Source organism: Rattus norvegicus, chromosome 12 (genome assembly GCF_036323735.1).
Source record: "Rattus norvegicus strain BN/NHsdMcwi chromosome 12, GRCr8, whole genome shotgun sequence".
NCBI classification, from domain to species: domain Eukaryota; kingdom Metazoa; phylum Chordata; class Mammalia; order Rodentia; family Muridae; genus Rattus; species Rattus norvegicus.
The window spans coordinates 22,491,182-22,551,005 of NC_086030.1; the positions used below are offsets into that span (position 1 = coordinate 22,491,182).

Sequence of the window (59,824 nt, forward strand, 5' to 3'; positions counted from 1 at the left end):
TGTCCCTGTGTGTTTGTGCACATGAATACAGGTCTACCAGAGCATCAGATGACCGGGAGCTGTAGTGGCAGGTGGTTTGTCAGTTACCTAAAGTGAGCACCCAGAACCAGACTCCCTGCAGTAAGAGTTTTAGTTTCTAAAATAACCCAGGTAGGTTATACGAATATGTTTTTGTTTTAATGGGATGTGGGATATGGGACTGCTTAAGTTTGTCCACAGATGGTAACTATGATTGTCTTGTGCTTTAGGGAAGCATGATTTTTTGCCAGCTGCAGAGAGTTTAATTGTTGGGATTCTGGAGAGGGGATAAATGGGAGAGCCCAGAGAAAACCTGTGGCAGCTGGTGCTCCCATTCTGATGCTACCCTCACTGCTGTTGTTGCTATTGCTGCACTGCTGCACTGCTGCACTGCTGGACAGCTGGACAGCTGGACAGCTGGATATTCTGACAATTGTTGGCGTTTCTTCTAGGTTCTGTCCAACTATTACCTAGCAACAGTCAGGTATGTGCCTGTCTCACATATAAAAAGAGACTGGGTTCCTCTCTCTCTCTCTCTCTCTCTCTCTCTCTCTCTCTCTCTCTCTCTCTCTCCACTCTCTTTTTCTCTATCTGTTGTCCCCACCCCCTCTTTCTCCACATGATCCCTTCTTTTTCTTCCTCTACTCCTTTCCCCATATCCCCTTCCCATACCCCAAATAAACTTCATTTTACACTGGACCTGTCTTAACGGCTGATACCTGCCACACTGTGCCAGCTCATTACAAAACATATCAACAAGGAAGACTGAACTTGCCCCAAGGATGCAGATGACCTTAATCATCAGGAAATAGCCTACAGAGGTCCATATCCCCTTTCCATTCTAACCTTCTTTCTCTCTAACCTAGTGTTGGTGTTTGAAGGGATTTGGATAGAATAAGGAAGGGTGGAGGGAGGTTGAGCTGAAAGAACCCAATAAAATAGTAAAAACAAAAATGCCAATGCTCCAGGGCTCTCCAAGAGCAGTACAAACTCACGACCTCTTTGCTATCTCTGTCCCCACACGCATTTATTTTTATTCTGTGTGACTCCACAAGCTTATGTATGCATGTATGCATGTATGTATGCATGCATGCTATGGTGCTTTAGGGAGTCAGTCCCTGGAAATGAACACAGGGCATCTGGCTTTGCAGCAAATCTTTTGTGGTTTCTTTTTGTTTATAAGCAAAACAAGAACATGATAAGATTCTTATCTCCCCCCAAACCACTACTTTGAGTCTTGAGGAGAGAAAGCCAAGGGTCCTGGATTGTGGGGTTGGTGTAAGGGACAGGGGCACACTATGAGCCTCCTGTTATGCTCTAGTTAGAAAAGATTGTGTAAGCCAGGATGGGAAAGAAAACAGTGAGTGGGTTAATGATCTGTTTTGAGGGCAGAACTGTGGTGTGGGCAGAAAGGCTAAGAATGGCCTCAGGACACTGTGGGAGAAGGTGCTATTCCTTTAGGCTTCCCTGTCTTTGATCATTACTCCAGGCCTTTGTGTTCCAAAAAGTCCCTCCTCCTCCATAACAGTAGCTTGGTTGTAGGAGACTCCCAGACCTTGTCTTTCTGGTTCAGGAAATGTAATTAACAGTTAAGGAAGCTGAGTACCCAATGTCCCTGAGAGAAGTCACACCCCAGGACATCTTTTGAGGGATTCAACTCAGTTCAGGGCACTGAAAGAAAAAAAACCTGTGATTCTTGGGTATAAGGAGACAAATGGTAGCAGCAGTGAGGTTGGAACCCAAGAGAAGATAGAAGGGCCCCAGGGCCTGCTCTGTAAAGATTCCTGAACCAGCATCTGGCCCATGGCACACCTGTATGCTTGCATTGGGATGATTTGGCAATTGGGTGACTTTCTTCCCACAGCCCATAGATCGTAGGGAAAAGCCAGATGGAACCTAGACATGGCTATTCCTGAACTAGGAAGGTATCTTCTGAAAACCATGCTCGGGGTTGAGGTGTAACTCAGCTGATACAGTCCTGGCCTAACATTTGTGAAGATGTGGTTTGGACCCCCAGCATAACTTAAACTGGGAGTGGTTGTATATGCTTGTAATTCCAGCTCATGGGGAAATTGGGCATTTCTGGTCACCCTCAGCTATGTAGCCTGAGCTATTCGAGACCCCCATTTAAAAAAAAAACAAAAGTTTCTACTGATAAAGAAAATGGTTCACCTGCCCCCTCTTCTAACTGAACTTTCCATTCAAACTAATTTATCCCAAAGAATCTGTGCCTTCAGGTTCTCAGAACACAATGGACTTAGTGTATCAGCAGAACATGTAGAGCTAAGAGAGATATCACAGGAATTCAGAGCCTGACTAGGGCTAAGGAATCTGAGGACCATGGAGACCATGAGGATTGCAGATGTGAGAGAGGGCAGGCTGCATAGCTAGCTGCAGGGAAGCATGGACAAGGCAACAATGCCAGGAAACCTAAGGAAATGGGAAAATGCCTCTGCACATGCCACTCAGGGAGAATGATGCCACTTCCTCTGGTGCAATCATGTCCTCCTGCCCCTCAGCAAGGTGGGTACCTCTTCATGGGATGGGTAGGATGACCCTCTTATAGAACCATTCCTGAGGCCACCAGAGTCTGCTCCTCACCTCTCAAGTCTCCACTGTTGGTATTCTGTCTAAGCTCTACCCCCACTGTTACCTGGTAACAGCCAACTGTGCCTGACACTATATAAGGGGCTGCTTTGCCTCTCCTCACTCTCTTGCTCTTTGCTCTTCTCTTTGCTCTCCTGCTATTCCCCTATTCCCCTTGGTTCCTTCTCTCCCCATCTCCCCTTCATGGCTGGCCTTTATTCCTATCCTCTTCTATTCTTTTTCTCTCATTAAACGTTTTCACGTGGAACCATGTTGGTTTGGTGTGTTCTGTCTGGACATGAGCCAAGATTTACACCACAACATTGGTGACCCGTACACAGTATTTGATCTCCCCATGACTACCTGGCCTCAGCACCCTGCCACCCAGCTACTTCATGCTAGACGAAGCCTGCTCTGGGACCTTGGGGGCTTGCGTGGAGCTGTGGGGCTGTGCTGGGGAGGGATGGAGTTGCGTGCTCCCACTGAAGCTCCCTCTGGTCCTCAGCCTGCCCTGGGCCCCGGGTGCAGTCTCAGTCGCTTGGCTTGGGCCTTGCGATCAAGATGGGCCATGGCGAGGAGGGATGGAGACACATGCTGCTGCCTCCCTGCACCACCTGATCACTGCCGCACTTCCTGCCTTTGGATTGGCCACTTCTGCGCACACCACCTGAGTTCAATAGCAGCTTCTGCCTCCACTACACCATCTACACCATCTGACCACCACCATCACCACCACCTGCTGGCTTCTGTGGGACTCAGAACTTCACCACGTGAGTTGCTGCTGCAGCTGACACTCATGCAGACTTCTGTGTGGGCCATTGCTCTCCATGGTTCACCATGTGGTGCCAGCTCTTGCCATGTAGGTCACTTAGGCCCTCATCAACTACATGGTCCCTCTTCTCCTGCCACCAGACTGCAGCTACAATTCTCACACAAACACTAGCAGATTGGTAGGTCTATTCCAGTTGGCAAGGAGGATCCCAGATTTCCCATTTAGGGCCTGGCTAGCCTTTATGGGATAAAGGGAACCCCTAGCTAACATATGAGATAGGACTTCAATCATTGGGTAGAGATTCCCTAGAAAGCAGTTCCTCGCTCCCTTCCCTCCTGGGCTCTCACAGCTGACTGCAAAATCCCAGGCCTGGGTAGAAACGCTTTCTGGTGGGTCCAGGACCCATCGTGTATGACCTCCAGGAGTCTATGTGATGACTCAGACACCTGGCCTGGCAGAGTGCTGCTGATATGGAGTTATTTCCTCTGAGACAGGGTACGGATTACTTTATAACTTCCCCAATGAGCAAATTTGATGTCTTCGAATGTACCTCCAGATTATGTTTCCTGGAGAATGTCAAAACTCTAAAACTAATGCCTCACCTGAGGACATCAAACTGATACACCCTCGCAATAATGTCTGGACTCAGTACAATGGTTCATTTACTCTTCAATTTACAGGATTTTCATACATACTGCTAGCAGTCTGGTAAATGGAAGAAAAAAAAGTCCTTTATGCTCAAGCATTCATGTACCTTTGGTCTAAGCCCTCTCTGTGTTTTGTTTCCCGTGGCATCCCGCTGAGGTAACCTGCATCCCAGGTACTGGCTGGTCAGTCCAACAGGCCTCCCAAATGCTGTGATGCCCTGCATGCAGCTGCCCACTAAGGAGAGCACCTTATTCAAGCATGTGCTGGTGCTACTGGACCTCTGTGCACTTTCTTTACCTCAGAGCTTGACTTTCCATGATGTACATATGGTCTCAGGGGAGCATTCTTGAGCTTGGAGCTACCCCTGTGCTGCCCCTGAAGATGGATCCTTTCACTGATCCTCATTCTAGGACCTTTTCCCTTAGGTGAGATTTTTCCTCCCTTTTTTTGAGACTGCTCTCTGGCTCAGGAGCACTGAGTATAGCCCCAGCACTAGTAGGGGCAAATAGTAATCCATAGTCTCACCCACGGGTCTATCGGTCTTTGCCGCCTGTCCCTATTTCCTGGGATGTTTTGATCTAATTTACACTAAGCAGAAAACAATATCTCTATTTGGCCAACAAACTAGCATCTCTTGCTAGCGACCCATAGCATAGGCCTCCCCTCCTCCCTTCATCACTGCTGCTGTACTGCTGCAGCTTCTGGTTCACTGCCCCATGGAAAACAGGTCTGGCCCCATCCCTTGCATCCTGCCAGGGATTCTGCTTGCTAAGATCAGAGTGCATGCGAGTTCTTCTTTCTGTCTGGGACTTTGCTCTTGTGCTCACCCCACCAGAGCTTTCACACTCTTTTCCAGCCTACTCACACCACCAGCACACTTGTTACTAGGATACAGGATGCTACTTAGGGATCTCCCTCCTCCATACCCCCACCATGGGGTGGGATAGTGTCCAGGGCTTTCAGGTGCATGCACTCACTCACTCACTCATGCTTCTCCATTTCTCTGCAGGTTAGCCATTCCCAAACCTTGCTGTGCTCAGTGTCACAGGCTTAAATCTGCCCAGTCATGGTCTTGCACATGGCGTGGCTTCCTTTTTCCTTTTCTCTATTTATAAAACCTGTCAAAGCTATTTAAGATTTTTCATCCCTACTCTGTCTTAACATATGATCTTTACTAATAATTTACTTCCTGAGGAACACCGGTGAGTTTGGGGGCAGGTGAGAATACATGCAGACAAACATACCCAATTGGATCGGAGGCAGTACCTGACCAAGATCCCTGATGAAATTATAATTGCACAGGTGATATTTGAGGCAGAGATAGATTCAGAATCTTCTTCAATCTCCACAGCTGGTCTGGAGGACACAGGGGGCCAGAGGATTCCTTCACTGCTGAACCTGGGAGCCATGGCAATGATGGTCATGGCCACAGCTGTGCTCACAACCCTGGTTTACAGATGGATGATCTGCCTGTGGTGGAAGCAAAGGTAAGTGTTCTAGGGCAGGCCTCACCTGAGCTTCCCCACTGGGAGTGTTCTCAGCACTGGGAGATGAAGAAGGGCAGGCTTGTGCAGGAAACAGTAAAGAGAGCAGAAGGAGAGAAAGGTGCCTGAACTCCACAAGGACTCACCCCTGTAGCTTGCTGTCCTTCCAGACCAGCTGGAACTTAGAGGAACAACACAGAACATTCTCTTAAGAATTCAAGCAGGCACACAGGAGCCTTAGGGGCTGACTGCTCACTTGGAAAAAGCTGTGGCTGTTAAAGAAGATCTGAGGGTAGAACAGCATGTTCAGTCAACATCTCACAGGAAGTAAAAGCTAATGAAAATAGACACCTCTCTGAGTTGAGCAGATGTGATCAAAGTGGAAATTAAGAGCAGGCCTGTAATAGGCACACAGATGGAAAGACAATGTGTAGAAAAACTACACCAAAAAAGGAGACAGATTTGTATACTAAAACCAAAACACTGCAGAGAGAAATTACAGAACAGTCAAGGAGATGGCTCAGTGGGTAAATTGCTTGCCACACAAACATGAGTTCAAATCCCAGGACCTATGTAAAAAGTTGGCCATGTTGGCAGATACTTGAACAGGCAGAGACATTAGGATTTCTGGTGCTTAATATGCTGCTAAACTTGACTGTGTGTGCCCCAAGCCAAGGACAGATCTGTCTCAAAAGCAAGGGGGACACATCCTGCAGGAGGATATTAACGTTGTCTTCTCTCATCCACATGTGTTTGCACATATGCTAATATACACATACATACATATACTGCCTAAAACTGAATTGTAAAAAAAGTAGGGAAATATTAAAAATGTAAAGATATTTCTCAGTTTCTCAAAATGGAAATATTTATACTTTAACCCCTTACAACACAAAACAGAGTGGCTGACACACTGACACAGTTTCTTCTCCTACAGGTTAGCAGAGTAAAGCCTAATCCCCAGCCAGATGAGCACCTGCCATCCCATGGGGGCGGCTGAAAGGCTGTTGGGAAGTTGATTGTGACAGGCATACAAGGAAGCCAAAGAGAGGATTCAGTGACTAACAATACTTTAGTTGTGTACTTGTTGTTTGATTTGTTTTGTATTTTTGTTTTTGAAGACGGGGTTTTCTTTATTATATAGGTCTGATTATCCTGAAACTTGCTTTGTAGACCAAGGTTGGCTTCAAAGTTAGAGATATCCCTTCTGCTACATCCTACAAAATGTACCACCATGCCAGGCTATTAAAACGTTTTTTTGTTTTATTTGTCTTAGTTTTGGTTTGTTTTAAGCTAAATATAATGACTCTGAGGATGAAGGGTGAGGGCTTCTCTGTTTCTGTGACCACAACTTAATGTCACACCTATAAATGTCTCTGTCCTTGGCTAACAGCAAAAGTTGGAGGGGACTGAGCTGCTTCCTCAGTAGCACTCACTGGACCTTTAGGACACAGTATAGAATATCTTCTTGGGGACACCCCTGGGCAAGAGTGCAGGCAGGAGCTCATGCTGAGGCTGGGCAGCCTATGAGGCAGATGAAGTTGATGATGTCATCCTAGGGAAGAAACATTAGGTCAGATGGCAGCAGGCAACTGTGCTAACGTAAAGCTTCAGCTGCAGCCTGAGCATCCTGTCTACACCACCAGCTGCCATCCTTCCACCACCCTCTCTAGCTTCTCCACACTCTTCAGACACCAGTCTGGGGGTGGGGGTTACTTTGCGAACACACTCTGGGTATCTGAGTTGTCACTAGGCAAGAGAGATCAATGAGTGTGTGTAGGAAACGGTGAAAAGAATGGAGAAGAGAGGGGCAGTTTTCATCTATGAGCGTATCTGCTGGGCCCACAGAGCCTGCAGTATGTGTTATCTGAGGGATGTCTCTGGAATTGGATCATGCATAGAGAAACAGGAAGTGTTGAGCCGGTTTTCTCTGTCTGCTGTCATGGGATAAGTTATTTGGGTATAAAACAAGAGAGTCTGAATGCTGTAAACACTGTCAGGAACTGGATTCTCAAGAGTCAGAGAACCTAGTCTTAGGAAGGCCTTGTTAGTCAGGATGAATACTGGGTTAATATGTGGCAGCAGACCAGCTATGAAAGGTTCCTTAGATGATATGTGTTTGAGATCTGGTGCATGTGTGTGTAAGTCAGTTTGGGCCCATGTATGGAAGTGCAGAGGAGAACCTCAGGTATGATAATTAGCAACACCATCCAAGTTCACCATCAACTTTGTGTTTCTGTTTTTGATTCAGTTGGTATTCAGTTTGATACATAGGCTATTTTAGGTTTGGCTGGGATTCCTTGGTTTATGTTGTTGGGCTTTTTTGTTTGTTTATTCTTTGATACAAATTTTACTATGCAGACTCTGCTGTCTAAAAACTGGATATAAGATCAGGCAAGCTTCAAACTCAATGAGATCCATGTGCCTCTGCCTTCCTCCTCCCAAATGCTAGGCTTGAAGAATGTATGCCCATGTCCAACATGGGTTATAATTTTTTAAATAACACTTACTTATTCACTCTGAGGAGTGTAGGGTAGGTAGGGACACATGGGCTACTCCCTCAGCATCACTCATATTCCAACCCTGCAGGCTGACGCTCCCCATGATCCTGCGATATGCAAAAGTTCTGTGTGCACACCAAAACCACAGACTTCTTGTTCCAAGAAGAGATCAGGACTTGGGATTAAGGTGCCAGCAGGTGGCAGCAGTGCAGCTGAGCACAGGATGTAGTTGGCATCCTTAGACCACACCAGAGGCTGCTGTATTAAAATCCTGGTGTCCAGCAGCTGACTTATGACAGTCCTGTCATGTCCAGGCCCTCCTTGGGTGGGTTAGTAACCAGGTGACCTTCTGCCCACAGACTTCAGACAGGCAGGGTAAGGTAGATGAAATTTGGGGGTGAGTGCTCATGGCCAGGAGGATATTCTTACCTCACTGAGCCAAAGATGTTCATCTGGTAGAATACGTTCTTGCCTGTCATAGACAAATGATGTTCTTTGTTCACTGTGAGACAAAGGAGCAGGATGATGCACACCTGTACTCACCACTGATGGGAGGCACAGACGGGAAAATCTGTAGTCGTTCCAGATCATCCGTGATTACATAACAAATGTAAGGACAAGCTTGGCCAAATCACAGCCTAAATACCTGTCAGATGAGCACCTGTCATCCAAAAAGGTAGGTTGAGGACCCTCTGGGGAAGTTTATTATGAGAGGTGTGCAAGGGAGCAAGAGAGATGATTCAGCTAGAGAGGTGTACATGGGTAACAGGGCCTGATGTTGACCTAGAGCAGCCACACTATAAATCAGGGATATGACAGGAATTGTATCCCAGCCCTGTATGAGCAAGAGACAGGGAGAGTCATGGGGCTGACCATGTAGTTAGTCTAGCCTAATTGGTGAGGTTCAAACCCATGAGAGCCATGGTATAAAAAACTATGTGGATTTCTCAAGATGATCAATCATGGTCATAATATTACTTAAGTTCATGTTAAATGAAGTATTTTAAAATGCTATATTAATGAACAACAAAACAGCTTATGCCAGTGAGATATGGAGCTCAGTGGAAATGGAGCCTGCACCTGGCACAGTGACCTGGGTGTGATTCCTGAGATCCAGTGACCCCACCAACCTCGATAAGATTTGTCCCTATCATTCCAACCCTGAGCTTAACTTGCCTGGATACCTTGAGGTCAGAGGAAGAACCAGGCCAACAAATAAAAGTCTCACTCCAAGCAATCCTTCTCAGAATTTCTCTTGACTCTTTCCCGTATGAGACCTCTAAGAGAGTGGCAGACTGCGTCTGGGATACAAGTCAGTGGGAGAGGGGCAAGGACCATGGTCATTATTGAGAACCACATCCTGAGAATTAGGATTCCCCTCTCTCTTTCTCCATGACACTGCCATATCATCCAGAACCCCAACCCTTCTCTCCATGCTTCACATCCAGTGACAGACCATGGCTTGCTTAAGTTCCATGTTGGGTTTCCTTTCCTCACAGGTTCAAGTATATACACTAATTTTCTTATTTCATACCATATTGATATTCTGGACTCTGGGTTCTCTCATAGGACAGTTCTTTTTCCCCATGTCCAGTCTGTCTTAACATTTGACAGTCAGCAGATCAGCTCCTAACAGAACACAGAAACTTTCCATTCTGACACATGCTTGATAGAGTTCCTTCAACCACAGTGTGTCATAGCTGTAGTGTGGTCCCCATGCAACTCCAGTCCACCAATTACAAGCCTCAAATGAATATCATGTATGGTCCTTTGCTGAGGTATTTGGAAACTTATCTCCAATCCCATGAGACTAAATGGAGATATCTAGAGTCATAAAGAGATCATCAAGGCTTCTTATGGCTAAAGTGAAGGGTCCTGGAATATTTTTCATTGTGTGTGCAGTAGTTGTCACCCAAGCCTCTTGAGGTTGAACTCAGCAACACTCATGAGCATGCTAACCTTTGGAGCTGGGTTGGTGTTTTCTCTGAGCATCCTGATGTGTTCATACAGAAAGATGCCATGATGGTCGTCCATTTGCATCTCAACACCACAGGCAGCAGCACACAGAAAAGCGACCTAAATGCAGTTGCTCAAATGGTCGTGTGACTTCACAGGTCCATTTCCATTGTTCAATAGTGAAAAACCACAGATAGTCCCAAAGCAATGATTCAGACAGGGCCACCATTCTCAACATCACATAGGTGCTTATCCTTAATTGAATACACGTATGGAGACAGGATCTCTGATCTGCTACAAGGGAACTGTATGGTCCAAGGTGGGAGCAGATGTTGACTTCTGCCCTGGCTAAATTTGTTTATAATGTATGTTCTCTGTCCTGAGACAAACAGTAAGAAAAAGTACTAGAGGAACTTGGGCATGAGAACAGGAAGTGGTGCAGTAGGCTGGAGCAGCTTCCTGTGACAAAAGCTTCAGGAGAGAATACTCTTCCCTTAGGGTGTTACAGTTCAGTAAAACAGGCAGCCTCAGAGGGCTTTGGTGAAATAACTTATGCTCTTTATTCCCTATGGATACAATCTTATAAATACATTGGGATAGTGTGGAGTCTAAAGGCAGATGATTTCTACTGGCTTGGTTTGAGATGTTAGGGATGCCTCATTTGCATGGTGATGGGCTTTGTGTGTTGCTTCTTTGAGACAGATTGTCATAGTCCTCTCAATGGGGTCTCATGGTCATGTGTTTCAGTATAGCCATTGTAGGATTAATGTGGTTACATGTCTGCTCCACGACAGGGATTGGGCTGCTCTGGGAAGTAGGATGGCGGAAGTTGACCATGCTTACCATAGGCTACCACCTGGTTGTCTGTGGTAAACCGAGGTACAGCACTGTAGGTGTTGGGAAGCATGGTCTGAAGCAGGACACATCTGCAGCTGGCTCGGGAGTCCCTGGGCCTCCAAAGAGGTCAGAGCCTTTGTGTTCTGAGGGTCTTGTGCATCCAAGCACTGCTGTAATGCCACGGAAGACTAGACAACACAACGGGGGTCCACAGGATGGATCTAGCCCATGGCTGAGGGTGAAAAGGGAGAGCTGTGGCTGGCTGGTCCAGCAGGTAGAGTTCTTGGCTAGAGGTTGATGGGCTTGGTTTGTCTTCCTGGTTGAGATGCTTGTGAGTGCAGAGAGGCCTTCTATGGGAGATTAGATGATGGTTCTGTAGGCAAAGGGGTTTCTCTACAGCTCTCCATGGTGTATCCCAATGAAAAGAGATGGTCCACGGTTTTAAGACATTTATTGTCATGGCAGAAAGTGGATGAGTAAAACTCTACCCCACTTCTCAAGGTGGGCCTGTGATTAAGTACCTTTTTCAGGGAAAAGTGTCTGGTAAGGAAAGGTTCATTTGCTAAGCTGCTAGGCCTTTAGGTTCCTCCTTATAATGGAGATCTGTCTTGAGCCTATGCGACCTGTTGTCATGCCCTATACCTGTGGAAGGGCTTGGGGCATTGCTCTTATGTGATTGATAACCACAAATATATGGAGGACTGTAGCTAGTGACCGTCCTAGTGTCCTGGGAGTCAGGCGAAGCTCCTACCATTCCTTTCAGTGTCCCTGGGGCCTCAAGTCTCCTCAACAGGAACCAGGGTTCCTTTCATTATCCCTCAAGCAATCTGGTTGGGAGTAGATTTAAACACCATTTTCAATTATGATAATTGCCTGGGTTGTTTAATCCTTTCAACCTTACCACATTTTCTTTGTGGTGGCACAATCCACTGCCCCACAATCACCTGCCACCATCCTTCCACCACCCTCTCTATCATCTCTTTCACTTTCCATAGGTCCCAGTCTGGGTGAGGTATTTTGGGGTTCCATCTGGGCTCTGGGTGTTGTCACTATGGAAGAGATAGCAGGAAGTATGTGGGTAGGTGGTGTTACATGAACAAGGAAGAGAGGGATAGTTTTCATCCAGGACATTAACTACTATGTGAGGGCTGACAGAGCCTGCAGTATGTGTTATCTAAGAGATGTTTCTGCAAAGGGAGGCATCAGAGAGAAATAGGAAGGCTTGAGCCTTTCCTCTCTGACCGCTGTCTATTATGGAATAACCAACTTGCCCATAACATCAGAGTCTGAACCCTGGTGTCTTGTCAAGAACTGGAGTCTGAAGAGTCACTGAGCCTGGTCTGAGGGAGTCCATGTTTGCTCAGGATGAAGACTGGGGATGGTCATGGAATCTGGTCAGCTGTCAACAGTGCCTTGTTTTCTCTTTGTGTCTCTGTGACTGGGTCTCTCTTTCTCTCTGTGTGTGTCTCTGTCTGTCTACCTCTCTCTCTGACTATCTGTCCATGTCTCTCTGTCTCTGTCTCTGTCTCTGTCTCTGTCTCTGTCTCTGTTTGTCTGTCTGTCTCTCTCTCATGTGTGTGTGTGTGTGTGTGTGTGTGTGTGTGTGTGTCTATTATGAAGGTGGAGGGGAGGTAGAAAGACTCCTTTAGAAAGTGGAGTAGCTTTAGAGTCCCTGTCCAAGAAGCCCAGGGAGTTGGAAACTGTGCCAGAGGGAGAAGGCAAAGGCAGCAAGCGTTCACAGGCCTTGTCCTTCACCCTGTCTTTCACAGGGAACTCAGCAGGATACAGAAGAAAAAATGCCAATGGAATTAACCAACCAGCTCTCTTCTCTGGAGTCCAGGGTGGCTCCATTGAGATCCCTTTTTCCTTCTGCTTCTGCTGGGAGTTGGCCAAGTATTCACAGATGAGCATAGCCTGGAGATGGAAAGACTACCATGGGAAATTCATCTACAACTCCACTCTACCTTTCATTCATGAGCACTTCAAGGATGGGCTCATCCTGAACTGGACACAGGGTCAGATATCTGGACTCCTCAGAATCCTTAACTTGAAGGACAATGACCAGGCCACATACTTCTGTAACATCTGCCTGAGCACCACAGAAGATAGGAAGAGATGGCAGTGGATTCCTGGGACCCAACTCTCCATCGTCCATGGTGAGCCACCAGGGCTCAGGCTTTGACAGCTACAGCTTGCTTTTCTCCTAGATGTCACCTCAGTCTCCACAGCTTTGAGCTTTGTTTTACATCCCTTTCCCCTGGCCCTGCTAACACCTCTTCCAGCAGCATCTTTTCTGTATAATTGTGACAAGTTTTGCTGACTCCTCTGCTCTTGTCTGTTATTCTCTGCTCAGACAGAACCACACCTACTCCCTAGGCTTCAGCATGTGCCCTCCCCCTTATCTCTAACCTTTCCTCCCAGTGGAACTGCTGTCCTCCCCAAGTACACCCTTCCTTATGACCTCAAGTTGCATGAAAGTGTCCAGAATATGGCTAACACTCTTGGTCCTGTGGCAGGGCTCCAATTGGTCCCTGTATGCAGCATCTCCACATAGTTCAACCTAAACCCAGAACATATAGTGGGTACCACTGGATCATTTTGGTATCTTCTGGTCTAAGTGTAACTGCACCTGTCTTCACAGTCCCTCATTATCCCTCCCTGTTCCCCAGGACACATTTGTCATTTCTCCTTATCTACTGTCCTGTCTCCTTTTGGTTTTCCAACTTCCGGTTCCCCTCCTTACCCCTCCTCTCTCTCACAAAAGACAACTGGCTCTTCAAATATAATGTCCCCATTTACATGATTTGGATGTTTTGTCTTTTGATCCCTGTGGTCTTTGTAAGCAGATGTAACTGCATTCTCCCCATGGAACCCTGAGGCCCAGCCTAGTCACTGTGTGGTCCTACACATGGCCCTACAGCAGCTAGGGATGCTCTCAGCTGTCAGTGTTTATCAGGACCTTACTCAGGGGCTCTTGTTATCATTGTTGTTTGTTTGTGTGCTTATGTTTTTGTAAGGCAGGGTCTTAGCATTTATCTTGACTGTCCTTATACTCAGTATGTAAACCAGGCTGGCCTGGAACTCAGAGAAATCTGTTTTGAATCTGCCTCATAAGTGATGACATTAGCTTATGATCACACATCAGTCCACCTACAAGAGGGATACCTGTAGCTTCATTATTTGTGCAGGCTACAGCTGACATTGACCTAATGCAAACTCAAACCACAGTTTTTAGGGTTTACGGGACAGAGAGAATATAGCTGTTTCCGGAGTCAGCCTTCCTAATGCTGCGATACTTTAACACAGTTCCTCATGTTGTAACACCAAAAAAAAAAAAAAAAAAACCACTATCATGTGCTACTTTATAATTTTACTTTACTACTGTTATGAGTTATAGTATAAATATCTGATATGACAGATACCTGTTTTGGACCCTGGTGAGATAATTACCTACTGGTTGAGAACTGCTGGTCTATGATGTTTGTAGAGTAAAGAAATGACCTCTGCCCTGCACTGAGCTGTTTTGTCCAGCTTAAATGATATAGTTTCTATTATACACACTTTGTATATAGTATGTGTGAACATCTGGGTCTATTAAGCTGTGTGTGTGTGTGTGTGTGTGTGTGTGTGTGTGTGTGTGTGTATGTGTGCCCGTCTGTGTGCCCGTCTGTGTGCACATTTGTTCATCTATACATGGAGGCTAGAGGAGATTCTAAGGTCTCATCTGTTTAATTTTGGACCAGGTTCTCTCGTTGGCTTGAAATTTCCCAAGGACACTAGGTTGGCTGGCCAGTGAGCCACAGGGACAATCCTGATTCCACCCTCAAAGTGCAAGGACTACAGCTTACTCTGCTCTGTTTGGTGTGGAACTAGACAGGCCGGCTGTCAGCTCACAGAGTTCTGCCTGCTTCTGCCTCTTGGGCTGGAATTAAAGGTTTAGGTGGTTCTTCATATGGATATTCAAGATCAAACTCAGGTTCTAAGATTCAAGTAGAATGTGGACAATTCATGTCAGTTACTTACTTAAGTTTATGTCAAAATTCACTGTATTTCTCTGGCTTAGTTATTTGTGACCCAATAAAAATCTGTGGACACACAGCCAGGACAGTTGGGAACTGTGAATTTGAGCTTGCTCTCCTAGAGTCTCAGTCTTAAGGTTCTGTTTCCTGTTCTGTGTCAACATCTGACAGCTGTTTCCCATTTCACATCCTACAGAGCAGACAAGATGTGAAAGTCACCCATCCTCCCTCATTCAGGGGAGGTCTGCTCACTTCTCATCTCTCCACAGCACTCAGCACCACCATGAGGATCCCCTCCATCATCTCTTCTGCAGTCTTCACAACTAGTCTGGAGGACACAGGAAGTCAGATGAATCATTCACTGCTGAATCTGGTAGCCAACGATGGGATGATCTTGGCCAAAGTTGTGGTCACCTTCCCCATCTGTGGATGGATCATCTTTCTGTTGTGGAAGCAAAGGTAAGTGGTCCATGACAGGCCTCATATGAACTTCCCACTGGGAGTGTTCTCAGCAGTGGGAGATGGAGAGTAGCAGGCTTGTGCAGGGATCAGTAATGAGAACAAAAGTAGGGAAATGTGCCTGAACTGGACAAGGACTGCATCCATGAAGCCTGCTGTTCTTCCTGACCACCTGGAAATTAGAGGAACAAATGCAGATGAACACAGAGCCTGCTCTTAAGGAATTCAAGGAGGAACTCAGGAGCCTCAGGGGTGACTGCTCATCTGGAAAGAGATGTGGCCACTAAAGAAGGTCTGAGGGTAGACCAGCATTTGCAGACAACATGTTAAGGCAGTGATAGCTATAAAAAGGAACACCTCTTTTTGTTTGGCTTGTGTGACTAAAATGGAAAGTAATAGACCCATAAACAGAAAGAAATCTATAAGGAGAACCTATCACTACAACCAGCAAGAGTTGGACTCTAGAAATCTAATCCTTATGAGCAAAAATATGAAACACCTATTGAAGTGTCTCAGTTGAAGTGATTGCCCCACAAACAGGGACATGAGTATCCCATAAACCACATAAAGAGTTGTCAGATACTTGGACAGGCACAGACAGTATGATTCCTGGGGCTCACTGTGCTGTAAGCCTTACCTCGTGGGTGAGAACTATAACTGTCCTGTCTCAAAATCCAGAGAGAACATCCACCAAAGGATAATGCCAAGGTTTTCCTCTACCTTTCACTTGTGTCTGCACATATGCAAATATGCACATGTGTCTCTTAAAGTATATTTTAAAAAACACTGGAGAAATACTTTAAATGTAACGATATTTGCGGAATAGCAAATTTTATACATTAAGTCCTGACAACACACATGCACACAAACACATGTACACAGCTAAAAATACAATGAAGTTCCTGTTTGAAATCCAATTGCATTTCTGTAAAAATAAATGATTTGTTTTCAAACATTCATGGTTACTCTAAGAAATAAAAATGGGCACTCAGAGGGGGACACAATAATCCCAGCCCCTGGATAATGCAGAGTGGTTCAAGGTTTTCTACAGTTGCATAGCACCATAGGTCACTAGGTTCCAAATACCTTCTACACACAACACAAGACTCAAGTGCGAACTCAGGTCATAGCGGATTTAAAGCCGTGGGACCTAGAAGACTAAATGATAAGGACCTATATGCATGAATGGTAGAAGGTTTACAAATACCATTTAACAATGTTAAATGTTAGGTAGAAAACTTAGAGGAGGGAGACCAGCAGTCTAAGAGACAGCAGAAGTCTGACAGGATCCATAACCTGAGGCTGAATCTGCAGGGTGGCAGCAGACATGGCGAGACATGATGACTGCAGAGCAGAGAAGGCATGAAAGGGTCAAGAGGTCAGAGCAGGGGGAAGGTGGGAAAGGGAGATAGGAGATGGACATGGGTCAGTGGACCAGTAGAGTTTTCCTTTGATTTGCTGTGTTGTAGAGAAGGTCAGCTGAACACTACCTTCAGGACCTACTGATTCTCAGACCTGTCCCTGATGGCTGCAGCAGAGCTCTTTCTGGTCTTGGGCCCCTCATGTTTTCTGAACACAGAGAACACCTGAGAGGCAGGACTGAGAACGAGTCTGGCTGACACACTGACACAGTTTCTTCCCCTACAGGCCAGCAGAGGAAAGACTAAACCCCAGACAGGAGAGCACCTGTCATCCCAAGGGGCAGCTGAGGATCCATTGGGAAGTTTATTCTGGAAGGCATGCAAGCGAGACAGAGAGATGATTCAGACAGAAATGCATGGCACATGGGTAGAAGGACATGAGTTTGATCCCCAGCTTACACATAATAACCAGAGGATGTTCCAGAAATTTGTAACCGCAGCTCTGGACAAGCCAGAGACATGGAGAGTCATGGGTTTGCTGTCCACCTATTCTAGCCTAATTGATTAGTTCCAGGGCTAATGAAAGATCCCTTTTAAGAACAGGGAAATTTCTCAAGGTGATAAATTGCAGTCATTCACTAAATTTATTTGAAGTGAAGTATTTTGAATTCCATATTAATGAAAAAACAATAGTGTGTGTCAGTTGGAAATGTAGTCAGCTGCCTAGCACAGTGATCTGATGTGATTCCAGGGAACCCAAATTGTACATAGAGAAAACTGACTTTGGACAATTGTCCTCTGACTCTCAGGGTTGCTCACAGGTTCCTGGTGTGACATTGTCTGTTTGTCCCCAGTTAACAGACCTCCAGGTGCCATTTTCTCTCACCAGGGTGGAGAGTTTATATCAAAATAGTAATTGGTGAACCCACATCAGCATCCTATACCTCAAATTCTTGATCATCAGAATCAGAACATGCATGGCTGTAGGACTGTTCTGTCAAAGATTCTTGGGCAAGGATAGCAAGATAACCCCATTTCTGCCAGATGGGTTCTAATGTCCTGTCTTCAGAACCCAGGTCATTCTGTCATCTGTCTTTGGTCCTGAGAGCCCAACTATGCTGTTCTTTCTTTGCTCATGGAGTTAATGATATTTTTTAGCAAATGAGGGATCAGAAAGTCAAGCAAACCAAGGAGCTAGTTCAGAGCAAGGCTGAGGTGTAGATGTGTCCATACCCTGAAAATCTTATCCTGACACCAGCTGAGTTAGGAAAGGTCTGTGTGTTTAGGAGCAAGAAGCCTATACCACCCCCACCTCCTACACCTTTGTGGTAGGCACAGAAAAAGATGAATTACAGGTCTAACTTTCTTTTGGTTTATAAGGACAGGTCCAGGGAGCACACTGAATTTCTCTTCATGCAAATGAAACTTTCCCAGAACCTATCACATAGAAAGTATCATATAGCCCATGTTACCCCCATTTTTGAGTTTGATGCTTGGGCCCTGGAACCAAATTTGTTCTGTAGTGTCCATATAAAGAGGCCAGCAAAACCTGTAATCTTAGCAAAAGAGACAGAGGCAGGCAGAGCTTTGTGAGTGGACAGTTAGCCTGGTCTATGTGTCAAGTTCCACACCAAACAGAGCTATGTGAGCTGTAATCCTAGGACTGAGGAAGTGCAGACAGGCTTGTCTGTACAGCTCACCGGCCAGTCAATCTAGTCTCCCTGGGAAACTTGAAGTCAGTGAGAGAGAGCCTGATCCAAAATATGAGGAGGATGAGACCTTAGGCTCTCCTCTAGCCTGAACATGCATAAACCAATGCAGGCACACAAAGACAGATACACAGAGACACACGGAACATAGACACACAAACAGGGATTCACACACAGAGATACACTCAGATACACAGACACACCTATAGAAACACCTATACATAGATACACAGGAAGACACAGACACACAGACACACACACACACACACACACACACAGATACACACACAGAGACAGAGAGATGAGTACCCAGGTATACCCACAGAGTTATACAGACACAGATTCTTACACAGAGACACACAAACTCACATGCAAACACATAAACACATAGACACACATCTGATGTAACAGATCCACATGTTCACACTCAGTGGATAAACCAAAATGTGTAAAAGAAGAACTATGAAATAGCCATGTGTGTAAAGCTCAGTCAAGAGCCGAATACAATCCTTTGCTTCATGCACATCACACCACTTATGTTCACATTTCTGGCCCAAGAGGAACCCACCCGGAGCCCTCAGAACACAGGAACTGAGGATCAGTCTGGAACAGAATCCTTACATTTTCTGCGTGTACCAGGAGCTGACATTGTTCCACAGCTCTCTGTTCCCAAATACCCCTGGGTGAGAGCTGGTATCCCAGTAGTGCTTACATGCAGACTTATGGGAGTGTCAAGCCACTGTCAGAGACAGAAAGACCAGCTAAAACAAGAGATAAGCAGACGGCAAGAGGGAAAGGCAAAAAACTAAGCAGCATAAACCGAGGTCATTTTTCATCATCAGCACCCAGTTCCCCCACCACAGCAAGCCCTGGATAACCCAACACTGGAAAAGGATTATTTTGACTTAAAATCACAAGTCATGATAATGTTAAAGGAGTTTAAGAAGGACATAAATAACTAACTCCCTTAATGAAATACAGGAAAACACAGAAAAACAGGTAGAAGCCCTTAAAGAGGAAGCACAAAAATGAACCAATCAGGTGAAGGAATTGAATGAAACCATCCAGGATCTGAAAATGGAAATAGAAACAATAAGGAAATCACAAAGGGAAAGAACCCCGAGAAAGAAAATCTAGGAAAGAGATCAGGAGTCATAGATACAAGCATTACCAACAGAATACAGGACATGGAGGAGAGAATCTCAGGGGGAGAAGATACCAGAGAAAACATTGACATAAGTGTTAAAGAAAATGCAAAACCAAATAACTCCTAACCCAAAACATCCACTCCAAATAGATTGGACCAAAAAATTTTCTCCCATCACATAATAGTCAAAACACCAAATGCAAAAACCAAAGAAAGAATATTAAAATTAGTAAGGGAAACGGGTCAAGTCACATATAGCCAGACGTATCTGTATTACACTGGACTTCTTACCAGAGACTATGAAAGCCAGAAGACCCTGGGCAATATCTGCTCCTAACAGTTCCCCTTTAGTGATTTAATGAAATTGATCATCTCTCCCTCCAGGTGAGGTAATACTTTGTGGTTAGGCAGCCAATGGGCAGAAACTGCCTATTTCATTTACAGACTAGTACTGTCCAAAAAGTAGACATTTTGCAAAATAGTTGACTGAAAATCTTTGCCAAGCCAGAATTATCAACCCTTCAAGATTTCTGCATTTCAAGAGTCTGTGAGTTAATTTTTGGGCCAGAAGGCTGAAGACTTGAGCTCATATGTGCTAACAGAGGACTGGGCTAGTGGAGGTTTGTCTTTACAACCTGTCTCAGTTCTGGAAGTCATGTTAGGCTTCCTATGTGTATAGATATTTGGTCATTCTCAGATTTCTGATGGAGTTGAAGACTGATTATAGTCTCATAGCCTACCAATGCTGTTTAACTTTGACAATACATATTTAATTAGATAGTTATCAGAGAGTATACAAGCTCACCAGGATATAACATAGATTTTAAGCCTTTCTTAAGCAGGAATGGATAACTCAGTGTTCTGTTTAACTGATAACATGTTGGAATGGGTGTTAGGTATATTTTATGCTGTTAATTTACAAACTGATAATAGCTTATATTTGAGAGACTTTTTTTAAGTAGACAGAAAGGGCGAAATATAGGTTGATGTCATTATGCAAGTGAAGGCAGGTACAGGATAGAATGAGGCCTGTCATTGGATGAGAAGGAAGGATGGGCAGGAGAAAAGTTGCAGAGGAGGAGAATACTGGAGCGGGAGGGAGGGCAGCCGAGAGAACATGGAGGTGGAGGTTGAGAATTTTTTCTGCACATTTACAAGTTGTTATGACTATTCTTAAGCAGTGGATGTGTACAGGATTTTATGTGTCTAGATGAGCAAATTATACCTTGTTTAGGTTGGCATTTATATCTTATCAATTGGATTAGAGGTTATTGTGTTGTGCGTTCTTTCTTGTGGTGATTTAATTGAGTTCAAGAGATTGTGTGGTGACTGTACACACTGGTCTACCATGGAATTGGGATGTGTATGTCCGGCACCGTGTCAACCTGTCCTGGGAACTAGATGGGTGGAGAGATTGTTGCTAGGCGCAGAGAGTAGCCATCGGCAGTGTGATATGGATGGAACACAGTGTGTGAGATGCTTTGTTGACTGAAGTGAAAATATCCAACAGACGCCATGTGGCCCTAGGATGCTGGCACTAATGTGGTATAAAAGAAACCATATTTAAAAATTTTTTACTGCAACAGTGGGGGACACAATACAAAAGAGATTGAGGAGGGGTAGGGTAGGAATAGAGGAAATATAGAGGAATGGGGCAGAGAGATTACAAGCCACTTAGGAAATGGAATAGTGTAGATAAGATAGACAGTCAAGGTGGAAGAGAGAAGAAGCAGCTATGCCAAGGGCTAGGATATGTCTCCCAGCCAAAAGTGGGGGCTGGGCCCAAAAGCCCTGTCATGTTGTCAGTAACCACAAGGGAGGATCTTCTGCAACTTGGGAAAAGAAGAAGCCAGATCAGTAAAGGAAGTTGCTGGCCACAAGGAGGTGGAGATGGTCCTGCTCAACTCAGTCCTCCACTTGAGAATATCTGAGCATCTGTTTTTATTTATCCTGATTCTCTCGGGACTGCTGAGTGCCCCAGTGTCCCTAGACAGGGCATCCTCAACTTCCTGATGGCCCTGCTGGTCTCACTTCCTGAACAGAATCTGGCTATGGCTTGGATCCTCCTTCTTCTGCTGTTGGCAGCATGTCTGCACACTGGTGAGTGGTGGGGACTTCATTAGCAGGGACTGAACCAGAGGAGGGCACAGAGTGGCTGGGAAAAGTGGGTGTCTTGTGTCCAGTGTCTGGTAGAGGAGCCAGTCTAGTCTTTCTTTCCTAATAGTTCAACCTTCAGAGTGAGCCCAACCCAACCCTTCTCTCTTTTTGCTGTCTCTGCAGCCATAGGGACAGTCCTGCCCTGTGTCCCACCCCTCCCTTCAGATGAAGGCTCAGGATGCTCAGGGTTGTCCTTTCAATCCCTGCAGTGGCTTCAGATTCTCCCTGTCCTTCCCAGGGAATTCAGCAGGATATCAAAAAACGCAGGACTATGGTGTCAACCAACCAGAACAGCTCACTGGAATCCAAGGCGGCTCCATCGAGATCCCCTTCTCATTCTACTTCCCCTGGGAGTTGGCCAAGGATCCACAGATGAGCATAGCCTGGAGATGGAAGGTATTCTTTGGGGAAGTCATCTACAACTCCACCCTGCTTTTCCTTCATGAGCATTTTAAGGGCCGGCTCATCATGAATTGGACACAGGGTCAGACATCAGGAGTCCTCAGAATCCTGAACTTAAAGGCGAATGACCAGTCCACATACTTCAGCCGAATTTTTCTGCAAGCCACAGAAGGCATGAAGTTGTGGCAGTCTAGAGCTGGAACCAAACTCATCATTCATGGTGAGTCACCATGACTCAGGCTTTGACACCTGTGGCTTCCTTGTTCCCTAGATATCACATCAGGGTCCACAAGTCTGAGCTTCCTTTCATATTCCTTTCCCTCGGCTCTGCTCAAACATCTGCCACCAGCACCTTTCCTTGCAGTTGGGAGAAGTCTTTGCTGCCCCTATGTCTGTCATCCTCTGCTCAGACACAATCAGAGTGGACTGTTGGCTTCAGTAACCCATAGTTCACACCCTTATTTTCCCAAAACTAACTACAGTCCTGCCCACTTTAGCCAGTGACCTCAAGGTGAATATAATTATCTAGGATGGAGCCGACTCTCATGTTTCTGTGGCAGGGCTCTAGTTGGTACCTATGTGCAGCATCTTCACATAGCTCCAATGTCAGCACAGAACATATAGTAGGGGCCATTGGATGTTCTGGTGTTCTCAGGTCTAACTGTAACTGCCACATGTCACCATAGGTCCCTCATTTCACCTCATAGTTCCCCAGGACACACCTATCTTCTCTCTCCAGTCTCTTCAGTCATTAGAAAATGATTAAGAAAATGTTTCCATTTCCATGATGTGGCTGCTCTGTCTTCTGATCCCTCCAGCCCCTCTGATGCTGAAGGAACTTGAGTCACCTGGATTGGGAGCTCTGAGCCCATTGTAGTGACTTGTGTTCTTGCATAGGGACCAAGAGAATCTGGGTCCTGTGTGTTGCTGCATTGTTTCCTTCAACTTTTCTCTGTTGCTCCCCACAACCCCACTTTTTAAAATGTGAGTACTTCTTTATTTCCTGTTTTCTTTCTATCTTGTTTATTTATTTTATATCAGTTTCTCAGCATGTAGCCCTGGCTTTTCCAATACTCAGTATAGAGACTCATCTGGTCTCGAACTCACAGCAGTCTGCCTTGCCTCTGCCTCCTGATTGTGGACAGTACAGCATGTGCCACAACATCCAGAGGTGCCTCCTGACTGTCCTAAGTCAAATTATGAGAGGATGTGCACAGAGCAGTTATCTGTGTAGGCCACAGCTACCATGTTGACCTGTACTAGAGTTTGATAGCTGTTGCCTGGACTTAGAGAGAAAGGATCCATTTTATGTATGTGTCTAGTTCAGTCATTCTCTAATTCCCTAAAGGTGCAACTCTTTTATACAGTTCTTCATGTTCTGGGCACCCACATGCCTAAAAGTATATCATTGCTACTTCAAAATTTTAATTATCCTATTTTTATGAATCACAATGAAATACCTGAAATGTGTGATACCTGATATGTAATCCATGTTGGGATAATGATGCACAGGTCAAGAACCCCTGGTTTAGAATTCGCAAATAGGTAAATATTGGCAAAAATTTTCTCAGTTATGTGTGTAAAGCAAAGGAATATATTCTGCCCTGGACAGAGCTGCACACATAAAGCTAAAATTGTGTTTTTTCTTTTACACATTTTGGCATATTCAGTGTGTATGGCAGAGGTGTGTGTGTGTGTGTGTGTGTGTGTGTGTGTGTATGTGTGTGTGTGTGTGTGTCTGTGTATGTGTGTGTGTGTGTACATATATTTATGTATGTAGTGGCTACAGGAGAGCCTAAGTTCTCACCCACCCTCTTTTGCGGGACAAGCTCTCTTACTGGCTTTAAGTTTTTCATGGAGGCTAGGTTGGCAGGCCAGTGAGCCACAGGGAAAAGTCTGTCTCCAACTCCTCAGCTCTCGGATTACATCACTTGACTCTGTTGGACATGGAACTAGACACATAGACCAGGTTACCTGTCCACCCACAGGGCTCTGCCTGCCTCTGTCTCTTGGGCTATGAGCAAGGGTCATGCAGCCTTCACCATGTTCTTGATATTGATACTGGGGACCAAACTCAGGTTCTTGGGTCCAAGCAGCAAACACACTATGAACTAACCATATCTGTTAGTTATGTACTTAAGTTATATATTTAAGTGGAAACAAATCGCCAAAATTTTCTAACGTAGTTATGTGTGACCCAATGAAAATTAGTGAACACACAGCCAGGACAGTTGGGGACTGTGCATCTGAGCTTACTCTTCTGGAGTCTCAGTCTTAAGCATGTGTTCCCTTCCTTGTGTGAACTTCTAACAGCTGTTCTGCATCCCACATCCAACCGAGGAGACAAGGTGTGATACTCACCCATTCCTCACTTCATCCATGGAGGATTTTCTCACTTTTCTTCTTTCCATAGCTCTCAGTACTACCATGGCGAGCCCCTCCATCATCCCCTCTGCAGTCCCCACAGCTGGCCTGGAGAACACAAGGGGCCAGAGGAATCCATCACTGCTGAACTTGGGAGCCATGGTTGGGATGGTCATGGCCAAAGTTGTGGTCATCATCCCCCTCTATGGATGGGTGATCTTCCTGTGGTGGAAGCAAAGGTAAGTGTTCCAAGACAGGCCTCACCTGAGCTTCCCCACTGGGAGTGTTCTCAGGTGTTGGAGATGGAGAAGGGCAGGGAACAGTAAAGAGAACAGAAGGAGGGAAATTTGCCTGAACTCCTCAAGAACTGCATGGAGCCTGCTGTCCTTCCTGACCACCTGGAAATCAGAGGAGCAAATGTAGATGAACACAGCGCATGCTCCTAAGGAATTCAAGTAGCCATGCAGGAACCTCAGGGGCTGACTGTTCATCTGCTATAGAAGAAATGAGGGTAGACCAGCTTTTGCAGATAACATGTTACAGGAAGTGATATGTATAAGTGGAGACACCTCTTTGAGTTGGGCATGTGTAACTAAAATGGAAATTAATGGACACAGAAAGAGAAAGAAATGTGTATGGAGAACTTAACACTACAACAAGCAAGAGTTGGACACTAGACATCTCACCCTCCTCAGTGAAATCATGAAACACCCATTGAAGTGTCTCAGTGGAAGTGATTTTTCCACAAACAATCACATGAGCATCATCCCAGGAGCCATAGAAAGAGTTTTCAGATGCTAGGACAGCCTGATACACTAGGATCCCCGAGGCTCCCTGTGCTGGCCACCTTATATACTGGGTGAGACCAATGACTTTGCTGCCTCACAATCCAGAGAGGACAGCTCCTAAAGAAAAATGCCCAAGGTTGTCCTCCAGCAGCACATGAGTGTTCACATTTGCAAATATTCACATGTGGTTATGCTCTGTTCACAGTAAATTTTACAAAAAGATTAGGGAAGTACTCTAAATTCAAGCATATTTGCAGAACGGAAAATTTTATATGTTATGTTCCTGGAGAACACACACATACACCACACACAAACAGACAAACACACACACTTGAAAATACAATGTTCTTTTGCAAAATCCCATTACATTTTTGTATAAACAAATTATTTGTCTTCAAATTCATGGGTACTCTAAGAAATAAAAATCGGTACAAAGAGGGTTACAAAATAATTCCAGCCCTTGGGTCCAGAGAAGGGAATCAGGAGTTCAAGTCTATCTACAGTTACATAGCAAGCTGTAGGCCACTGGGCTCCAAATATCTTGTATACCCAACACAAGACCTACATGTGAACTGAGATCAAAGCTGATTTAAAGCCATTGGGACTATGAGATAAGGATAGAGATGCATAGATGGTGGAGTGTAATGGAAGTTTACAAATGAACATTTAAATGTGCATCCCACTGTTTCAGACAGGCTCTGCCCTCTGTTACTCTAAGTAGAACTGAGAGGTGGAAGAGCAGTAGCCTGAACGACCGCAGAAGTGTGACTGGGAATAAAACCCTGAGTCTGAAACTGCAGGATGCAGCAGCCTACACTGAGAGGGACAGCTAGAAAACAAGGTTTCAGGGAGGTAAGAGGGAGACACAGTGAGTGCAGAGCAGAGAAGGCAGAGATGTGTCAAGAAAGTAGAGTAGGGAAAAGGACTGAAAGGGAGACAGGATATGGTTGAGTTCACTAGTAGTCATCTGACATGCTGTGTTGTACAGAAAGTAGGCTGACTCCTGGCCTCAGGTCCTGTTGATTCTCAGACCTGTGCCTACCTGGATGTAGCAGACATGTGTGATGCCCTCATCCCCTCCTGTTGTGTGCACACAGAGAACAGCTGAGAGGCAGGAATGAGAACCAGCGTGGTTGACCCACTGACATAGTTTCTTCTCCTACAGGACAGCAGAGTAAAGCCTAAACCCTAGTAAGGTGAGTGCCTGTCATCTCAAGGGACAGAAGAGGAGCTGATGGGAAGTTCATTATGAGAAGCATGGAAGGGAGCCAGAGCGATGATTCAGTCAGAAACGCATGGCACAGGGGTAGGAGGACCTGAGTTTATGGATCAGGAGCTTGCACCCAGGGATGTGGCAAGAATTTGCAATCCCAGCCCTGGTCAAGCAAGAGACAGGCAGAGACAGATTGGCTGAACACCTAGTCTAGAACAACTGGTGAGTTTCTGGCCTGTGAAAGATTGTGTCTTTAAAAATGAGGGGGGATTGCTCAAGGTGATAAATCATGGACATAACATTTTCCAAATTGATTTTACCTGAAATATTTTAAATTACACACGAAGGAAGAAAAGTAGTATATGCCAGTGAGATAGATCAGTGGGAAATGGAGTCTGCTGCCTAGCCCAGAGTCCTGGGAATGATTTCTGGGGACCCAAATGGTACACAGAGAACACTGTCATCTGTGTCTCATGGTCGGCCACCCGATCCTGGTGACAAATAATCATTTATTCCTTACCTAACAGGCTCCCCACTGCTAGGATCTCTCATCAGGTGAGTTTACATCACACACCCTGCATCCCACAGTCTTCCATGTCTTCTCTCTGGGAGTCAGAGCTCGTGGCTGCAGGATTCTCCTGTGAAAGTCATTCTTGGATAACCCCCACTTCTGCCATGGGGGCTCGGATACCCTCTCCTTGGAACCAAGGTCCTCCTGTGTGTCTCTGGGCCTGAGAGCCTGATTGTGCTGTTCTCTGTCTGCTCATGGAGTTATTGACACTTTTAATAAATATGTTACTCCCACCAATCCATCTCAGTGTGTCTCCTGGGCCCCCATCACTCTTCCTTCCTGACACTTCTTAGAGAGTGTAGACTGTGTCTAGGGTGTAGGTCACTGGGATAGATGTAAGGGCCATGGTTTTCATTGAAACCCACAGCCTGAGAATCAGAGTTCTCCTCTTCTTTACTCTCTGGATGCTGACCTCTCATCCAGAGCCACCCCTCCCCACATGCTTCACATCAAGTGTCAGAGCATGGCTTGCTTGGGTCCCATGTTGAGCTTTCTTTACTCACAAGCCCAACTGTATGCCCTCACTTTCTCATTTCCTGCCATGTTGACATTCTGCACTCTCCATTGTCTCCTAAAATGGGAAATTTGTCCCAAGTCCAGTCTGTCCTAATATTTGATAGTCAGCAGGTCACCTTATAATAAAAATTTGTGGGTACACAGGAAACCATCCACAGTGACCCAGAAGGAATGAAACCATGCTTCTCATGACATAAGAATTTCATGGCCATGCTCGATAGAGATCTACCAACCATAGTGAGCCATAAATGAAGTAGTATGGAAACAGCTCCAGTTCTCCAATCACAAGCCTCAAATGAATATCATTCATGGGCCTTTTCTTGGTCATTTGGAAGCTGTTCCCAATGCCATGAGACAAGCTGGAGATATTTGGGGTCATGATGAGGTCCCCAAAACTGATGTGGCTAAAGTGAAGTGTCCTGGAAGAGCTGTGAGATGTCTACTGTGGTTGTGACTGCATCCTAGCCCCTGAGACTGAACTCTGCAGCTCTCCTGGGCATGGTGATATTGGGCATTTCTGATGTGTTTACACAGATGGCTGCCAAGATGCTGGTCTGTCCAGTCATCTCAAGGAGTCACATGCACGTGAAAGAAGGGGCCCTAATCCACTTGTTCAAATGGTCATGTGACTTCTCAGGTCCTTTTCCATTGCATAAGAGGGAAAATCCAGAGATAAGCCCACACCAAAGACTTACAGAGCCAACATTCTCATCTCTACATATGTGCTTAAGCTCGGGTTGTATACACTTAGGCAGACTGTGTCTCTGATCTGCCAAAAGGGAACATTATGTTCCAACTAGAGAGTAGATATTGGCTTCTGCCCTGGTGACAAGTGTTTGGAATTTATGTTCCCTAGACTGAACTGATCAGTAAGAAAAAGGAATAAAAGAAAATTAGGATTATAACATTCCTGTCATCCCAACAATTGACAGGTGGTGATGGGAATATTATCAATTTTAACATTGATTGTCAACCTGTGGGTCACCACCTTTCTAAAACTAGGAGAATGTTTTCACAGCAGTCACATTTCAGATATCCTGAATATCAGATGTTTATATTATGATCATAACTGTAGCAAAATTACCGTCATGAAATACCAATGAAATATTTCCATGATTGGAGTCACCCCAACATGAGGAAATATCAGAGCATTAGGAAGCTTGAGAACCACAGAATTAGAAGCTATTCTTGGTACTTCTTGAATTTAGGCCAGCCTGGGTTACATGAGACTTTGTCTTTAAATCAACAGCAAAGCTTAACAAAACTGAAATCAGTAAAGTGTGTAATGAAAAAAGGTTGTCACTTAGCTCCCTTTTCGTTGGAGATGGAGAACTTGAATATGATACTTAGCTTCTCTCCAGATTTATATAAAATATATCGTGAGTAGCAATACTTCAGTTTTTGTATGTTTGTTTTTGTTTTCTTCCGTTTTGGAGGAGGGGCTTTCTCTATTATATACATCTGATTGTCCTGGAACTTGCTTTGTACACAAAGTCTGGCCTCACAGTTAGAAAATCTCCTGCTGCTGCATCCTACTAAATGTACCTACATGTTAGGGTATTAACACTTTCCGGTTTTTCTTCATTTATTTGTTTTAGCTTTGGTTTATTTTAAGCTAAATATAATAACCCTGAGGAGGGGGTTGTGAGTTTCACTCTTTCTGTGACAACAAACTTGATGACATACCTATAAATGTCTTTGTCCTTGGCTATCAGCAGATGTTGGGGGAGACTGAACTGTTTCCCCAGTCCCACTCACTGGACCTTTAGAACACAGTATAGAGTCTCTTCCTCGGGACTCCCCCAGACAGGTGTGCAGGCAGGAGCTCATCTGAGGCTTGGCAGCAGATGAGGCAGATGAAGATGATGATGTCATCCTAGGGAAGAAACATGAGGTCAGTTGGCAGCAGGCAACTGTGCTATTGTAAAAGTGAAGCTTCAGCCTGAGCATCCTGTCTACACCACCAGCTGCCATCCTTCCCCCACCCTCTCTAGCTTCTCCACTCTGTCCCTGCACCAGTCTGGGGGTAACTTTGTGACCACACTCTGGATCTTTGTGTTGTCACTAGGGAAGAGAGATCAATGAGTGTGTGTGTAAGGAAGTGGTGACAAGAATGGAGAAGACAGGGACAGTTTTCATCTATGAGGTTATCTGCTGGGCCCACAGAGCCTGTAGTATGTGTTATCTGAAGGATGCCTCTGGAATTTGATTATCTACAGAGAAACAGAAAGGGTATAGCCTGTTTTCTTCCCCTGCTGTAAGATAAGTTAATTAGTTATAAAGTCAGAGAATCTGAATGCTGTGAACAACATCAGGAACTAGAGTCTCCAGAATCATAGAGCCTCATCTTACGGAGGCCTTGTTTAGTCAGGATGATGACAGGCAATATGTTGTAGCAGACTATATGTGAAAGGATTCTTGCATGATATGTGTTTGAGATCTGGTGCATGTGTGTGCAAGTCAGTTTGGGCCCATGTATGGAAGTGCAGAGGACAACCTCAGGTATGGTAATTAGCAACACCATCGAAGTTCACCATCAACTTTGTGTTTCTGTTTTTGATTGGTTGGTATTCAGTTTGATACATAGACTTTTGTAGGTTTGGCTGGGATTCCTTGGTGTATGTTGTTGGGTTTTTTTGTTTGTTTATTCTTTGATACAAATTTTCACTATGCAGACTCTGCTGTCTAAAAACTGGATATATAGACCAGGCAAGCTTCAAACTCAATGAGATCCATGGTATAAAAAACTGTGTGGATTTCTCAAGATGATCCATCATGGTCATACCATTTTATAAGTTTATGGTAAATGAAGTATTTTAAAATGCTATATTTAATGAACAACAAAACAGTGTATGGCAGTGAGATATGGAGCTCAGTAGAAATGCTGCCTAGCACAGTGACCTGGGTGTGATTCCTGGGGACTCAAATGGTACATGGAGAAAACTGACTGTGGACAATTGTCCTCTGCCTGTCAGGATCACCCACAGGCTCCTGGTGAGACATCATCTGTTAGTCCTCAGGTAACAGACCTCCTGGTGCCAGGACCTCTCATCATGGAGGTGAGTTCCTTCAAATAGTGATTGAGGGGACCCTCCCTGCATATCACCATCCTCCCTGCCTCCTGCATGGGAATGAGAGCACATGGATGCAGGATCGTGTGTGATACATCCTAGGAATCCATGTCTGCTCTGATGTCCTCTCCTTTGAATCCATGTCATCCTGTCTTTCTCTGGTCATGAGAGACTGACTGGTATTCTCTGTTGGTTTATGAATTTGTAATACTTTTTAATAAATGTGGGATAATAAACAAAACAATTCAAGGAGCCAGTTCAGAGCAATACTAAGATCAAACAAGAAAATCTCATTCTGAGAGCAGGAGAAGTTTCGAGTGTTCCCTCCTTCTCCAGTCTGCACATTCAGGTCCAAAGAGCCTGTACCACCCCCACCTCTGCCACCCTTCAGGAAGTAATAACAAGGTGACGGAATTACAGGTCTAATTTCCTGTTTCTCTATAGAGACCTTTCCAGCCCCTGTAATTTCTCTTCATGCAAATGAAGCTTTCTCTGACCCTCAGCACAAGCCAATCATGTACAGTCATCCTATAACCAATAATCATTTAGGAAATTTCATATAGCTCCTGTTACCCCCAATAAATCACAGCTCTTTCGCTGAAAACCTCTCTGAGAAGGCTGTTTCTCTACAGGACACAATTCAGAAGACATCCTGTGAGTGCACAACCCTGGAAAACCTTTGTTCCTGTCCTTCCAGCTCTGAGCTCAACTTTCCTGTATCCCTTAAACTCAGAAGAATAACCAGTCCAACAAATAAAAGTCTCACTCCAAGCAATCCTTCTCAGTATTTGTCTTGACCCTTTTCTCCCATATGTGACCTCTAAGAGAGTGGCAGACTCTGTCCAGGATACATGTCAGTAGGACAGGGGCAAGGACCATGGTCCTTTTTGAGAGTAACAGCCTGAGAATCAGGGTCCCCCTCTCCCTTATTCCCTGCACACTGCCATCTCATCCAGAAACTTGACCCCCCTCCCTCCATGCTTCACATTCAGTGACAGACAAAGGCATGTTTAAACCCCATGCTGGGCTTCCTTTCCTCAAAGGTCCAACTATACACACTAATTTTCTCATTTCCTGTCACGTTGATATTCTGGACTCTGGGTTCTTTCCTAGGACAGTTCCTTTTTTGCCATGTTCAGTCTGTCTTAACATTTGATAGTCAGCAGACCAGCTCCTAACAGAACACAGAAACTTTCCATTCTGACACATGCTTGTTAGAGTTCCTTCAAGCACACCGTGTCATAGCTACAGTGTGGTACCAATGCAACTCCAGTCCACCAATCACAAGCCTCAAATGAGTATCATTCATTGGCCTTTGCTGAGGCATTTGGAAAATGATCGCCAATCCCATGAGGCTAAATGGAGATAACTAGGGTCATGAAGAGGTCATCAAGGCTTCTTGTGGCTAAAATGAAGTGTCCTAGAGTATTTGTGTCATGTCTGCAGTAGTTATGACTGCACCCAGGCCTCCTGAGGTTAACTCAGCAGCACTCATGGGCATGGTGACCTTTGGAGCTGGGGTGGTATTTCCTCTGAGCATCCCTGATATGTTCACACAGCAGGATGCCATGATGGTGGTCTGTGTAGTCATCCAAAGTGATCAGTTCTCAGGTCAACACCACAGGCACCTGCACACAGAAAAGGGACATAAATGCAGTTGCTCAAATGGTCATGTGACTTCCAAGGTTTTTTCAACTGTTCTAATGGGAAAAACCATAGACAGTCCCATAGCAACGACTCACACAGAGCCAACATTCTCAACTTCACATAGGTGCTTACCGCTGGTTGAATACACTTAGGAAGAGTGGATCTCTGATCTGCTACAAGGGAACTTTATGGTCCAAGTGGGGAGCAGACATTGGCTTCTGCTCTGGCCAGCTTTGTTCACAGTGTGTGTTTCTTGGAATGAGCTAATCATGAAGAAAAAGTACTACAGAGACTTGGGTATGATAACAAGAAGTGACTGCAGAAGGCTAGAGCAGCTTCCAGTGACAAAAGCCTCAGGCAATAATACTCTTCCTTTAGGGTGTTACAACTCAACGAAGCAGGCAGTCTCAGAGGAACTTTGGTGAAATAACTAATGCTTTTTAGTCCTCATGGATACAATTTTATAAGTAAATTGGGGTGGGGTGGGGTCCAAAGGTAGATGCTTTCTACTGAAATGTTAAGGATGCCTCATTTGCACGTGGATGGGCTTTGTGTGTTGTCCCTTTGAGACAGAATGCCCTAGTCCTCTCCATGGGGTTTCATGGTTATATATTTCAGGACAGCAGTTGGGTCAGGAGTGTATTTAAAAACAATTTTCAGTTATGAGAATTGCTGGCCTTCATAATCCTCTCAACCTTACCTCATCTTCTGTGTGGTGGCGCAGCGCACTGCCCCACAACTACCTGCCTCCATCCTTCCAACCCCCTCTCTAGCATGTCCTTCACTCTCCACAGGCCCCAATCTGGGTGAGGTATTTTAGGGTTCCATCTGGGCTCTGGGTGTTGTCACTCTGGTAGAGAAAGCAAGAAGTATGTTTGTAGGTGGTGTGACATAGAGGGAGAAGAGGGATACTTTTCATCCAGGACATCATCTACTGTGTCAGGGCTGACAGAGCCTGCAGTATGTGTTATATGAGTGATGTTTCTGAAATGGGAGGCCTCAGAGAGAAAGATGAAGTCTTGAGCGTTTTCTTTCTGACCATTGTCTATTATGGAATAACCAACTAGGTCATAAAATCAGAGAGTCTGAATGCTGTGAATTTGTCAGGAACTGGAGTCTGAAGAGTCACTGAGCCTGGTCTGAGGGAAGCCATGTTTACTGAGGATGAAGACTGGGGAAAGTTCGTAGCCTATCTGCTGATAACAGTGCTTTGAATGATCTCTCTCTCTCTCTCTCTCTCTCTCTCTCTCTCTCTCTCTCTCTGTGTGTGTGTGTGTTACAGGTGCATGTGTGTGCAAGTAAGTGTGTGAACAAATATGTGAAGTCTGGAGCACAACCTTAGGCCTCATAATTAGGGACACCATCCAACTTAACTATCAACTTTTGGTTTTTCGGTTGGTTTCTTGGTACTTTGATATGTGCTTTTTTGTTGTTTTGATTTGGTTTCTTTTGGTTTTTTTGTTTTTGTTGTTTGTTTTAGGGGTATGAGTGTTTTCATTTTTCATTTTTGGGTTTCTTGTTTAATTTTTTGAGACATATATTTACTTTGTAGTAGTTGCTACTCTGAAACTGGATATGTAGACCAGGCTAGCTTCAAAGCCAGAGAGATGCATTTGTCTCTTCCCACATCAGGGTCCCCATGGGAATTCAGCTGAGTCCAAACCATGAAACCAGAACAGAGCTCATGATCTGTGTGTGATTAAGCAGCCAGCAGGTGGCAGCAGTGAAGCAGGGCACAAAAGGCAGCTGGGATCCTTTAGAACCCACCAGAGACTGTTGTGTAAAAATGATGCTGTCCAGTTCATGACATGGCAATTTTGTCAGGTCCTGCCACTTTCTGGGTGAGTTAACAATTGAGTCACCATTTACACAGAGACCTCAGGCAGTAAGGGAAAGGCAGATGTAATCTGGAGGTGAGAACTCTGACCAGGAGGGCATCCTCACAGACCTCACTGCTGCTATAGATATGGTGCATGTGGTAGAGTGAGTGCTTACTTTCCTGGCATGCACAGAACCAAAGGTTTTATGTCCAATAGAGGATAAAGAGACTTGATGGTGCACAAGTGTAAAATCAGCTCAAGGGAGGACCAGGCAGGAGTATCATGGTCATCCTTGCCAACATAACAAGTTCACAAACCAGCTTGGGCCACTTGAGATAAAATTGAAACACACACACACACACACACACACACACACACACACACACACACACACACACACACATGCAAAGAAACAGAAAGCTCATTCTGACAAGTACCATATCTCTAGTTCATGTCCTGACTGACCTTCCATGTTGGGTCAACGCATCTCAATGGTTCGGTGCCTCAGTGTCTCTGAGGGTACTCTGGATACAGAAGTCTGTCCATGTGTGGCTGGCGGTGAGGCCAGGAGAGATTGGGTCTGGCTCAGGTCAATGGATCTGAGGACCATGGAGACTGTGAGGATGGCAGATGTGAGAGAGGGCAGGCTGCATAGTCAGCTGCAGGGAAGCATGGACAAGGCAATCAATGCCAGGAAACCTAAGGAAATGGGAAGATGCCCCTGCACACGCCACTCAGGGGGAATGATTTCTCTTGCTCTTATACAACCACATCTTCCTGCCTTTCAGGAAGCTGATCATGGGGGAGGAGGTAGAAAGACTCCTTTGGAAATTTGAGTATCTTCAGAGTCACTGTCCAGGAAGCCCAGGGAAGCTGGAGTCTTTCAGCAGGGATCAGGCCAAGGCAGTGAGAGTCCATCAGGTCGTGGTTCTGCCTGTACTCTGTGAAAGGTCCCTGAATGGCAAGAAAAGTCCAAAGAATAGAGTGGAGAAGGGGAGGGAAATGCAAAGGGAGGGGTAGGTGGCCACTGTGCTCGGACCAGGGACTGAATGCGTTTTCCTTCCTCGTTGTGTCTGAAGTGGTTTAGAGACTGGCAACTTCATTATGTTAGATTATTAGAGATGCAGACAACCAGCCTGCTGTGAAATATAGTAAGAAACAGAATGAGGAGGGGAGGTAAGGAATGGAGAAAACACAGAAGAAAGAGAGAGAGATGACAAACCACACAGGAAATGGTAAAGAGTTGTTAAGGCAGAAGGCTGAAGTGGTAGAGAGGTGAGTGCTGCCTGTGGAGGACAAGGCCATCTTTCCCAGCCAATAATGGAGGCTGGGCTCAAGGACCGACCTTCTTTTCAGTCACCAGAGGATGTACCTTCTTCAACATGGGGAAAAAAAGAGGCCGGATCATTAAAAGAAGTTGCTGGCCACAGGAGGTAGAGATTTGGAGAGCCTGTCTCCAATTAGTTCTCCAATTAGGAAGCCTGGCTATTGGTCTCACTTTACTCTGATTCTCTCTGGACTCCTGAGCACCTCAGTGTTGCTGCACAAGGCGTCCTCTCCTACTTGTAGGCTTTCATGGTCTCATTACCTGGTGGGACTCTGGCCATGGTGAGTCACCATGGCTCAGGCTTTGACACCTTTCCTTATCCCTTACTGCCACCTCAGGCCCCACATCTCTGAGCTTCCTTTCATATTCCTTTCCCTTGGCTCTGCCCACACCTCTGCCAACAGCATCTTCCTTGTAGTTGTGACAAGTCTTTGCTGCCTCCTATGTCTGTCATCCTCTTCTCAGGCAGAACCAGACTGAACTCTAGGCTTCAGCAGCCCATAGCTCACACCCTCATTGTTCCAAAACTAACTAGCCCTGCCCACTTTCACCCATGATCTCACGCTCGATGAACGTCTCCAGGATGCAGCTGTCTTTCTTGGTCCTGTGGCAGGGTTCTAATTGGTCTGTGTATACAGCATCTCCAACCTCAGCTCAGAACATATATTATGGGCCATTGCATGTTCTGGTGTTCTCAGGTCTAAGTGTAACTGCCACATGTCGCCACAGTCCCTTGTTTTCCCTCATGGCTCCCCAAGACATGTCTATTTTCTCTCCCCAATCCTTCAGACTTAAAAAAAATGAAAATAAAGATGTCCCCATTTTTATGATGTGGCTGCTCTGTCTTCTGATTCCTCCAGCACCCCCCCATGCAGAAGGAACTTCAGTCCTCTGGATTGGGAGCCCTGAGGCCCAGCATAGTCACTGTGTGATCCTGCACATGGCCCTACAGCAGCTGGGATCTGTGTGTTGCTGTGCTGTATCTTACACCCTTGCTCTGCAGCTCCACACTGCTATTTTCAAAGTTAAGTACTTCTTTATTTCTTTTTTTCTTTCTTCCTTATGCTTTGTAATTAATTAATTAATTTATTTGTTTATTTTATGTCACAGTCTTAGCATATAGTACTGGCTGTCCTAATACTGACCATAGTCCTCTCTGGACTTGAACTCACAGCAATCTGCCTTGCCTATGCTGCCTCTATGTGGACAGTAGAGCATGTGCCACCACATTCAGAGGTGGCTCTGGACTGTACTAAAGGTAATCTATGAGAGGATGCCCACAGTGAACTCATCTGTGCAGGCTTCTGCTGCTACACTGACATGATTAAATTCAGATAGCAGCTGCTTGGATTCGGGGCAGAGAGAGAAAGCAGGTGTTTCATGTATATATATAGCTCACTGGTTCTCCACCTTCCTAATGCCACAAATCTTTTATAGAGTTTTGCATGTTATGGGGACCCATCACACGCATAAAAGTATGCCATTATTACTTCATAGCTTTAATTATCCTACTATTATGGATCACAATGTAAATATCTGATATGTGTGATTCCTGATATGCAATCCATGCAGGGGGCAGTGATGCCAAGGTTGAGAACCACTGTTCTAGAATTCCCAAAAAGGTAAATGTTGGGGAAATTACCCTTAGTGATGTTTGTAAAGCAAGGGAATATATTCTGCCCTGGACTGAGCCATACATATGTAGCTAAATTGTATATTTTCTTTTACACAATTTGGTGCATTCCATATGTGTGAATATTTGGTTCTGTTAACTCAGAGGGGTGTGTGTGTGTGTGTGTGTGTGTGTGTGTAAGTTTCTGTGTCTGTCTCTGTATGTGCATCTGAGTTAAGTCTATGTCTGTCTTTGTGTCTCTGTATGTATCTGTGTGCATCTCTGTGTATGTCTGTGTATAAGTCTCTGTGTAGTTGTGTTTGTATGTCTGGGTGTCTGTCTCTGGGTACATGTGTGTGTTTTTGTGTATATGTGTGTGTGTTTGTTTGTATATATATGCATGTTTGTGGGTTTGTAAGTATATGTATGTGTGTGTGTGTGCACATATGTTCATTTACATGAGGCAGGTGGAGGAAATTCTAAAGTGTCACACACATTATTTTGGGACAGGCTGCTTATTGGCTTGAAGTTTCCCATGGAGACTAGGTTGGAAGGCTAGAGATGCAGGGAGAAGCCTGTCTCCACCTCCTCAGTACTAGGATTACAGTTGGAAACCATCCATACTGACCCATGGTTGATAAAGATCTACCAACAACATTGAGCCATAGCTGCAGTGTTGCACAGCTGTAACTCCAGTCCATCAATCACAAGTTTCAACTGAGTGTCATTCATGGGCCTTTGCTGAGGCATTTGGGAAAATGATCCCAATCCAATGAGACTAGTTCAAGATAATTGGGTTCATGGAGAGGTCACCAGAACTCCCTGTGACTAAAGTGAGGTGTCCTGGAGAAGCTCTGAGATGTCTGCAAGGTTTGTGACTGCATTCAATCCTTCTGAGTTTGAACTCAGAAGCTCTCATGAACACGGTTATCTTAGGAGCTGGGGTGGTGTTTCCTCTGAGTATCCCTGATGTGTTCCCACAGCAGGATGCCATGATGGTGATCTGTGTAGTTATCCAAATTGGTCCATTCTCAGCCTAACACCACAGGCAGCTGCACAGAAAGGGGGCCTTAATGAAGTTGCTCAACTGGTCATTTTCCATTGTTCAAATGGGAAAAACCATAGACAGGCCCACAGCAATAATTCACACAGAGCCAACATACTCAACATCACATAGGTGCTTACCGCTGATTGAATGCACTTAGGGAGAGTGGATCTGTGATCTGCTACAAGGGAACTTTATGGTCCAAGTGGGGAGCAGATGTTGGCTTCTGCCATGACTACACTTGTTTACAATGGATGTTTCTGGCCTGAGAGAAACAGTAGGAAAAAGTACTAGAGGAACTTGGGCATGAGAACAGGATGTGGCTGCAGTAGGCTGGAGCAGATTTAAGTGACAAAATCTTCCGGAGAGAATGTTCTTCCCTTAGGGTGTTACAGTTCAGCAAAACAGGAAGCTTCAGAGGAACTTTGATGAACTTACTTGTGCTCTTTATTCCTTATGGATACAATCTTATAAATATATTGGGGTAGGGTGGGGTCTAAAGGCAGTTGCTTTCTATTGGCTTTGTCTGAGATGTTAGGGATGTCTCCTTTGTGGAGGGACCTTGGACCTTCTTAACTGATTGTCACAGTCCTGTCCATGGAGTATCATGGTCACAAGTTTCAGAACAGGAATCTGGTCAGGAGTTGATTTAAACACACACCATTTTCACATATGAGAATTGCTGGGGTTTCTTAATCCTCTCATCCTTACCAGGTTTTCTCTGTGGCGGCACAGTTCACTGACCCCAATTATTTCCAGCTGGTCTCTTGGGATTGAAGATCATTTTCTCAATGCCTTGGCAATAGCCCATGAATGATACTCATTTGAGACTTGTGATTGGCGGACTGGATCTGCTCCACACTGCATCTATGGCACACTGTCCTTGTTGGATATCTATCAATCATGACCATGTACCACTTCTGGGTACAACAAAAGCCTGATTTCTCTCTTACTTGGTCAGTCTTCATGGTTTCCTGTGTCCCCACAAGCTTTCTGTTAGAAGCTGACCAGCTGACTACCAAATATGAAGACAGACTGGACATGGGACAGAAGTCTTTTCCTAAGAAAGATCAAAGGGTTCAGAATATCAACATGGCAGGAAATGAGGAATTGGGTGCATTTGGTTGGCTTGTGAGAAAAGGATCTCCAACATGGGAGTCAAGCAAGCCAAAGTCTGTCATCTGATGTATAGCACAGAAAGATCAGTGCTGTGGAGGAGATGGCCATGGCCAGGGAGTAAGGGAGAGGGGAACCAGGATTCTCAGGCAATAGTTATCAATGTGGACATCTTTCCCCCATGACCTGCATCTTGGACACATTGTGCAACTCTCTAAGAGGTGTCATGTGGGGCAAGGGGCAGGAGTTCAGTATACACTGAGGCGGAAGGCTGGGAGTAAGACATTTATTGAAAGTGTCAATAATTCCATGAGCACAGAGATAGCAGCACAGTCAGGCTCTCAGGACCAGAGACACACAGGATGGTCTGAGTTCCAAGGAGAAGGTATCAGAACCCACATGGCAGAATAGGGGTTATCTACTTATATCTACCCAATAATGTAATGTTTCACAGCACAATTCTGTAGTCATGAGTTCTGATTCCCAGAGAGGAGACATAGAAGAGGGTGTTATTCAGGATGTTGTTGCCAATAACTATTTTTGCTGTAAACTTAACTCTCTGGTGAGAGATCCTGGCACTAACAGGTCTATTAGTTTGGGACTAAGAGATGATGTCTCACCAGAAGCCAGTGGGTTACCCTGAGAGGCAGAGGACAACCGTTCAGAGTCAGTTTTCTCCTTGTGTTAATTGGGTCCCCAGGAATCACACTCAGGTCATTGGGCTAGGCAACAGGCTCCTTTCCCACTGAGATATCTCATTGGCACACAATATTTTTTGCTGATAAATATGTAATTTAAAATACTTCACTTCAAATAAATTTAGAAAATATTGTCTGTGATTTATCACCATCAGCAATCCCTGTCATTTTTAAAGACATGCTCTATGATTGGACTGGAACTCACCAATTGTTCTAGACTAGATGGACAGCCAAGTCATGACTCTGCCTGTCTCTTGCTTGACTAGGGCTGGGATTACAATTTCCTGTCTCATCCACGACTTATAATATGCAAGCTCCAAATCCATCAAACTCAGGCCCTCCTACACCTGTCCTACGCATTTTTGACTCAATCATCTCTTTGGCTCCCTTGCATATCTCTCATAATAAACCTTCCAACAACCCCTTAGCTGCCTATTGGGGTGATAGATGCTCACATGACTGGGGGTTAGGCTTTACTCTGCTGTCCTGTAGGAGAAGAAACAGTGTCAGTGTGTCAGCCATGCTGGTTCTCAGTCCTGCCTGTCAGCTGTTCTCTGAGTTCAGACAATATTAGGGGACCAAGACAGCAAAGAGCTCTGCTGCAGCCAGGCAGGGACAGTTCTGAGAATCAGTAGGATCTGAGGACAGTAGTCAGCTAACCTGTACAACACAGCAAGTCAGAGGAATGACTACTAATGTACTGACCCATGTTCTGTCTCCATTTTCTTCCTTCCCCTGCTCTGATTTCCTGACAGACTCAGTCAGACTTCTGCTGTCTCTCAGGATGCAGTTCTCCCACACCTCTACTTACCTTATTGGATGGCTGTGCCTGTCTGATGCACATTTAAATATTTATTTGTAAACTTCCATTACACTCTACCATCTATGAATCTTTTTTCTTATCCCATAGTCTTCCAGATCCCATGACTTTAAACCTTCTCTGACCTTAGTCCTCGCTTGCATCTTCTGTTGTGTATACAAGGTCTTTGGAGCCCAGTGGCCTACAGGTATGTAACTGCTGATGCCTTGGACTCCTGATGCTCCTCTCTGCCCTTCTGATGTGCTGGAATTATGGCATCTATCACTGTGTCCCCACTTTTGTTTCTTAGAATACTCTTTTTTTTAATTGTTAAAAAGCTCAATTTATTTTCATATTAAAATTGCCAGCTATTCTCATTTTAGGCTTTATGGATATGAGAGTCCTATTGTAACAGCTATTGACTACAGTTTCCACAGAGTCATAGTAAAAACATGGAAGGGAAGACACTTTCATATTTCCTGAGAGAATTGAGCAGAGTACAGGACTGCAGAACTGCAGGATTGCACAGCATGTTTTGGACTATGACTAACATATTTATCTTCTATTTATGCCCAGACGTTTAGCTCCCAGTCACGAAAAGATGCTGCAAGTAGAGAAGAGGACATGCTGGAGCAGCTAGAGAGGTACAGTGGAAAGCAATATGGCAAGGAAATTGAATGCCCATAAAGGAAATAAGCAGTACAAAATGAAGTCATACCATTTCTGATAAGAGTCCTTTCTGGTGTCATTGAGAAGTTCCTGCTGAAGTTGTTTGAATTATGGACCTGCATGCTGGGTTGGAGTTCAGCAGTATGCATGCTTCATATGTTCAAGGACCCCATGCACAGAAGTAGAAATGCATACTTTTAACCTTATCTCAAAACTTGCTGTGTGGATAATATTGCACAGCCAGAAAAATAATGGTTACCAAGCCATTCACTTGAATAATTGTAGAAAAGTATCTAAATATTTCAGGAGTTCTGTTGTGTTTAATTTATCTGTGAGCCTAATTATTTTACAATATGTTTTTCAGATTGAAACGTGACTTTCTGTAGCTAAAGGTTAAAACAGAATGTCAAATAGAAGAATTAAAACAGCCTCAGATGACCTTGGGTAGTACAAGTTGGGTAAGTGAGTTGTATTCTGAATACCATTTTTCTTTTTCAAGTAGGGCTGTATAGTAATATTTCAGGCACCATGAGAAATATCTCAAGACCAACAGCAGGCATATTAACTCTGCAAACATATGTGCAAAACTCCAGTGAACACAAATGAAAGAATGAATAAATTTCACAATTTCGAAATGATACTTTTTACAAATTAGATTTAGCTAATCATTTGTGTGTATTGTCACATGACTGTGACAATGGAAGAGAGACAACAACTTATGGAATTTGGTTCTTTCCTCATACTGTCTGTGTTCCTGGGAATGAGCTCTGATCAATAGGGAGGCTTGGTGTCAACCACCTAAACCTATGAAGCTATCTTGTCTGTCTGAAATATACATACATATACATATCTTTTGTTGAATCTCTAATAATTTTTTTATTAACTTGAGTATTTCTTATATACATATTAGAAGACAAGTCATTTAGTTTTACAAAAGTGCTGTTAGATTTTGAAAATAAGTTACAATGTTTCTGTAGTGTTTTTATGTTGTAAGGAGGTAAGGTACAAAATTTTCCATTCTACACATATTCTTACGTTTATAGCATTTCCTTAGAATTTTAAAATTTTACTTTGGACAGTAAATTTCCACATGTATATATTTGCATATGTGCATACACATGTGGATGATGGAGGAAAACCTTGGGCATTGTCCTTTAGGAGGTGTCCTCTCTAGATTGTGAGGCAGGTCAGTCATTTGTCTCACCCAGTAGGTAAGGCTGGCAGCACAGGGAGTCACAGGGATCCTAGTGTCTCTGCCTGTTCAAGCATCTGACAACTTGTTATGTAGCTCCTGGGATGATACCCATGTCCCTGTTTATGGGACAAGCACTTCAACTGAGCTACAACCTCACTGGCCATTTGGTAATTTTGCTCAGGCGTGTTAGTTTTCTAACGTCCAACTCTTTTGCATCTTGTATATTTTAGGTTCTTCTTATACATTTCTTTCTGTTTGTGGGTCTCTTACACACCATGCCCTTAATTTCCATTTTAATCTCACATCCCCTACTTTAAGATAAGAGGAGTCTCTCCTTTTATAGATATTATTTCCTCTGAGAGGTTGTTCCTGAATGCTAGTCTACCCTCAGATCTTCAAAAGCTCTTTCCAGATGAGCAGTCAGCCCCTCAGTTCCTCCCTCCATTCCTTAGGAGCAGGCTCTGTGTTCATCTGCATTTCTCCTCTAATTTCCAGCAGGCTTGATGGATGCAGTCATTGTCAAGTTCAGGCACATTTTCCTCCTGTTCACTTTACTATTAACTGCACAAGCCCGCCCTTCTCCATCTCCCAGTGCTGAGAATACGCCCAGTGGGGAAGCTCAGGTGAGGACTGTCCTAGAACACTTAACTTTGCTTCCACCACAGGCAGATCATCCATCTGTAAACCAGGGTTGTGAGCACAGCTGTGGCCATGACTATCATTGCTATGGCTCCCAGGTTCAACAGTGAAGGAATCCTCTGGCCCTCTGTGTCCTCCTGACCAGCTGTGGAGATTGCAGAAGAGATTATGGAGAGGCTCTTCATGGTAGTGCTGAGTGCTGTGGAGAGATGAGAAGTGAGCAGACCCTCCCTGAATGAGGGAGGGATGGGTGAGTGTCCCATCTTGTCTCCTCTGTGGGATATGCGATGGGGAAAAGTTGTTAGAAGTTCACCCTATAAGGGAACACCCTTTCAGAAGAAGTGGGAAGGAGAATGGGATATGGTGTTTATGGACTGGAAACTAGGAAATGGGATAACACTTGAAATGTAAATTTGAAAATTAAAAAAAAAATAAGTTCACACAGGGAATGGAACAGATGCTTAAGGCTGGGCCTCTAGGAGAGTAAGCTCAAATGCTCAGTTCCAACTGTCCTGGTTGTGTGTCCAGAAATTTTCATTTGTCACAGATAACTAAACCAGACTAATATAATGATAATTTTTAATTACATGTATGTAACATGCAAATATGATTAGTTCATGGAGTTTGCCGCTTGGCCCTTAAATCCAGAATTTGATCTTGAGTATCCATATGAAGAGCCCATAAAATCTTTAATCTTAGCTCAAGAGGCAGAGGCAGACAGATTTTTGTGAGCTGTCCAGCAGCTTGGTCTATGTGTCTAGTTCCACATCAAACAGATCTGAGTGTGTTTCGACAGGCTTTCTGGGAGAGACTAATAGGCTATCAAATGTTAAGAGAGACTGGATATGGGAAAAAAGATCTGTCTTAGGAGAGAACCACGAGTTCAGAATATCAACATGGCAGGAAAGAGAAAGTGAGTGTATATAGTTAAACATGTGAGGAAAGGAAGCCCAATGTGGATTTGAGCAAGCCACGATCTGTCACTGGATCTGAAGCATGAAGGGATCAGGGCTCTGGGTGATATATTGTCCATGGAAGAAGGGAGAGTGGAACCCTGATTCTCGATCCGTGATTCTCAATTTGGATCATTTTTCTTGCCCCTCTCCCACTGATTGTATTCCAGAAACAGTTTGCAAGTCACTTAGAGGTCTCCTATGGGAGAAGTGGGTCAAGAGAAACTGTGTGATAGATTGTTTGACCTAAAACTTATTTGTTGGCCTGGTTCTTCTGACCTCAACATATCCAGGCAAGTGTCAGGGCTGAAATGAAAGGGACAAACCTTATCTGTGTTGGTGGGTTGACAAGATCTCTTCTAGATTGAATCCTGTGGAGAAAAAGGGTTTTCTGAGTGATTATCAGTTAAACATCTGTCTTTTGGTGTGGTAACAAGGTCTATATGAAACTTCTTGAGTGATTATTGGTTATAGGATGACTGTGCATTATTGGCTTGTGCTGAGGTTCTGAGAAACCTTCAATTGCATGAAGAGGAATTCCTTGATGGACATGTGTCTATGGAGAGAGGGGAAGGAAGAGCTGTAATTCAGCCATCTTGTTATTACTTTCTCAAGGGTGCCAGAGGTGGGGGTGGTACAGGCTTCTTGGACCTGAACATGCAGACTGGAGCAAGCAGGACACAGTCCTAACTTCTGCTGGTCCCAGAATAAAACTTTCTGGTTTGAACTTGTCTTGATCTCAGTACTACTCTGAATTGGCTCAAGTTGATTGATTTATCATCTCACATATATTAAAAAATATTATAAATTCACAAACCAACAGAGAACAGTAGTCAGGCTCTTCTGACTAGAGACAGACAGGATGACATCCCTTCTAAAGAGAAGACATCAGAGCTGACATGGATTCTTAGGATGTGTCACACACAATCCTGCATCTACATACTCTTATTCCTATACAGGAGGCAGGGAGGGTGGTGATATGCAGGGGTTGTGCCCTCAATCACTACTTTGAAGTAACTCACCTACCTGGTGAGAGATTCTGGCACCAGGAGGTCTGTTCTCTGAGGACAAACAGATGATGTCTCACCAGGGGTCTGTGATCCTGAGAGGGAGAGGAAAATTGTCCACAGTCAGTTTTCTCTGTGTACCATTTGGGTCACCAGGAATCACACCCAGGTCACTGTGCTAGGCAGCAGGCTCCTTTTCCACTGAGATTTCTCACTGTTATACACTGTTCATTAATATATCATTTTAAAATACTTCATTTAACATAAATTTATAAAAGGTTATGACCATAATTGATCATCTTGAGAAATCCACATAGTTATTTATACCATGACTCTCATGGGTTTGGACTTCACCAATTAGGCTAGACTAGCTACATGGTCAGCCCCATGACTCTCCCTGCCTCTTGCTCATGCAGGGCTGGGATAACAAATTCCTGTCATATCCCTGACTTATAGTGTGGCTGCTCTAGGTCAACATCAGGCCCTGTTGCCCATTTACATCTCTCTAGCTGAATCATCTCTCTGGCTCCCTTGCATGCCTCTCATAATAAACTTCCCCAAAGGATCCTCAACCTGCCTTTTGGGATGACAGATGCTCATCTGACAGTTATTTAGGCTGTGGTTTCGCCAAGCTTGTTCTTACAGTTGTTATATAATCAAGGATGATCTGGAACTCCTACAAATCCTACCAACTGGGCCTCCCATCAGTAGTGAGTACAGGTGTGTACCATTCTCCTTTGTTGAATGTGGACAAAGAACCTCATTTTCTGTCCAAGACAGGCAAGAAAGCACTCTACCAGATGAACATTTTTGGGTCAGTGAAGTCTGTACAAATGCGCTCATGGCCATGAGCACTCACCTCCAGATTCATTTGCCTTACCTTGACTGTCTGAGGTCTGTGTGTAGAAGGTCAAATGATAACTAACCCACCAAAGAAAGGGGCTGGACCTGACAGGACTGCCATAAGTCAGCTGCTGGACACCAGGATTTTAATACAGCAGCCTCTGGTGGGGTCCAAGGATGCAAACTACGCCCTGTGCTCAGTTGCACTGCTGCCACCTGCTGGCTCCTTCATCCCAAGTCATGATCTCTTCTTGGGACAGGAAGCCTGTGGTTTTGGTGTGCACACGGGGCCTTTGCATATCACAGGACCATGGGGAGTGTCATCCTGCAGGGTTGGAATATGTGTAATGCTCAGGCACATGGGTCCCTACCCACACCACACACCCCAGAATGAATAAGTGTTATTTAAAATATAATAACCCACGATAGACATACACATACATGCTTCAAGTCTGACTTTGGGAGGATGAAGGTAGAGGCACATGAATCTCATTGAGTTTGAAGCTTGCCTGATCTATATACCAGTTTTTAGACAGCAGAGTCTGCATAGTGAAAATTTGTATCAAAGAATAAACAAACAAAAAAGCCCCAACAACGTAAACCAAGGAATCCCAGCCAAACCTAAAAAAGCCTATGTATCAAACTGAATACCAACCAATCAAAAACAGAAACACAAAGTTGATGGTGAACTTGGATGGTGTTACTAATTACCATACCTGAGGTTGTCCTCTGCACTTCTGTACATGAGCCCAAACTGACTTGCACACACGTGCACTGGATCTCAGAAACAAGTCATGTAAGGATCCTTTCATAGCTGATCTGCCACCACATATTAACCCAGTATTTATCCTGACTAAACAAGGCCTCCATATGCCCAGGCTCTGTTATTCTTCAGAACTGGATTAAGGCAATCAATGAGAGGAAAGTAAGGAAATGGGAAGATGCCTATGCACATGCCACTCAGGGAGAATTATGTCACTTCCTCTGGTGCAATCATGTCTCCCTGCCCTTTGGGGAGCTGATGTCACTGTGTCCTGGGGAAGGGTAGGGTGAACCTTAGGACCAGCACTGAAGGCACCACAGCCTCTGCTTGCATGTCTCATGTCTTCACCTGAGTCACAGGCCAGCTGTGTCTACTGTCAGACATGTCCCAGGCCTTACGTCTTGAGTGACACATGACTGCTCTGATCTGTCTTTGCCCATTTTTTCCAAAAAAAGTTCTGGAATAACTTTCCAAAGAAAGTAAAAATAACTAGAGGGAGTCACTCAGGGGCTTTGTGGAAAGAGCCTTCTCAGAGGCTGCACTGAGCCAGCTTATGGAAGTCTCTGTGTGGAAAGGAAGACTATAAGAACTCAATGTGACTAATGCCCAGTCAATCAGCCACGTGATTGTCATGTGATTTGTGCCAGGGCTTCTCTGATCCTTGCTATCCTGTTTTGAGTGAGTGTTATGTTGGTGGGGAGGGAAAGGGGTGGGATGCACCACAGATGCAGTCCTTGTGAAGTTCAGGCACATTTGAATCCTTTTGTTCTCTTTATGGTTATCTGCACAAACCTGTCCTTCTTCATACCCCACTGCTGAAAATACTCCCAGTTGGAAGCTCAGATGAGGCTTGTCCTGGAGCTTTTTATCTTTGGTTCCACCATAGAAAGATCATCCATCCATAGACAGGGATGATGACCACAACTTTGGTCAGGACCTTTCCAATTATGGCTCCCAGTTTCAGCAGTGAGGGATTCCTCTGGCCTTCTCTGTCCTCCAGGCCAGCTGTGATGACTGTAGAGGGGATGATGCAGGGGCTCTTCATGGTTTTACTGAGTGCTGTGGAGAAAGAAGAAGTGAGCAGAAACTCCATGGATGAGGGAGGATGTGTGAGTACCACATCCTGTCTCATTTGTATGATGTGGTGGGAAACAGCTGTCAGATGTTCATGAAGAGTGGGGAATAAATGCTTAAGACTGAGACTCTTGAAGAACAAGCTCAAAGGCACAGTCCCCAAATGTCATGCCTGTGTTTTGATTTTGTCACAGATGACTAATCCGGAGAAATAGAGTGATTTTTGACATAAATGTAAGTAACATACTGATGTGGATAGTCCATAGGTGGCTTGCTGCTTGAATCTTAGAACCTGAGTTTGATCTCAAGTATGCATATAAAGAGCCACATATACCTTTAATCCCAGCCCAAGAGGCAGACACAGGCAGAACTCTGTGAGCTGACAGCTAGCCTGTCTAATTACACACCAATGAGAGCAGAGTGAGATGTCAACTTAGTCCTAAGGAAGTGGAATCAGGCTTGTCCCTGTGGCTCACTGGCAAACCTAGTCTCCTTGGGAAATTTCAAACCAGTGAGAGAGCATGATCCACAAAATAGGGTTGACAAGACCTTAGGATCTCCTCTAGCCTCCACATGTAGATCAACAAATGTGCATGCGCGCACGCACACACACACACACACACACACACACACACACAACTTAATAGACATACATGTTCACACATACTATCTACATAAATTGTGTACAATAGAAACTATATCATTTAGTTGTACCAAATAGCTCAGTGCAAGACAGTGACCATTCTCTACAAACATTACTATGGATAATTTTCAAAACATTAATCCATTTATAAACTCTAGATCGTTAGTTCTCAACCTGTGGGTTAGAATATCACAGTGGTTCCATAAAAGGTATATCTGCCATATACAATATTTGCACTACAACTCATAAGAATAGCAGAGTAAGAATATTATAAAGTAGCACATGATAGTATTTTTGTTGGGTGTCACAACATGAGGAGGTGTGTTTAAAGTATGGGAACATTAGGAAAGTTGACTCATGAAACAACTATGATCTTTTGTTACCTGAACCTTGATAACTGTTGTTTGTGTTTACCTAAGGTCAACATGTCAGCTGTACCCTGCAGAAATAACCAAGCTACAGGTATTCTTTCATAGGTGCACCTTGATGTGGCCAAGAGCCACCTCCGGTAGTGTGTGACTCTTATGTCAGAATTTATCAGGCAGATAAAACAGATTCTGAGAGTTCCCGGCCAGCCTGGTCGACATAGTGTTTTTAGGACAGTCAGGATAAATGCTAAGACCCTATCTTACAAAAACTTAAACAAACAAAGAAACAAACAACAATAATAACAAGAGCCACTGAGTAAGGTCCTGATAAACACTGAAGCTGATAGCATCCCCAGCTGCTGTAGGGCCATGTATAGGACCACTCAGTGACTAGGCTTAGCCTTAGTGTTCCATGTATAGGGGTGCAGTTACATCTGCTTTTGAAGAGCTCCCAGGATCAGAAGACAGAGCATCTAAATCATGTAAATGGGGACATTATTACTGAAGAGTCTGGAGTCTTGTATGGGAGAGGGGAGAGCAAGGAAGGAGAGAGGGGAGTTGGGAAACCAAGAGGAGACAGAGTAGTAGATAGGCAGAAATGACAGATGTTTCCTGGAGAGGTCAGAGGGAAAATGAGGGGCTGTGGAGACAGGTGGCGGTTACACTTAGACCAGATGACACCAAGAAGTTCCAGTGCTACCTACTATATACTCTGGGCTTAGTTTGGAGCTGTGTGGAAATGCTGCACACAGGTACCAATTGAAGCCCTGCCACAGGACCAAGAGTGTTAGACATATTCTGGAGACTTTCATGCACCTTGAGGTCATGGGGAAGGGTGTACCTGGGCAGAAGAGTAGTTGCAATTAGATGGAAGGGTGTGAAGTAGGAGGTAGGACTCATGCTGGCTGAAGCCTAAGGAATGGGGTGTGGTTCTGTCTGAGCAGAGATTGAAAGGGAAAGGGATGTGAAAGAAAGCTCAGACTTGTGGAGCCTTTGATGACATGTCAGGTACAAGCAAGCCACAGGCATCAAAGCATGAGCTCTGGTGGCTCACCATGGACGGTAGTGAGTTGGGTTCCAGGAATTGACTACCAACTCTTTCTGCCTTCTGTGGTGGTCAGCCAGATATTACAGATGTATGTGGCCTGTTCTTTCTCCTTCAAGGCCAGTATTCTGAGGTCACAAGATGTGTGACCCTGTGTCCAGTTCAGGATTAAATGGTCCTTGAAGTGACCATGTATGAAAGCTGGGGTGAAATTGTAGATGAACTCTCCATGAAATCTTTCTATCTCCAGTCTATGCTCATCTGTGCATCCTTGGCCTGCTCCCAGGAGAAGGAGAAGGAGAAGGAGAAGGAGAAGGAGAAGGAGAAGGAGAAGGAGAAGGAGAAGGAGAAGGAGAAGGAGAAGGAGAAGGAGTTGGGAATCTCCATAGAGCCACCCTGGACTCCAGAGAGACATGCTTGTTGGTTGACTCCAAAGTCATTTTCTCTGCTGGGTCCTGCTGAGTTTCCTGGGAAGGATGGAGAGAATCTGAAGTCACTGCAGGAATGGAATGGACAACCCAGAGCATCCTGAGCCTTCAACTTCAGGAAGGATTGGAACCTAGGGCAGGACTGTCCTTACGGCTAGTGAGACAGGAAAGTGAGGGAAGGGCTCCCTCTGAGGAATGAGCTCTTTCTTGGGGTAGAGAGGCCTGGCTGTCTCCACTAGCAGATATTTGTCCACATGACAGCCCACTCTTCTAAGACCCACTGTCCCCACCACTCATTAGTGTGTAGGCATAATGCTGGTAGCAGGAGAAGCGGGATCTGAGCATGGCCAGCATCACTCGAGGAAGGAAGACCAGCAGAGCCTTGGGAAAGGGAGGATACCCTGTCCAGGGATTACTGGGGTTCCCAGGAGTCCAGAGAGTATGTGGGTAAAGTGAAACTGATTCCCAGACCTTTGCATGTGGAAAGTACTTACTTACTGAGTAAGGAAAGGACCTCTCCATCTCTACCTTTTTGTGGCCAGCTGCCTCCTTTATTCATCTTCCTCCTTCTTTTCTCATGTTGCAGAATTTATGCCCTTGTGGTCATTGACAAGAAGATTTACCCCTTGGGCCCAGCCTCCATTGTTGGCTGGGAGACATGGCCTTGTCCTCCACAGGCAGGACTCACCTCTCTTCCACTTTGACCTTGTGCCTTATCTACACTTTTCCATTTCCTATGTGACTTGTAATCTCTCTGTCTCCTTTCTTCTATATTTCCTCTATTCCTTCCCTCCCACTCCTCAATCTCTTTCTCATTATGTCTCCCACTATGCTGAGTGTCTGGATCTCCATCTCATAATCTCATGTAATGAAGTTGTCTGGCTCTAAAACACTTCAGATGAGGAAACACATTCAGTTCCTGGCCCTAGCATGGTGACCACCCACCCTTTGCATGCTCCCTGCACCTGCTTGTTACTTTTTTCTTGCCTTTCAAGGACCCTTCACAGAGCCAAGACAGAACCAAGGCCTTGTGGATTCTCTCCCTTGGCCTGCTCCCTGCTGCCTATACTGTTCCCTGGCTTCCTGGACAGTGACTCTAAAGCTACTCCATTTTCTAAAGAAGCCTATTTGCCTCCTCCTACTCAGCTGCTCTCAGCTGCTCCCTGTCTCCTTCCCACCTTAGCTCTGCAGAAGAAAAGCACTACACAGCTTTATTATTTTGAATCTAGCCAGATCTCACAGTTGCTACGCATTGAAATCTCCTGCCCTAATCTTATTAGGTAACCAATTTCAGCCATCTAGTGGTGACAGAAGCCATCGTTTCCAGCCATGCAATATCTTACATGGTTGGTGTGTGCCTCCCATTCCAAAACCTGGCCAACAGACCTCCTCTTTCCCTGTGTCTCTTTTTTTCTCACTGGGTCATAGAAATCCCAACTTTACCTTTGCTCAGCAATTGACTTCCACTTTCTTTATTGAACAAATCAAGAACCAATTAGGGAAACAGCACCTCCCAATACAGCACATTTTGTAGAATCAGTCATAATATAGCTCCTTTAGAGAAGGTTTCAGATTCACCCAGAATGTCATTTATTCAAATTAAATATTACATTCTTACCAAGGATGCACAAAAAAGTTAAAAAGACAATCAAATTCACAAATGCATGCACATCCAAGCACATTTGTGCATGTCTGCACACACACACACACACACACACACACACACACACACACACGAAATAAGCTGGAGTAACATCACAGAAGTATAAGAAGGAAGAAAAATATAAGAATCAACGGACAGGAGAGAAATCTGTGAATATTGTCTTTCAATAACATTTTTGTTCATTAAATAATGTATTTATTCAATTTATATCTCTATATCTGCCCATTCAGTTATCTAAGTATCCCCTCTCAAAACTGCTACTCACATTACTCCCTACATTTTTCCTCTGAGAAGGGAGAGTTCCCAGCTAAATGTATGACCCATCATGAAACATCAAGTTTTTGCAGAATTAGGCACATCCATTCCCACTGTGGCTAAAAAGCCATCCCACTTAGGGAACGTGATTTACAGACAGACAACTGATTTAGAGACAGTGCTTTTTCTGGTTGATGGGGTCCTTCATGAAGAACAAAGTGCATATCTGCTACATATATGTGGAGGGATGAGCTCTGTGTTCAGTGGTTCAATCTCAGAGTGCCCTCAATGGTTCAAGTTAGGTAGCTCTTCTAATGAAATCCCTATCCTCTTCTGATCCAATAACTCTTTCACAAGACTCCTTGAGCTCCTTATATTTAGCAGTTGGTCTCTGCATCTACTTCTGTTCACTGCAGGAAGGGACAGGTGACTAGACTCCTACCTGAAATCATAATAGAGTATTGATTGATAGAGATTTGTTTCTGCCCACGGTATTGATCTCAATTTAGGCCAGTCATTAATTTGTCCTTTTTCCTTAGCCCAGAACCTGTTAGTGCCAGGACATATTTTGTTTGATGATTTTTCAGGTGGTTTGATGTCTTTATCCCTCCACTTAGAGGCTTGCCTGGCCACAGAACAGGGCCACTTTGGGCTCTATATCTATCACTGATAAGAGTTTCAGAGTTTATCATCTGGACTCCTTGGTGCTTCCTGACCATTCCATGTTCCTAGCAATCCCAGAGATGATCCCTCATTCTTATTTCTTCTCTCTCCCTGCACCTGACTCCCCACTCCATTCTCCTACGCATCCCTTCTTTCATTCAGTTTCCTCCATTCATCCACCTACAATATATATTTTATCTCCTTTTCTGAGAAAGATTCAAATATTGTCTAGTGGGACCTCCTTGTTATTTGGTTTCTTTGGACCTGTGTATAGTCGAATTGTTATCCTGTACTTTATAGCTAATGCCCTCTTATGAGTGAGTACACAGCATGCATGTCCATTTGGGTCTAGGTTACCACACTCAGAATGGTATTTTCTAGTCTCATCCATTAGCTTACAAAATTAATGATGTCCTTATTTTTTTAATAGTTGAGTAGTACACCATTGTACAAATCAACCATATATTATTTATCCATTTTTGAGTTGAGGGAAGTCTGGTGTTGTTTACAGTTTGTGGTTATTGTGAATAAAGCTGCTATGACCATAGTTAAGCAAGTATCCTTATGGGGTGGTAGAGCATCTTTTGGGTATATGCACAGGAGCAGAAGTCTGGTCTTGAAGTAGAATTATTGCCAATTTTCTCAAATACTACCAAATTGATTTCCACAAGTTTGTACTCCTGCCAGCAATGGAGGGGTGTTTCTCTTGCTACACATCATTGCCACAAATTGCTGCCACTTGAGTTTTTGATTTTATCCATTCTGATAAAATGTGTGTGAGGCAGAATCTCAGAGTTGTTTTACTTTGCATTTCACTGATGAGTAGGGATGCTAAGCATTTCTTTAAGTGTTTCTTATCCATTCAATCTTCCTCTGCTGAGAATTTTCTGTTTACCTCTATATTCCATTTTATATTTGGATTATTTCATGTTTCTAAATTTGAGTTCTTTATATTAACCCTCTCTTAGATGTAGAGTAGGTAAAGTTCTTTATTCAATCTGTAGGCTGCTGTTTTGTCCTATTTTGGTGTCCTCTGGCTTACAGAAGCAGTCAGTTTCATGAGGTCCTATTTATTAATTATTGATTTTTGTGCCTGGACCATATGTTTTCTATTTAAGAAGTTTTCTCCTGTACCAATGAGTTCAAGGCTCCCTAATTTCTGATTTATTAGATTTAGTGTATCAGGTTTTATGTTGAGACATTTGATCCACTTGAACTCGAGTTTTGTGTAGGGTGATAAATATGTATCTATTTGCCTTCTTCTAAATGTAGACATACAATTAGGCCAGCACCCCTTGTGAAAAGTTCTTTCTTTTTCTAATTGTATAGTTCTGGCAGCTTTATAAATAAACCAGTGTCATAGTGTGCCTACTACACTTCTGTAAATCTACTTATCATGAACGAGATTAAATGACGTTAATACTAGGTCAAGAGGTGGAAAATCCATCAGGTTACAGGAAGTGGACATAGGAAAAATCCAGAAAGGATGTCACAAAGAGCAGTAGAGAGACACACAAGAAGTATTAGGAGAGACACTAAGTTTGATTGAGTTTTGACACATCTTGGAGAGGGAGAACATCTTCCTGGGAAGTCATGTGAGGAGTAGGAAATTTATTCTAAAACATTATATTCTAGATCCCGCTGGGAGAAAGCTGGTCTTTCAGAAGTGTTGATACTCCTGAGAGCACTAGTGAGCCCTCCACTTCTACTCACATTCCTGGTCCAAGAGGAACCTACCTGGAGCCCTCAGGACACAGGAACTGAGGAGTGTTCTTGAACAGTTCCCTTCCAGTTTCTGCCTGTGCCTAGTGCTGACCTGGTCCCACAGATTTTTGTACCCCAGCTCCCAATGGGAGAAAGCCAGTCTTCAGGAGTACTGACACACAGGTTTACAGGAGGGTTGAGCCACTTTCAGAGACAGCAAGACAAGTTAACTCCAGAGAAAACCAGATGGTGAGACTCAAGTGCAGGAACCCAAGCAACAGAAATCAAGGACACTTGACACCATCAGAACCTAGTTCCTCCACCACAATAAGCCCTGGATACCTCAACATACCAGAAAAGCAAGGTTTTCATTTGAAATCACAACTCATGATGATGTTAGATGCCTTTAAGATGGACATAAATAACTCCCTTAAAGAAATATAGGACAACACAGGGAAAGAGGCCGAAACCCTTAAGGAAGAAACACAAAAATCAATCAAACAGGTGAAGGAATTGAACAAAACCATCCATGATCTAAAAATGGAACTAGAAACAATAAAAAAAATCACAAAGGGAGGCAAACCTGGAGACTGAAAACGAAGGAAAGAGATCAAGAGTTATAGACGCAAGCAAGCATTACCAACAAAATATAAGTGATAGAAGAGAGAATCTCAGGGGCAGAAGATATCATAGAAACCACTCACACAACCATCAGAGTAAATGTGAAAAGAAAAAGCTCCTATCCCAAAACATCCAGAAAATTTAGGACACAATAAGAAGATGAAACCTAAGGATAATGGTATAGAAGAGAGCTATATGAACAACAATGCCAACCAACCAGAGCTTCCAGGGACTAAGCCACTAACCAAAGACTATACATGGACTGACCCTGGGCTCCAACTGCATACGTAGCAATGAATATCCTAGTAAGGGCACCAGTGTAAGGGGAAGCCCTTGGTCCTGACAAGGCTGGATCCTCAGTGAACATGATTCTTGGGGGAGGGCGGTAATGGGGGGAAGATGGGGAGGGGAACACCCATATAGAAGGGGAGGGGGAGGGGTTAGGAGGATGTTGGCATGGAAACTGGGAAAGGGAATAACAATTGAAATATAAATAAGAAATACCCAATTTAATAAAGATGGAAAAAATAAAAAATGTACATAGATACAAGTATATATAATAAATATAATATATATATAATATATAATGGCATATATAATTGCCATTTACCTGTGGATTATGACATATTTTGTTTAATGTAGGGCACAAAGGGTTGCATGATTAGCTTTCATTTTGTAAAGTGTTAAAATATTGTTAATTGTAATTGTAAAGTAATAAAAAGATAAATGAACTTCTACTCTTAGAGAGGCTAAAATGTGAATGAAAAAGGAAGATAACCACAACGGATGAGATACGAGGATTATCAAGTTCAGGACATGGTTAATAAAGAGAGTTCTTTTCTTTAAAAAAAGTCCAATAAAAACATCCGTGTTCCCCTGTTTAAAAAAAAAAACAGAAGAGAGCAAAGATTCCAAATTAAAAGGCAAATAAATATCTTCAACAAAATTATGGAAGAAAATATCCCTAACCTAAAGAAAGAGATGCCCGCAAAAATACAAGGAGCCTACAGAACTCCAAATAGATTGGATTAGAAAAGAAATACCTCCTGTCACATAATAGTCAAAACACCAAATGAACAAAACAATGAGTATTACAAATAGTTCGGGTTAAAGGGCAAGTAACTTTTAAAGGCAGACCTATCAGAATTACACTAGACTTTTCAACAGAGACTATGAAAGCTAGAAGATCCTGGACAGATATCATGGAAACCCTAAGAGAACACAAATGCCAGCCCAGGCTAGTGTATCTACCAAAACTCTCAATTAACATAGATAGAGAAATGAAGATAGACAAAACCAAATTTACACAATATCTTTCCACAAATCCAGCCCAACAAAGGATAACAGGTGGAAAATCCCAATACAAGGAGGGAAACTGCACACCAGAAAAAGCATGAAAGTAATCTTTTTTCGACTAACCCAAAAGAAGATATCCAAAAACATCAAAAATAACAGGAAATAACAATCATTGGTCCCTAATATCTATCAACATCAATGGACTCAGTTTCCCAATAAAAGACATAGAATATCAGACTGGATACTCAAAGAGGACACAGCATTTTACTGCATGTAGGAATCACACCTTGGTGACTGACAGTACCTCAGATGAAAAGGAAAGAAAACAAATTTCCAAGCAAGTTGCCTCAAGAGAAAAGCAGGAGTAGCCATTATAATAAGGAATAAAATCAACCTTCAACCAAAAGTTATCAAAAAATATAAGGAAGAACACTTCATCAAAGGAAAAATGCACCAAGATGAACTCTCAATTCTGAATATATATGCCCCAAATGCAATGACACCTCCATTCATAAAAGAAACCTTACAAAAGCTCAAAGCATACATTGGACCTCACACAGTGAGAGTGGGAGACTTCAACAGCCCACTTTCATCAATGTACAGTTCATGGAAACAGAAACTAAACAGATATACAGAAAAATAACAAGTTGTGAAACAAATGGATATAACATATCTATAGAAAATTTCATCCTAAAACAAAAGAATATTCCTTTTTCTTAGCACTCCATGGTATTTTCTCCAGAATTGACCATAAAATCGGTAACTAAACAGACCTCAACAGAAACAAGAAGGTTGAAATACTACTATGCTTTTTATCAGATCACCATGGACTAAGATAAGTCTCCAATAACAACAAAACAACAGAAAGCCCACATACACATGAAAGATGAACAATGCACTCACTACTCAATGATAACTTGGTCAAGAAAGAAATAAAGAAGGAAATAAAGAAAGAAATTAAAGATGTTTTACAATTTAATGAAAATGAAGGCACAACATACCCAAACTATAATAATTTCTTCTTTAATGTTGATGAAGATATTTAAGTTGGGAGTCTTTACTCTCTTCCATACTTATTATCGTTAGGTTTGATCTTATTATGGATTTCCTGGATGTTTTGTGTTAGGAGCTTTTTGCCTTTTACAAAATCTTTGATGGTTGTGTTGATGTTTTCTATGGTATATTCTGCCCCCGAGATTCTCTCCTCTATCTCTTGTATTCTGTTGGTGATGCTTGCATCTATGACTCCTGATCTCTTCCCTAGGTTTTCTATCTGCAGAGTTGTCTCCCTTTGTGCTTTTTTATTGTTTCTATTTCCATTTTTGAATCCTGGATGGTTTTGTCCATATCCTTCATCTGTTTGGTTGTGTTTTCCTGTAATTCTTTAAGGGATTTTTAAAGGGATTTTTGTGTTTCCTCTTTAAGGGCTTCTACTTGTTTACTTGTGTTGTCCTGTATTTCTTTAAGGGAGTTATTTATGTCCTTATTAAAGTCCTCCATCATCATCATAAAATGTGATTTTATATCTGAATATTGCTTTTCTGATGTGTTTGGATATCCAGTTTTTGCTTTGGTGGGAGAACTGGGCTATGATTATGTGAGGTAGCCTTGGTTTCCGTTGCTTATGTTCCTGTGCTTCCCTCTTGCCATCTGGTTGTCTCTGGTGTTGATTTGTCTTGCTGACTCTGAAAATGTCTTGGCCCTCCTGTTGGCCTGTGTACCAGCACTTTTGTAGATCTGTTTTCTTTAAGCCAGATCTGGGAACAGAGAGCTCTTCTCTCAAGTGTGTAGGCACTCCTGGTGACTGGCTTTCAGCTCTCAGGACAGGTAGAAACAGGAAGGGTCCTGGTCCTTACTGCTCCTCAGTCCCTGTGACCATTGGTCACAGATGGAACTAGGCTATTTCCTCTTGGGTCAGGAATGTGGGCATAAAGTATTTGTCAACTCTGGGTTCTCAGGAGTGTCTGTGCTTCTGAGTGTCCAGATTTATCCTCCACGGGATTTGGGTGCAGGGAGTTGTGGTACTGGTTCAGTTCATTTCCAGATGCAGCCAGAAACCAGCCGTTTCCTGCTGCTGGATGCTCCTATCTTCCTGTATCCAGAGGCACTATGAAGTTCCCTCTTGGGCTGGGAATGTGTGAAGAATTGGGCAGAAGTGGGCAGAAGTGTCAGACTCTCCTGAGGTCTCAGGATTGTCTGCACTCTGGGAGTTCATCTCCCTCTCCCTCATGGGACTTGGGTACAGGGGGCGGTAGGATCACTTCAATTCAGTTCTTGGCACAGGCAGAAACCAGAAGGGTCCTGTCCCTGACTGCTCCTAGATCCCTGTGACCACAGGGCACAGATGGCACCAGGCAAGTTCCTCTTGGGTCAGGAATGTGGGCAGAAAATTTTTATTGACTCTTGCTTCTCAAGAGTGTCCACACTTCTGAGTGTCCAGCTCTCTCCTCCACAGGATTTGGGTGCAGGGAGCTGTGGTACCACTTAAGTTCAGTTCCCAGGACAGCCAGAAACCAGCTGGTTCTTGCTGCTGATTGCTTCTATCTTCTTGAATCCAGAGGCACTATGCAGTTTCCCCTTGGGCCGGGAATGTGGGAAGAAGTGGGCAGAAGTGGGAAGAAGTGGACAGAAGTGGTGGTCTTTCCCGAGGTCTCAGGATTGTCTGCACTTCTGGGAATTCAGTTCTCTCCCCCAGGGGATTTGGGCACTGGGAGCTGTGGGATGGGTCAGTTCCCTCTCTGTCTCTTAGAAGTGATAACAGTGAGTACTTAACATGACATAGCCTGAACTCTACCTGATCTAAATATGTATCCATTAAATAACATAGCCCTTACCATTGAATTCAGCCTAATTGAAGTTTTATGCACAGTATAGAATGAGTACTGCCTCACTGACAGAGATAAATGAATGACCAAGCACCTGTTTCCCGATAGAGTCATTACTGTCCTCTGAAAACCAATGGGTGTGACCCCCACTATTTCTTTGCCTTGGCATTCTCATATGCCAAACTCTAATCAAATGGCCAGTTAATCTCTCCTGATAACATTTCAGGGCTTCTGTGTCTCAAAACTGCAAACTCTTCAATAGTCTTCTCAGAGCACAGTTACAAAGGTATAGCAGACTCTAGTGCAAGCTATGCCTACAAAGTTCTCATTACTCTGAGCCCGTGTTTTGATGATTTTCTGAAATGTGCACTGTGAGTAAATACATGACAAAAGGTATTCCAGGAAAACATTTGTTATTTAATAACTAATTGATGTGCATTTCACTCAAGACTATATCTTCCTCCATAGGATTTTTCCAGTTGCTCGTGGTTACTTGTGTATGTGGGAGGCACCCTGAACATCACTAC

The 59,824-nt window shown here is 44.1% G+C and overlaps 1 protein-coding gene across 8 annotated transcripts; it reads left to right on the forward strand.

Moving 5' to 3' along the window:
* Positions 1 to 21,330: 21,330 nt before the first annotated feature.
* Pilrb2l4 (paired immunoglobin like type 2 receptor beta 2 like 4) lies at positions 21,331 to 27,229 on the forward strand. 8 transcript variants are annotated; one of them, XM_063271737.1, is made up of 6 exons: positions 21,337 to 21,597; positions 21,864 to 22,276; positions 22,954 to 23,040; positions 24,470 to 24,659; positions 26,374 to 26,404; positions 26,949 to 27,229. In XM_063271737.1, the coding sequence occupies exons 1-5, from the start codon at positions 21,584 to 21,586 to the stop codon at positions 26,384 to 26,386; spliced, it is 717 nt and encodes a 238-aa protein (XP_063127807.1). In that variant the 5' UTR covers positions 21,337 to 21,583; the 3' UTR covers positions 26,387 to 26,404; positions 26,949 to 27,229. The 8 variants fall into 8 exon arrangements, 7 of the variants coding, with proteins under 7 accessions (XP_063127809.1, XP_063127807.1, XP_063127806.1 ...); XM_063271736.1 differs by having other exon boundaries at positions 21,341 to 21,597; positions 21,902 to 22,276; XM_039089985.2 differs by having other exon boundaries at positions 21,343 to 21,597; positions 21,893 to 22,276.
* The last annotated feature ends 32,595 nt before the right edge of the window (positions 27,230 to 59,824 follow it).

Coding starts and splice junctions, on each gene's coding strand:
- Pilrb2l4 (XM_039089985.2), top strand. CDS start 21,510: ATGGCCCTGCTGGTCTCACTTCCTGAACAGAATCTGGCTATGGCTTGG. Junction 22,277..22,953: donor AACCAAACTCATCATTCATG/GTGAGTCACCAT, acceptor GTTCTTGCATAG/GGACCAAGAGAATCTGGGTC. Junction 23,041..24,469: donor ACAACCCCACTTTTTAAAAT/GTGAGTACTTCT, acceptor TTCTTTCCATAG/CTCTCAGTACTACCATGGCG.